The sequence below is a fragment of the Ascidiella aspersa genome, chromosome 2 (genome assembly GCF_963924565.1).
Source record: "Ascidiella aspersa chromosome 2, kaAscAspe10.2, whole genome shotgun sequence".
Taxonomy (NCBI): domain Eukaryota; kingdom Metazoa; phylum Chordata; class Ascidiacea; order Phlebobranchia; family Ascidiidae; genus Ascidiella; species Ascidiella aspersa.
Genome location: NC_139448.1, coordinates 18333020 through 18397881, shown reverse-complemented (window position 1 = coordinate 18397881; position 64862 = coordinate 18333020). Strand labels below are relative to the sequence as shown.

Sequence of the window (64862 nt, the reverse complement as noted above, 5' to 3'; positions counted from 1 at the left end):
TTGAGATGTTTGCGGTAAAAAAACTACTTTTTAGCTGCACAGAAAGAATTTTGTTTCTTGTTTTTTTACAACTCACATGAACATTGAAATGAAACAAAAAGCAGTTAAATTTCAAATAAGCGAAAAAGATCAAACTGTAATGTTTTATTATGCTTTTGCTACATGTAGCTATTCAAAAGCATTTCAAGAACAAAAAAATCGCAGCGCTCAGTGCAACCCACACTGTGAACTTTCACACAACTTGTACACTTTCCGCAACAGCGTCCAAAAAACACACAGTTTTGTAGTTTTATTTCGTTAACAGGTCATATTACTTTGGAATTACTTTCTCTTTCTGCTTCCGTCAACCATCGAATTTTTGAGCCAAAATTATGACCAACCTAGTAACTAACTGTCAGCAGCTACTGCAGCGATTGATCCATGGTTGTTTTGAAACAATAGCACAACAAAAGGATATTGTTGAAGGCGATTTTACTCGTGGATGAATTAGATTTTTTTATTTACGGTCAAAATGACCGTTGGTGGTAATTTAAAGTAAATCGCTTACTACCTCATATACTGTGAGTATTTTAACGAACTAAACATTTATATGCTATAAGGCGACCTAGACTTAGGAACAGTCAGGAAGTTTCAATATTTTAACAGTTAACGAATGTTTTGTGTTGCGGGCCAAAAACCAAAGCACGCCGCGGGCCACATATTTTGGTTACGCGGGCCGCATTTGGCCCGCGGGCCGCAGGTTGCACGCCCCTGGTTTAAACGATTAAACACACAACCTTGGCTAAGCACGTCTCACATATTTTACGTTACGGGAACAATTTGGAATAACTTTAAAGCAAGGGTCTCAAACTCAAATTGCTCTGAGGGCCAAATGAGGACGTGTGAAATGCTCAATGGCCGCAATTTACAATGAAATGTCAATCAACAAGGACACAATAAAATATAAACACAAGTATAGTATCAACTTTTCAGCGGAAACCAATCTCTGAGTTGCTTGCAGATCTGGATAACATTGGCCAATAAACTTCTTTGTTTGCAAAATTCTCGTTTTAGTTATTTTTGTCTCTTACTTTGCCCTGGTAAGTATCATATTTATCGCGGTGCATTGTTTCAAAGTGCCGACGCATGTTTTACTCCTTGATCACAGTTATCTTTCGCTGGCAAATAGGGTAATGATTAGGATCTCTGACCGCGGTGACAATATATAACTACCCCCACCTATCTTGAAAAACTTTCCTTTCATCCGTGATTTTACTCATTTTCAAAGAAGAAGACAAGGTTGCTTTTTAAACTATAGCTTAATTCAATAGTAGGCTAGGCTACACCTCGACAACCAATTTGAACATTATGACCAATTCCACGAACACCTGACTGGAGCAATTTACAACGTTATTGTGACAACTTTACAGATGTGAACAGGCAATGTGACGTAATAGTAGATCTTTCACCTCATAAATGGTAGCGTTTGAAGGAGATGTGATAGTGAAGTTAGATGTTTAGTTTCAGGTTTTTGGGGTATTGTAACTTTTCAAATCTGAAAAAAGATATGTGGCACTTGAATATTGTCAAATACTTGAAAATCCAAAATTTTAACACGGGCCGCACAAAATAATTTCGCGGGCCGCATGCGGCCCGGGGCCGCGTGTTTGAAACCCTTGCTCTAAAGGTTGGTTCACACTAGACGCGTCTGGCGTTAACGTAAAACGTCTTTAAAAAAAGTATTTTAGTTGTGGAAAGTTAATAAATTTTAGCTATGACGCTTTCGGTTATAGAAGCGATCTAGTTTGAACCAACCTGAAGACGTAAAACTTTAGGTTGCAGCAGCAATTGTATATATACTTGCATGATAGCGTGACATTTAAGCAAATGCGTAATCCCTGCGTCAAACGTAAGAAAAATTCCTTTTAAAAACAAAAATTTCTTATTGTTAAACTGCTGCAATAAGCGGTAAATATAAATTTCGCACCATATTTGATCAAAATACTTGACTATAGCACAAAACACGTGCCATACAACTTTTATTCCCGTGGGCCGTGACATTTATTAGTTCAGAATTCTTAACAAACGTAAAACATTAAGTTGTAACAGCGGTTGTTTGGCCTCGCGTGAAATTCAAGCGAATAATACCACCACCAAACTGCGTCATACGTAAGAAAATTCCATTTGAAAAAAAATGGCTTACCCGTGACCGGTTTGCGAGGCGCTTGCTTGTGATGCGCGACTTTGTCTTATAGAAAGAGACTCTTTTTTCCGCCTGGGAGCACATAAGTTTATTTTTATATTACAACAAGTATTTTTTAAATCTATGTATTTCCTATATATGTCAAATTTTTATGAAGGTAAATTATTTTTAGTTCAAAATGTGTCAAAACTTTTATTTTGTAGGTCAAAATTTCTTACTTTTTAGGTCAAAAAATAATCACCCCAGTGATGTAACAAAAATAGATTGTAAGACGGAGGGCAGCATTATTCACATGTACTGGTTTTTGGTTTATGAAATCGTTCGCCAAGATGACATGCGTTACGTATTATCTTAACCACAAACACGCATTTCAAGACTTGCTTCTGAGATGCAGCAGCAGAAATCACATTAAAAACAACGTGTCATAAAGTAATGTGGTGTTGTCTGTCACTTTACTCAACATAAGCTTAACTAGACAGATAAAATGAATTATTAAAAAGAACTAAACACAGACATTTTTTACACCAGAAAAATGTAAGGGGTCCGCTACTATTTGGAAGCATCAGAAAGGGGCCACGGGTAAAAAAGGTTGAGAACCACTGGCTTAGGGTTTCTTAAATTAGATATATACTTCGTAAATAAAAAGACCTTTATATAAAGTTCATACGTTCATTAAAAACATAAAAGCTGACAGTAAAAATATTTGTTCGCAGTGAAACTTTAATGCACTGTAAATCAACTGTGCAGTGGACGGCTTTTCTATTTAGATTTTCGATAACCGACATCGTATTTTATGCGATACCAACATTCATTTTTTTGGTAAAAGTTCTGCACCCATTCCATCCGATATATTTCATAATATGCAAGGTTTAAATCAGGGATTCCCAACCTTTTTACGATCTCGTACCCCTTGGACGCTCTGTAGTGTCACGCGTACCACTTCTTGCAGAAAACTAATTTGATTGAATCATATTTTTATTTATTTTAGCTTACAACTAGCATTATTTAACGCTAATTGTAGTTTAAGCTAAAAATACAGTAGATTATATCTATCAAGAGCAATCATTTGACATAACACAGGACCACTATCCCACAGCGTTGTACGCTTTACAAAGCAACTGTGCTCCTTGTCGACAATTGACATGGCCTGTATTTTGAAGATTGCATTGTTTCGAAACTATAGGAATAGTTACGTTGCAATAAGGTTAAGCTTCGGGGAATTTTTTTTAAGTAAACAAAATATAAAGTTGTGAATCCAGGGTTTTGTGAAAATAAAACGACTAGTGGTACGCGTACCACAGGTTGTGAACCCCTGGTTTAAATCAACAATAAGATATAACTAAGAGCAGATTGGTGATTTCAATTTTGTTCAAATATCAGATTTCAGTCCGTTTCATAAAATCCATTTTTATGCCTTAACAGCAGGTTAGGTCTGTTAATTGCCTGTTAATAAAAGGCGTATAAAACAGATAAAACGTCACAAACTACGTCACAATTAAAAAAATATTAAAAGTATGCGTTGACGAACAAACTGCGGCGTGCAATTAGGTATATGCAGCTGATTTTGCGTTTATTTGGTTTTAGGCGGCAACACTTTTATAGAAATGAGACTTGCCCGATTGGGTAAAAAAACGATTAGCAATATTGACTTCGTAGCTAAAAGGTCTTACCAAACCAGTGTAGAAAATTGGAAATGTCGGTTATTGGCTAGTCGTTATATTTAGGGTTAATGTCTAATGTTAGAATTGTTTAGTGGAAACAGTGCGATAATTTTTTGGTGTGTGCCGCACGCTAGGTTTGTGATCCGTTGTTATATAATATAAACCATCAACACTTTTATATTGTTCAGTACCCGTTCAGGGATTCCAAAACTTCGGTAGTTCATAACGAGAAAGAAAACAATTTCTTTCTCAACAAAACTAACAATGTATTTTTGTCATAATATTAAAAATTAAAAATTAGCAACAGAAAAATTCGGTAGTATTGTTATTTAAACAACCACAGATGTTTATCCCTTAATTTATTTTTTACGAACACACGTTTGTTAGTTTTGTTAGGGAAAGAACCGCTCTCGTGCTTTTAGAAAGAAAGATAATTATTACTTCCTAAGTCCAAAGCCTTGAATATTTTAATATTTTTTTTGATAAATGTTTGATTTCTGGCTTAGTTAGGTTGCCTTGAGTAATGTGTAAAAAAATCAGTTCGTTTTTTTGTTTACTTCCAGAGATATTAAACAGTGAAATTTCGAGCTACATGCTTCCCTTTGGTCAAACCCTTAGTTATGGAGGATTTCACTATTAACCACGAGTTTGCAAAAAAGTATCATAAATATAGAAAAGCTGAAGAATATCAAAAACGTAAGTTTAGCAGGAAAGTTCCTAACACTATTTTAAGAAAGACTTAAACCTATATAGGGTTATTCTACATATTATGCAGCTGCCAGTCTAAGTAGTATGGCACACTTGGAGGCGCTGGTCTAGAACCCTACCACATTTATTTTAACAGTAACGAAAAAAGTCGTCAAGGTTTAAATTACAAGGAACGGCATAAGTATGTCAGAATTAATATACAAACAATACTTGACCCACCCAAACCCAAACGCTAACTCTCACCCTAACCCAGGTATTGTTAGCAAAATAAACCCTCAGTAGAAAATGTGGTAGGATTCTAGACCAGCGGCCATTTTAACGAGATCACGCGGGTGCAAAAAAATTGCTGGTGCACTTGCCATACTTTCCACAGTGGTGCCGTTGTTAACAGTACATTATGTATCTAGATTAGGGTTCCTCTTTTTCCTGGATTTTTTCAATCCCTGGAAACGGGTTTGAAAAATGAAACTTCCCAGGAATCCCGGGATCCCGACAAAAAAATTATACATAAAATTATGTCACTATGACGTTTTAAATTTTTTTTTTGTTTTTTTTACACAAAATAATATTGAAAGTATTTTTGTATTTGACTCCCTTAGCAGACGCCCATGTCATATGGTATATATAAAATTTGTTTAGCGAACATCGGTTGTTTAAAACTAAACGCAAGTTTAAACAAAATAATTTAAAAAATTAAAATGTTGGAGGTTATTTTTGAAATTAGCTTGAAAACAAACAAAAAAGTCTTCTTTTTGCAAACATCTGAAATGTATTTTTGGCAAAACCTGTGTTATTTGTCAATTTATCAAAAGTACTTATTTGTAAAAGTACTTATTTATTTGTTTGTAGTAAAGGCAAGATATGGATGTCAGAAGGATGAATCTAGTAGTACCTCCTCTGAATCTGAAGATGATCAAGCTGAGGCAATCAACGCAAAGCTTGAATTGAATTTCTTTAAAACAATTGCATGTCTCAAAAAAAGGGACCCAAGAATATATGATAAGGACCAAAAGTTTTTTGAGGATAGCTCTTCCTCCAATGTAAGCAAAAATAAAACAAAGCTACGCAAACTTGAAGTCTTGCACCGAGTTCTTCCATTGAGTGTATGCGTGCATCAATTTTATTAAACATATTATTTCTCTTAAAAATCTATTATTTATACTTCTAATTGGTGTGTTTATAGCACTATACCAAGCTTAAATTATAAATTTAAAAAGTGTTACTGAAAAAAACAATTTTTCTTCCTTTTTTTTATTCTTGTGGCCATAGCATTTATTCTGTTGTGTTTTAAATTATTTTTAAAAAAATGGCGAGCATTCTTTAGTTTACATGTTTTAAAAGCTATCTATATTTTGGTTTGAAAAGTATATTTTTTTAAAAAGTTTTTATTTTTTCTTTACAAAGTTTTTTATCTTTTGTGTGGCTTGGATGAATAAATCAAAATTACAAGAACCTATCAAATTAAACAGAACAAAACGACACTAAGAGTACCATGGCACTCATTTTTCCAACTCATTGAGTGCAATTTTGAATCCCTTGGCAAAATCCTTCTATAGCTGTTTCTTTTCTGTGTTTTAACAATTATTGGTTTACAGGATGAGACAAGTGAAACAGGTGAAATAAAATCCAAGAAGAGTTTGACCCTAAAAGATTATGAAAGAAATGTTGTTCTTAATCACGGAGGGTATGAGTATATGAATTAAAGTTTGCTAAACATTGTGTATTGTGATAATAATTAAAGGGTGTATTGTGATAATAAAATTAATTAAAAAAATTACATAGAAAAATATTATACTGTATTTGCTTTCTTAGCTATAAGCAATGCTTTGGATGAGTTTTGGCTGGTGATAAAAGTGATATTTAAATATTTTGTAAAATATTCTGATTGTCTGAGAAATTTATTAAACAGTATGAACTTTAAAAAAGTTTTCTATATTCTAAAGAATATACCAAGAAAAAATACCTATGTATGTTATATTTGTGTAACATACAATAAATGTTATTTTGTATATTGTATAATGTTATTTTTGAACTTTTAAAGGAAAATATTACATTGAGTTTTATGTGTAGCGTCTATAAAAACGAAGAGCAAGTTGACAATGAAGATGCTGTAAAAAGTTATAGCCACGAGTTAAATGAAATAAAAAAGTCCTTGATAGATGTTGTGAAAAACGATTGTGAATACAGCGATGATGATCTTTTTAAACCAAAGTCAATGGTGATTAGTCAATTTATTGAGAATATCATGTTAAAATAGATAAATTTGTCTGACTACCTCAATTTTTACTAAGATCACATGTATAGTAAGTAAACTTTCAACTTATCCAAAACTACTTTTGTATCTTATGTGTCAAAACTAAGATATGATAAGTTTCAAGTGTGTGCTGCTACCCGAGGTCAAATTAAGAAGTTTCAATTTACTTAACTACTGAAATACCATGTTTTATATCTTTATTTATTAATGTGCACTTTTGATGCAGTGGCAACTTTTCCAGTAATAAAGACAACATTTTAAATATAATGGTGGTGGTCGACAGACTGCATGTAAAAAACAAACAAAAACAACAACAAACTGTTACTTACAGGTTAGCAATACAGAAGAAAAGTCTTCTATTGACAAACTTGACACCTATTGGCAAAACCCTAACCTGGATAAGGATGAGAAGTTTCTTCGTGACTATATATTGCAACATAAATACTTAGAAGATGCTGGAGGTTACAAGTAAGTTTTAAGTATAATGGAGTACCATCCATCACAACTTATACAACTTTAAGGTTGAAAAAATGTACATTATACGTAGACAAAAAGTTTTTTTGGCTCATGGATAGGTTTTCTGATAGCCACAAGCGTATCATGATTTAAATATTCTCCAGTACTACATAAAATTATTGGGTTATTATCATTAGGCTCTTCTTGTAACAGTCCGTTACGTATTTTTCTGACAATAAGCTAACGGGATAGCCCACGAATTGTTAAGAGCATACTAGAGGCCACAAGTCATAAAAGGTTGAGAACTCCTGGTGTAAATCATCTAACAGAAATATATGTAACATTGGCTATTGTTTTTAGTATATATAAGAACCATGTTCATGTTTGCAATACTGGTTTTCACTAACTGATTTACTTGTAAATCAGCGTAGTTACATTATTGTCTTGCATTGCTCTATAATTTTTTTTAACTCAATAGTTCAAATGAAGAAGAGTCATCCCAAAGTGAAAGCGATGGAGATTTGTTTATCAAGAAACAAGAAACATTTGAAAGAATGTACAACTTTCGTTTTGAAGAACCCGATACCGATTTTGTGAGTTATTTACTCAAAATATTAGCTAATTGTTGGATATTCTTTTCATATAAGATTTTTGCAATGGTCGATTGATACAGGGTTGCTACAAAGTCTTTAAATCTTTGAATATATTTTAATTGATTTGCATATTGAAGTCTTTGAAAAACCAAAAGTCTTTAAATTATCTTCGAAATTATTTTATGTGCAGCTTAAGTCATCTGTGCTGCATTAAAACAAATTTTTAAACTATTTGTTATTGTGACGAGCATGGTATTAATACTGTTTTATTTTTGAATGGTCTCTAAAACATCAAGTGATCAAACTTTGGGTATTTGAAGTTTGTTTTATAAAATTGTGTGGCAACCCTGTAATAATAAATTTTAAATTGAGAAAATCTAATGCAACATTTAATTTTTTTCAATTTTTTTTGTTATTTTAAAATAAATAAGAAGACAGGTTCCCCAGGAATTTAAAACAAATTATAAGTGTTTATATCAATAAAACAATCCAATTTTTGTTTTGATTGCTGTGCAACAAAGCTAAATTTGTGTTTTCTTGTGTTTCTGGCTTGCTTAGCAAATTAAAAAAATGTTTAGATATAACAGCAAAGTGACCAGATTCTCTTTACTAGACTTTTTGTAAGCTTTAAGTGAGCAAAACACAAATAAGATTGTATAAATAAGTTCAAATGTGATTAATGTGAGCTATACCTTCATAATTAGAGCCATTTTTATTTTAACCTAAAAAAATTGCTTATTTGTAGAGGCTACAGTTCATCCTTAAATTGATGCCAGTTCCCCAAACATAATATTTTGCCAATTTTAGACCCAAACGTAATATTTTGAGGAAAAGTCTAGATGTTTTATGGATTTAAAAAGTGTGTCATATATTTTGGCGTTAGATTTAGCTTGCTTAGGCATTTTTGTAGAATGTCAATAGTTCCTCAGATCCAAACTGTTGATCTTCGAAAAGACCACTTTTATGAAGAGGAAGTGTTTTATAAGAATTATTTAATTGCGTAATTATGAATAAAAGTGGGCATCGTGACATATTCCTGCTTTTATGAGTTGGTATGGTTTAATTGTGTCGCAGTTTCTGATTTACAATGGTTCCACGACAATTTTTACAAAAATACTCTGAAGAAACACAAAAATTTAGTCAAAAGCCATTATTTGACAAATTTTGACTTTATTGTAAATTTTAACTTTATTTTAACCTATATAAACTTCTTAGAAACAGTCCCCTAGGTGCTGAAAACAACTTTATTTTTTGATTCGTGGACAGATAAGGTCCTTAAAAAATTTTAACTTTTATTGACTTTTGCGGGCCCTATTCACAATGTTTTCACAACTTCTAAATTAAAAAAAAATCGTACTCAGAACCAATCTTAATGAAAGATGTACTACTGCAATGAACTACCCAACCTAATTATACGGGCACCCAAATTTTAATAGCGACCTATTGACTCAGAAACCCTGATTTAGAGATATGAAACAGTTTATTGGTACAATTAGGCATAGTTATCGAAAAGGTTTAATCAACAAACAAAACAGGTTTATGTTTAGAATATTGTGGTTGATAAAAAATGTTAACTGGAGTACACCTATAATTACATTACAAACACTTTGTTTTCAATTTTAATTTTGGTTGTTTCTTTGTGGTTAAGGTTAAAAGTTTCCCACGAACTGTTGGCGATTCTGTTCGTCAGCAAGATAATAAAACCAAGAAGAAACGCATGGACCGCAAGGAACGTAAAGACGACGAGAAAAGAAAAAAAATGGAGGAACTTAAGCGACTTAAACAACTCAAGCGAGAAGTATTTTAATAGCCCCAATTTTTTTAATCTGTATTAAGTTGTTGCGGTTAGTTACCCCTTCAATAAAGCAAAGGTTAATTTTATTTTATTTGTAATTCTTTTTGTTTTTCTACGAATTAAATAAAAACTGCGACACAAGTGTCTTGTTTGCCATCTTCCAAAAACATAACCTACACAAAGCGCCTATGTCCGATTTACAGTTGGCTTTTCAATTTTTAGTTAAAACAAAAGTTATTTTTTTATTCTACATCTAAATGGGACTTCCAAAGCCTTCATGGGACTATAAGCCAAATTAGGTGGTCTATCGAAAGTTTCCAATTTAGCAATTAAAGCACGTATGAAAAATAATAGCATACAATGAGTTTTGAACCTACAATATGCTGGCCATACCAAAACTATAGTCATATCTTCTGAGCTACACAGACTAATTGAATTATCCAGTCGAGAATAAAGTTAAGTCCCGTTGCCGACTACATTCTAATAAACGTACACCTTCGCTAACACTCCCCCACCGAATATTTATACAGTAGTGTCCCACTTATGATCGCATACATGTATAGCTGTGTGTACAAATGCTTTGGATGTCAATAGAATGCTTATATTATAGGAAATACTTGAAAAGATTGGCAAGTTGCGAGAGGCCACTGGCAATGCTGATATTAAATTTTCGACTACTGACTTGGATCATGAATTCGCTCCTGATGAGTATGATCAGAGGATGAAGGTAAGTGGGCACACTACTTCACTTTAAGGCAAGTGGGTACAGCACTAGGCTTTAAGCACTTTACGCTCTGTGACAGACTTTAGAACGTAGAACTTGTAGAACTAGTGTAGGGCTGCCATATTTTGAAACGCGAAATCCCGTACGAATTTAAAACACGAAAAACACTCGCTTGCAGCGTGCCAAGGCTATTCAGAATAGAGAAACGTTTCTTTTAGCTAAGATGACGTACAATTCATTGATAAAAGTTATGGTGGTACTTAACTGTGCGGATAATTTACTCGCATTTTAGTCGTGAATTTACATTTCTTTTCGCCATTTTGTGCATTCATAAACGTACATTTTAGATTTAGATTTTACCAAATTCGGCTTGAACCTTCAAAAGAAATAATGTCATTATAGCAAATAGCAAATAGTCTAACAAACAGCACTTTGGCCTTATAAAAAATTGCGTGTTTGCCAATTATTTCCAATACCTCCTACTTCAAACAAGTACACGTTTTAACAGTAGGCGTAGCCGTATGCTCAATTGGTGTTTATGAACAAAAAAAACTATAGGCTTGTGTAGGTTTTGCCATTACGAATACGAAGCTATTTACTAAACAGAACAAAAAGTTGAACTAATTTTATTGGTTACATACTGTTTTCGATATTGTAAATGTATTGGCGATATATTTCATACCGAACATATAAGCAGATTTTGTCTTTTTCCTAAAGCAAATTTTAACACTAAATTCTCTGACCATGTCACGGTAACTCCCATGTTATCATCAACTGTCACAGTTTTGTAATTGAAAAAATTATGTAATCCAGACCTTGTGTTGAAAAAAAATCTGTAATTTATAAAAGCAGCGATAAAACGAAAAAAAATTTGAAAAGAAAAAAACAATGTTTTTCGATTAGTTGCCACCACAGGGTGTGTTTTCCAAAATAGTTTATTGTTTCGGCACATCTTTTATGTCGATTTAAATATGTCACAATGTTCTGCGACTAGTCAAACTGTGGCTACAAAAAGGACCCATTATTGCTACAATATTATCAGCGTTTTTGGCTCGCCAGATGTCGCACCGGAGTTAGAAAATAACAACTTGGCGATTTGGCCATTAGTTACATAATGTGGTCATCGGCCTTATTTTATTTTTTTTGTTATATACCAATTTTTTGCAAACATTTTTCTGTTGTTTAATTTTAAGAAAATAAACACTGATCATATACTTGTTCAAAAACCCACAATCCTAATATATAATACTAATCAATTGAACCTGAACCTACATCCTTATGAAGGAACTTTTCGATGAGGAATTTTACGACGGGGAAGAAGTGGAAAAGCCTGAGTTTTCTGACTTAGACGATGAACACTGGCCGGAACCAGATTGGGATCAATACCGCTGTGGTAAACAAACAGTCGGATTAGGTTTTTTGTTCTGGCTTAGGTTTTTTGTTCTACGTTGGTAACGCCCGGTATTTCGTTTAGTTAGTGTTAAAATTCGGACATTTTAGTCCAAATTATAGTTAGCCTACAGTGTTTTAAGCACCTGCTAGGTTTTGTAAGCTTGATTTTTTTGCTATAAACGACGTAAAATATGGCACCAAAATATAGTTTGCCAACTGCACGAATTGAGCCAACTTTTTGCCTAAACGGCAAATATTTGTCGGTCGGACGTCTAAGAACCACTGCACTAGTCCATATTCTTTCTGGATTAGACTTCTGAATAAGCGATCGATCAAAGTTTTCGCTTTAATTGCAAAAAAATGTAAACTGACCACCTTATGAAATGTAATGACTTTTCTGTATTGTAATTTTAAGTTTAGCGGCCAGAAAAACAACACTACATAAGTTAACCGGTTCACTGTTTTATGCAGCTAACAAACCGAAATCGGTGCGCATATAGGCCCAAGTTAAAAGACTGTTAATTTCACAATATGCCAGAAAATTGCGTAGTTTATTTTAAGTCACATAACGCTAAAGGTTTTTGGTCATGAGAAGCCGGAAGTGTATACGTTAACACAGGGGCGTGCAACCTGCGGCCCGCGGAACCAAAATATGTGGCCCGCGGAGTGCTTTGATTTTTGGCCCGCATCACGAAACATTTAGGCAACTGTTTTATATAACTGTCAAAATATTGAAACTTCCTTACAATTCCTAACTCTAGGTCACCTTATATAGCATGCAAATTTTTGGGTCATTAAAATAAAAGTGATTTACCTAAAATTACCGCCAACACTCATTTTAACCGTAAGGCAAATTATAATTCCTCCATGAATAAAATCGCTTTTAACGATATTCGTTTGTAGTTCCATTGTTTTAAAACAACCATGGAATTATCGCTGCAGTAGCTGTTAACAGTTAATTACTATAGTTTGTTTATAATTTTGAGTCAAACTTTATAGCAAAATTCCTTGGTTGACGGAAGCAAAAAACGAAAAAAAAAATCCAAAAGTAATGTGGCCTGTTAACAAGATACAACTACAAAAATGGGTTTTGGATGCTGTTGCGGAAAGTGTACGAGTTGTGTGAAAGTTGAATGTATGGATTGCCCTGAGCGCTGCAAATTTTTTTGTTCTTGAAAAGATTTGATTATTGTGGTCCATATAGCAATATAAAGCATAATAAAGAATGGCAGCTTGGTCGTTTTAACTCAGAGGTTCCCAACGTGGGCGGTACCGCCCCCTTGTGGGCGTTGGCGAGTTACAAGGGGGCGTTTTGGGTCTGTTTCTAATTTGGGGGGCGCTGAATGCACATAAGGGGGCGTTACATAAAAGTACTTGTAGGCTAAATTCTATAAAAAGTTCACATAAAAATAGTAACAAACAGGACTGTAGGTAACTTTTAACCTTAAATGGCAACTTTTGTACTGCGAACTTGTAGTAGTTTTCCGACCATCCGACCATTGTTACGTAATAATTGACTTTCTTATGTAAAGTTGTTGGTTGTTGTTGCGTTTCACAGTTTTTTACGCGGCAAAATGTTTGTATATTAAAGGCAGGGGTCGCCAACTTACGGCCCGCCACCTCTTTGACAACTTGACACGAGTCCATTTTAAATACTTTTTGACGATTTTAACTTAGTACGGCACAAAAAATTTTCGGTCCGCCTGATTCACAGTTGTTCTAACATTCCAATAACACAATTCTTAGTTAACATTTTGTGCGGCCCACAGAGACCTTTCTGAGTTTGATTGGTGCCCGTGACAAGAAAAGGTTGCCGACCCCTGATAGTATTGGTGCAGAAAGTTGAATATTTCCTCGTAATGACATAACCAGGTGAATTAATGTATCCATAAATTCCTATAGTGAATGTATGTTAGACAACCTAAAATATTACGGACAGCTTATCGAAACAAAAGTGCAGACAATATGATGTTAGACAACGATTAATATGATACTTTACTGTAAAGCAAGATGAGGGGGGCGATATGAAATAATATTTAGCCCAAGGGGGCACTAGTGTCAAAAAGGTTGGGAAACACTGTTAACTCATTTGAAATGTAATTGTTTTTCAATCAATTTCAATGTTCATGTGAGTTGTAAAAAAAGAAACAAATTCTAAATAAGTTTCCACAGCACAGCTGAGAAAAATTTGTTACTTCAAAGATTGCATTGTTCGATTCAACGTACGTGTGTGAATAGTTTTTTTCTAAACTGAGGTTCATGAAATCCCCTCATCGCTCAGAACCGACTAAAGTACACCTGGAAAATAGACCTCGGGTTGCCAGCACTTAAATTCAAGTGAACCTGGATAGGATGGTTTGTGGTTGGGAAAGCAAGCCATTCAAAGCTCTCATTAAAGTGATTTTAAAGCTTTTCCGTTGAATCTCAATAAACTAAAAACGAAATGGTTTTCTTTTCGTGGTATAGTCACTAAAACGGGTAGTCGACGAGATATATGCAAGTGGCCCGTGGTCTAATCCGAATTCACATATTTGGCCCGGCTGTATAAAAGGTTGCACACCCCTACGTTAACACATTACGAATTGCTTTTCAAGGTATTTTGATTAACGCTATTTCACATCGACACCTTGTTATTACTACATTTCATTGTTTTTTGCGTTGGATTTGGACTTGTTTTAAGTTTATGTCAAAATAAAGCATGTGGAAATCTATTAGAGACACCTTAATTTCATAACGATTTCAAATCCTTTAAATATGGAATTCTTAAAAGTTTTGGGGCCGCTCCCCCTTGACCCAATTATTTGAAACAAGGTTGTTTATCATATCTCAATTACGAATTGTATCCAGGCGAGTTGCAGAATGACCGATTGCGCGGTATAACGACATTGCGATTCTATATTTAGAATAATCTTATACCTCGTGCGCACGGCGCGTACGCACTCAATTACTTCTTTCAAACGGCCAAAACGTTCTAAAATGTGAACAATTTCGCGCAGAGCGCTATATTTTGTTTACATGTACATAGTTGACGCGGTGCTATCTGACAACACGGTATCCTGTCACATTCAGGTCACTGTAGCTAAATATAATAAACAGCAAAACAAGATAAATATCACTGAAAAGACTAGATTAGGCGATTGGAATAAAATATTGCGTGTCAGTCAGGACAAATATAGTAAAAAATAAATATTCGTTTAAAAAAAAACTTTATATTAAGTCTTCTCCCCTTCATAACCCTTCACGCCCGCCCCTAGAGATTAAAACCCCGTGCTTTAAGTATTGCTTTGAAGATAATTGACCCCATAATCTTTGACATTAAACATTTTTTTTAGGTGATCATGACGACCAAACCTCATATGAGAGAAGCGATTTACCTGAGAGCGAACAGCCTCATTTTAACGTAGGTTGGACTTTTTGGGAATGCGATCAATAGGATTCATACTTTAAAGCAAGAATAAATATTTGTCATTCTCTGTATAAATATTAAACCAGAATTTGCCATTATTGTTACAAGTTCTTCAGGTTGTGTGATCAGTACAGGCAACTGCCTTTAAAATTATTTGTTAAACGCAATACATGATGCAGGTTTTGTAGCAAGTTCTATAAAAACTAAAAATACAAAACTTTTCAGCATTCGTTTTACAACATTATCAGTAAAGTTTCCAGAAATATCATTGATAAAAATTCGCATATGGTCGAACCTTTTTTATTATAATATACATTTTTCTAAAGAACTCGATAGTTGGCGTGACGGAGCCAATTCATTTCTAGTTTGGTCAATAAAGGATTTTTAAACACTTTTGAAGCCTATATGCAAACGCTTTTGTCAATTACGTTGCATTGTTTTTCACGGAAATGAAATGGTTATCACGAAAATTTAAGATTGCCTTTTACGAAACTAAATTTATAAAAAGTATTAACTAAAGACAGCATTTTGCGGTATATGTGTTGACTTTGTGTACTTTTTTGATTTTTTGTAACAAAAGTAGTTTCAAATGATAACCAGATGGATTGCGAATTTGATCCTACGGCACAACGCCCCCAAAAGCGGAAAAATCCGCTTCCCACTAAACGAAGCAAAAAGAAGTCGTTTTTTTATGAAGCTGTGGCAAAGAAAAAGCCTGTTTACGATCCAGGTATGCCAATTAACACTGTTCTTTTTACAATTGCGTTATTTATTTACAGCAGTTTTTTTGAAACTTTTGCAATACTCATTTGTTTTAAGGTAAAGTAGTCAATACAAAGTATTAAGTATTAAGTTTAATTAGCATTTTTTAGACGTTACCTATAGTTATATTTTTAATCTAATAAAAGTGTTATTTTTCGTAAATAAGTCTTTGTTTCTGTTTACTCAAACCGGCATATCTCAAGAACGAACAAACCCAATGTTTTTCAGGCTCCGGAAGCTTCGAGCGCTATCTTGAGGAGTATTACGCTCTAGATTTTGAGGATCTGATAGGCGACTTGCCCTGCAGGTTTAAGTACAGAAAAGTGCCGCAGCAGGATTTCGGCCTTACGACCGACGAGGTTTGCTCATTTTCATAAATTTAAACTTGATGACTGGTTAGACTTATTACGACTCACGTATCGCGTGCAACGAAAGGGCGTTGCCCAGCATAACAGCAACTCTCTCTGCAAATGGAGTGACTTCACCTAACCGGTTTTTATTAACGACAGTTTGCTTCGGTTTGCTTTTTATATTTTTTATAACGAAAGTAACACGTTTTTTAATGAGGCGCATTTTCAGTCTAAATCTAGTCGAACCATGTATTGTTAATATTTAATTAAAAAATAAATTATTGTGGTAATGCAGTTTAGTTAAAATGCTTTGCTCACCATAACTGATTGTACCGGTAACTTGGTTTTAGCCTAAAATAAAATATTTCCTTTTCTATTACTCATGGCTTAAATAAGGTTTTGGTATCCTGTTGCGACATGTTATCAATTTCCAACCCACACATACTTGTGGTCGTGAATTTTGGAATTTATGTCGATACTGATGTGCATTTGTATTCTTCGACTAGTAAACTTGAAAATTTCAACTATGAGGTGGATAGTACATAAAAGGTTCTGATTCGTCAGCTTTTTAGCTATTCGTAAGACAGGATAATTAAGAAGAATTTTACTAAAACGTCTCAAAATATCAGATATTCTCCTGACCCGATTATCCCCAGTCAGGTCAAGCATTACGTGGAAGATACACAGTTTTGTGTTAAAGTTGCGCTTGTGCGGCGAATAGTTTGCCAATCGGTTTTCGTGTTTTTTCCGGAGAACGAACTATGTAGAAAAGCTGAATCCGCGAGAAAAAAAGAGAACTTAAACATGCCAGGTCACCGTTTGCCGCGGGGCAAGTTAGTGCAGTCGTGCGATCGCCGCGCACCTCACGTCTTTCTCACAGTACTTCTTTTCAGATTTTGTCGGCCGACAATCGCACCCTGAATTCGTGGTGCTCGCTAAAGCGTGTCGTGCAGCATAGAACGCCACGCGAAGAAGAGGATTTGACGCGACAGTTTGCGCGAAAAGCGCGTGCTAAAAAGAAGCGACATTTCCAGAAGCCTGTTTTGAAACCCACGATGAGGTGCACTTACTATAAACAATTATTTAAGTGTTTTTTATTATCAATATTTTGACACGACATGCCAGAAAACCCGAATCCGTATTTGCCACATATTCAAAAATGCTTAGGTTGACAAACATAAACTGGAAAGAAATTAAACCAATCGACTCTAATGCCTTTCCTCGTAAACAATTATAGTGGTTTAAAAAAGCCAACACGAACTCCCAAGTGCACGTTGTTTGCATGTTAGCGGTTGGCATTTTAAGAGCACGCCGTAAGTCAAAACCGGCTGTTTTACCATTATGCAAGATTATGTGGTAATGTGATATTGAAATACCTGCCGACGCTTCGGGAGATTTATCTCATAACTATAGTACTTTTTTCCCCTGACCTATTTTGCATAATCTTGATAGCGCTTTCTGCATAAATCGTTGCCCGAAAATTAGGAGGACCGATTCGTGTTCTCGTTCCCCGATTACATCTGGCATTTTCCTGTCTCAGTTACCGAAAACGACAATCTACTTTACTTATCGCATTTTATTATCCAATATTATAATAACAATTATGCTTTGTAGTGCAAGTGATTTTAAATCACCCCCGGCCGTGGTTCAGTCCAATCCAATTAAAAAGAGCCAGCTCAATTCAAAGCAACGACGAAGGAAGCGCGATAAAGAAGCTAAGATTCGCGCTCTCAATGGCGAAACCCAAAACATATTTTCAACTGAACAAACAAAATCTCGGGTTGGAACAAAGCGGCGTGGCAAGACGAACGATGCCTTTCACAAAGTAGCAACAATTGAAAACAATCGGTTAAAGGCTTACGGTTTAAAACCAAAAAAACTATTGAAGAAATTAAAATACGGATCTGTTTCGTCGAAGTCGAAGGAAAGCTGATGGACACCCGAAACGTTTCGCCTTCATGTTTTCAGTTTTTAGTTTACAAAAAGTGCTATGGATTTAGTATTAATTGAATTTGCTAGGACACGTTTGATTTGTCCGTAAAATAATTTGTCCTGACATTTACTGACGTGAAATAAATAAAACCATTTGGGAAATAATCGTTTTAATATATAAATAAAAGTAAATTAATTTTGGTCTAGACTAGTCTTTAAAACTTCCGACACTTTTTTTTAAGTTCGGTAATAAAACAAAACAAAAATATATTATTTTCATGTGTCTTATTACAAAACGCAATCTAAACTTCTAGCATCATGCGTGGCATCCCGAACTATATTTTTATTAACTTTAAACTAGCTAAATGTAAAAACACGAACAATTTTTTTTTAATTTCTATTTCGGTTTGTCAAGATATGTTCAAAATTTATCAGCTTTTAGGCCAAAATTTATCGTCCGAAAGGCACTTTGTAATGTTTTCACCATTTTTGTGTCCGATAGCCTAACGCTATGTGTTGAACTTCTCTCTACAAAATATAAATTTTGCAAAGTTAGCTTTTCTGCGCGTGATTTGGTTCAGCTATTCAGCTGTTGAGTCATAATATGTGTCAAACGATGTGCTTCAATTCGTTTCGAGGATAGCGCGCTTCCCAAGTTTACTTGAATTGTAACGCCATATCTGAATTTTTTATAGTCCCCTAAACAAAACCCAGCATTCGCCTCGACTAATAGTCGTGCTGGGTACACTTCTATATGCAGTGCGTTTAGTAAAGGCTGTGACGACACTTAAAACGTGGCGCAATATAATTGTGTTTAAGAAGTGTAAACAAATTTTGGTTTGCGCCAATTCCCACCGTGATTTTTTAGCATACGTACCGGTGAAATTTCAAAACATATTTTGCGGACCGGTGGACCTTCGAAAATCAAAATCAAGGCAAAATTTAATTACGCAACAGTATGCAACTAAAACTCTTCTTAGCTTTCACATGGTCTTAAAGCAGTGGTTCTCAAACTTTTTTAAGCGCGACCCAAATCTGAGTTTTATGAGCATCTCACGACCCAAGCCTCAAACATAATAAACTGTACTATGCATGAAATAGAAAATGACACAGACAACCAGATGTAGTACACAGTTCTATGAAACAATGATTGATTACAAACAAATGATTGATTTATTTTAGTGTGATTGGTGAAACTGATTTTTTTCCTTTATAATATCAGCGTGGCATGTTTGGTGACTAAAATCTTGCACCAATCTTAGCAGCTACGGGATTTGGCTATGGCTATACCGTAGCTGGCTGCCATCAAAATGTTCATAAAATCACTTATGATGTAATAATCCAGGTTACAGATTTAAAGCCACCTGAAAAGCTTATGGTGAAATAATTCAGTTATAATTGAATTGAAAATATTTGAAAAAATAAAATGAAAAAAGTTCGTTTGCGCATGATTGAATTGCCATAGAGCGACCCCTTTTTTGACCCTGCGCGACCGATGTTTGGGTCGCGACCCATACTTTGAAAACCACTGTCTTAAAAGAGACTTAAACGAGTTGTAGCCATACTTTTAAACAGTTGGGCAAAACACTTGCAGCATTGTGACGTACAATGAACTACAAAGTAGACCATTACCTCTGTAAATGCTTTTTTCAGTCAACAATACTTTGTTGAGGTTCACATTCACCACAAAAGTTAATCCGGAAACGGTCGACTGTCCATCAGTTGAGTAGCTCAGTGATCGGAGTAAAACAAATTCTTGCAGACCCGGGTATAACATGAATCTGAAATACACATAACATAAAATGTGTATCTAAAAAAAATGTTTTAACAGGTTTGTGAGAGGGGAAAAAGTGTCCTACAAATCAAAGTGAATTCATTTTAAGTACGGTATATTAAAATAAAGATAAAAGGGTTGTATGTAAAATGAGCCACGGGCAGTACCTTGCCCCCGGCCGTATCTGGTCAAGTTCTGGTATATAGGGTAGGTCTACGTTTGGTGTGAGATTTGCACAGAATATTAAAAATGTATTTTGTAACTAATCAAGACAGTGTCGAAATGGGGTTCTATTTTCAGAAGAGACGAGAGGTTCTCGCACAGTCGAATAACTGCAATATTATACACCAGACCTGGGCAACATACGGCCCGCCAAGCACTCTATTTTTCTTAAAATACATAAGCTCAGCGAAAACGGGCGAGTTTCTATTTGTTTGGTTGTGTTGTACACATTCCTTTCAGGGACGGATCCAGTTATTACCCCGCCAAACTCTATTTTAGCCTGTTTTGTAGGTTAAAAAAGAAATTGTTTTCGCGTTTCGCGCGAATCTCTTCTGTCTTTCTCGTATGTTACACGCTATTTTTTGGCACAATAAAAGACAAAAAGCGTCCTCTGCACTGTGGCACTCTCCCCAACGAAAGTTACAAACAACTTGATAAACGCCAATATATCAAGCAATGTACATTTTTATCTGTTCTCAATGCGTCACCCCCTTTAAGTCTAAATTAAACTTTGCATTTTAAAACAAATATAGTCGCAATTTTTTCGACTTCTTCTAAAGTAATAACAAGTTCGTTTGCTTATTTGTTTTATAGCGTCAGAGCATAACGTCATATTGCGTGTATTTGGGTTTCTATTTTTTGATAGGTTGCGCAGTGTCTGACAAACTAAGTTAAAATCTTGTCATACAGCATTATAAATAAAAGCACTTCGTTCATAAATAGGCCTACTAACAAATTTCCAGAATGTGAAATGTAGGATACTAGGCAATTTATAAAATAAACTACGTACGTGCATAATAACAGGTTTAGAAAATGGCATTTTCTGTTAAGGCATTTTGTTTGATCCACGATTTAACATATTGGCGTAAAAACTTTCAACTTCTCCTATACTTTATAAATTAGTGCATCCTTTTAAAATCCAAATCTATAAAAGTTTTTAAAACATTAACTTACTTTTGCTAATAAGTAAAGCCCATTTGACGGGGAATATGCAACATAGTGCGCTCTACTCAAGTGATTTAGGACACAGTTAGAGGGCTGTTTAAACTTTTTATGCCAAACAAGAATGAAACAAAATCTGCAAATGTCGCTATTGTCTAAATCTAAATTGATAGATAGCAATGAAACATGCACACATATGTGTGTTAATAACTGAGATCTCGCCCTTCCGAAGTTGCTTTTTGACCAACGATTACGGCTTACGTATAATTAGTGCACCGAAAGCCATCGCAGACTCACCAAATCTATTGACCTAACATGCAAGCAGGACAGGCTAGAAAAAAAACATGCCTGCAGTGAGGTTCGAACTCTTGACCTCCGGTCAAGCCACGAACGTCGCTCTACCAACTGAGCTATGCAGGCTCAAAGAGCGAGTCGAGAAACAACCATACGCCAATGCTTGCTCAATCTGTTAGTACAAGCAATTCAATTGAAGGGGATCCACAGTACCATATCATTTATTCAATGAAACATGCACACATATGTGTCGATAGATAGCATTGTTATGTTATTTGAAATTATCTGCACCCGCACATCTTTGAAGTAATTTGCTCAAAATAAAATTGAAAGAACTCAGTAAAATTGCGCGGCCGAAGTCTTTGCCGTGCGCCAGTTATAAACACTGGTTAAGTACGGCTTGCGTAGAGCACACAGCAAAGGTTCTTATTAAACTCACCCCTAAAAACTGACGAAACTAACGCAAAACTTTACGCGGATCAAATATGCGGCCAGTTGCATCGTGACAAGCCTATTACTATTTCACAACATGGTAGATCGCAAGTAAGCTGTTTTAACCACAAGTTGGTTTTGTTAACGTAAACGCGCCTTCGCTATTCCACAAAAGGCCACATGTTCTAAGCTATTTGTCTTGTAATGTCTCTCCGTCACGTTCTTTAAGCAGCAAATGTATACAACAAAACTACGATAAATATTTTACATTACCGGGTCAACGCCGGAAGGTTACCCTGCCAACATTATTACGTACTTGTTCAAGTTATTTATTGACATATCAAAGCTAAATGACATTTTAGCCAAAGCAATGCGGATTTTTCATACAGTTATTTATAAATACGTATTTGATTAGCGGACGTACTTGGTTATTACATTTTTGCTGACAGATCAACATTTATATTAATGATATGGCCGAAAACTTATTTTCGGGACATATCTTGTTCCTTATTTGGAATTGTCTCATGCATCCCGTTATAAATAAAACATAATAATTGCAATGGCCTGTTTTCGCGCAAAGTGTCCCGTGACATAACAAGCGAGTTAATAAACATCCTGTCCAGCGAACTTTGTGAATCCCAAAAGATTAGAACGTTTGTTCACAAAGAGGGAAATAAATCACTTGCATTGGCCTCAGGTCAAACCATGCGCGAAACGAACCACTCAACCTTGTCGCATGAATTGCACGAAATTGTCCAACGTGTCCTCGTAACATTGACGTGCCCCTCTACTAACTTTTACAACTGCCAAATCACAAGACCAGCGACCTACTTCTAATTACCCAACTGAACAGGATTGTAAAATTTGTAAACCCTAACCTCGGTTCAAGATCTAAAAGTTTACGCCCGATGAACCCCCGCGGTCATAAATATTGAATCACGGCGTAAAAACGGAAACGTAAAACATCAGCTGCAATAAATTTCACACCCCAATCAAATACGCGTTTCTGTATAAAAGGTTCGCCACCGCGCTAACCAAGTCACAGTTAACATCGTGACACGTCAACCTATAGACACGGTGCTCAGAACTCGCCGTACGAATAAACATCTTGCGTTCTTGACAATGGGAACGCAAAAGGCGCGTCGTCGCTCGGACGTTTGCAATTAACCGTGGACTGTTTACCTTTACGTCGAGGTGACAGGTGAAACAAAGTTGTGTCGTGGACCCGCTATTAAACACAGAAGCGTTTAAATCGCATTATTGGGAGTTAGAAGGTCTGTTTGCGACCCTGGTTAGCAAAAAAAGTTACTGAATGGGTATATATATTCAGCAAATATACATGCACCCAGTATGTTTGGTTAAGTGATTAGTTAAGTCCTGTTGGCAAGCAACTATGAAACGTACCAAACACGTTCTGAACAGGCTTACAATGGTTGATCATGTTAGTAAGGTCTGTGTAACGTGATTTACTATTCAAAGTAAAGTTAAAAAAAAAATTAAAATATCTATTTACTTAAAAAAAAATGCTGTAAAACTATACATTTATATTTCTTACTCCCAAACAGTATTTAAATAAACAACCAAAAATAATTGCATCGTAGCCTATAAGACGCTGTCTAAATAACTATTTAGGATTTTCGTTGTTAAGTCTCTAAATTAACATAGCTGTGTTGGAAAACAGCTTTGCTGCCATATTCAAAATAATTTTGTTTAGAAAAGTTGTCGGACATGCCAAACAGTTGCTATTAAACTGGCCACCAAGTATGTGGAAACTTTATAGAAACAATTGATCTTTCGTGCAAATTAACAATAAATTTTCGATTCAAGAAAGGCATTGTGGAGAGTATTTTGCACAACCATATGATTAATGTTTTTAGTCCCAGGTATTGCTATTTTAGGTAAATAATCATGCGCTTAGTAGCGATAGCCTTCATATGGACTGTCGTGACTTTAGTTTCCGCTGAAAACGCCAGTGAAGTTGACATCGACGAAAGTGTTTTTCTCCGACAAGTAATTGACAACGGATTGCGTAAGTAACATTTGTGTTTTTTTAAACGTTATGATTTTTTTTCTAAATGTCTGCCACCCGCAGGATTTAAATGCGAGCTTGATGGCGACGTTGAAAAAGGCTTTCGCCAAAGTGCGGTCTGCATCAGTGGTGATTTCACGGACGATGAGTGCAACGAAAAAGGATGCTGCATCAACATCGATGAAGAGGTAAAACTTAGTTAAGTCCAAACATTTTTTATGCACAAAAACAACCAATTTGATTTGATCTTTTTATGTAATTTAGCTAACTACACAAAATTATTATTTCCATTACAAAAACATTGTAGGACCGGTTTAATTAGATTGGTATTTTAAATATCATTGTTTTCAACGTTTGGTTACAGAGTGGGGACAAAACCTGCGTAAAGGGGCAGACCCAAACATACATATCGGCAATGCTCTTGGAAACCTACGACAACAACGGTTTGGGAGACTATTACAGAAAACAAGAGTCTCAATTTTCAACAGTCGTAATGCAGTGCATTTACTTCCTGACAAACTGCGCACGTAAGAATACTTGGTCTTCGTTTTATAAACTATTACTATTATTATAAAGATTTATTTCAAAGTTTAATTCGTTTCAATTCTAGGGTTTTTTGCCCATTACGTTTAACGCTTATTCGCATCTCGACCAAAGAACGTTAAAACGCAATGTTTTTTTTATTTTCCGCAGTTATTGGTAACCGTCGCACAGTTCCAGCAGCAGATCCAACACCACGTAAGTTTTGTTTTCAGTTTATACTGGAAAGTGTTTTACAACATTGGACAAATTTCGGGAGCTTTTGCAATGCATACATTTTTCGTAGATAATTGTTTTGGATTTTTTTCGAAAGTTTGCAGGCGAACATAATTCGAATGTAAACATTGGCGAAAAACTGTCTTTTGAACGTATTCTTCGTTAGCCAATTTACCTGAAACATAATCATCCCGTTTAATCGCTTATAAATAAATATTATTATATTTAGTTTTTTCACTCCAGTTTCCTGATAAAATGTTGGCTGTTTAAAACATGGGTTTTTTAGTTTACCTACCTTCTTCACACAAAAAAGTCAAGTTTTTTTATTGATTTTACATTACTGGTAGCCTTTTTTAACGTATTTGCGTTTCACGGCCAAGTTTTAAAATCCAGATTACTTTACACAGGTTGTTACTGGTATCCATGGGGAGGTTGGAGCAATTGTCAGGGTGTCTGTGGGGTTGGTCTGCAAACCAGAATCCGTCGATGCCAAGGCTGTGTACCAGGAACAGGTGGCTGCACAGGAAGCTGTGTCCTAAAGAGGTACGCTTATATATTTGAAAAATATATTTAAAACAACGTAAGCAATTATTACGTTTTTATAAACATATCAAACGCAAAATGTTTTGTTTCTGAAAATGGTCTGGTTAACCAATTAGTTGGCTTTATTACCTGTAGATCTTGCGCAAAGCCAGTTGGAATGATATGCGGATACTGGAGCGGTTGGTCAGGTTACGGATCCTGTAGTACCTCCTGCGGAATCGGACAGCGCACCCGCTCACGAACCTGTCTCGGTGGTGAAATCAATCAGCAAGGTATGTTGGAGCGATATCGACAGATGTAAAAACAACAAACAGTAAAAATCCACGATACTCTGGCTTTTAATGCAACGGAGTACTTAACTCCGCGATTAACAAGATGTAGATTTATATTGCTACAGAATAAGAATTTGAAATTGTTGACAAAAATGTTGTTAAAAAGGCTTACAACCTTTTTTTTAGTTTTGCGAATTTGTGTTTAGGTTGTATGGGGATATCATCTGAAACAACTGAATGCAACACCGGAATCAACAGCAACGGCAACTACAGATCTTGGGGTGCCTGGAGTGCCTGCCCAGTCACCTGCGGCGGTGGTATCGTCACACGCACCAGGGTACAGCGATTCGTTATTTAATACAATTATGTCAAATAATCTAAACATTTGACAACGGCATGTTACGTTTGTTTATTAGAGCTTGCAGTCAACTCTGGGACCTAAGGTTTTGTGAAATGGGCAAAATCACTTATTTTTCTCTATAGAGTCATTCCTGCCTGGATAGCGAGACCGAAAGTAAGAACTGCAGAACCGAGCGCTGTTGTGGAAAATTGCCGTGGTCTGGATGGTCTCCTTGCAGCAAAACCTGCGGCTCTGGAACACGCACCAGGATGCGTTCTGACATCTGCGACCAAATCCGCGACGAAGTACAAACTGGCTCTTGCAATCTCGGTTGGTTAAAGTCACTTATAAACTAATTAAAACAATATTTTTATTGAGATAACTAGCTATCATTTTATAATATTCAATATTGAATTTAAGGACCTGGAAACTACGGTGACTGGTCGCCATGGAGCGGTTGCAGCACAACTTGTCCAGGCGGTACCCAGACACGCCAAAGATCTCATTCCTGCAAGCCTGAAGAAATAGTAGCAAGACCATGCGGTCAGGCCGGTTTTTGGACTATGTGGTAAGTTAGCTTTCGTTATGGAAACTTATGTGATGGGCGCTTGACATTGATAATCTTACAAGAAGTAACGTATTCATAGCCCGGCGATCCGCCACCCTAAGTGTGTATTTAAATCGTTTTCTACAGTCTAGGGACTGACCTTATTTATATTGCAGGACTGAATTCGGAGCTTGTAGCTCTACTTGTTCCGGTGGCACCCAAACTCGTACTCGTCGCGATTCCTGCACCAACGCCGTCCAAACTGACTCCCAACAATGTGGACTTGAGGGCGACTACAGTGGTTGGACTGCCTGGGGATCTTGCAGCACAACTTGCATTGGAACAATGAGGCGTACCCGCTTTCACTCGTGTGGACTTCCTGCTGAAACCGATGCAACTACATGTGGTTACGGAGGTAAAAAAGCAACGATCTTTCTATATTAAGTATGTTTAAAATCGTTGGTACTCATTCATCGTATAGGATTAAATACATTGTTTTTGTGTTGCATAATAATTATTATTTTTAACTATATGCAATCCTTTAACAGGTGATTACGGCCAATGGTCCAGCTGGGGACTCTGCTCTCAGTCGTGCTTTGGCGGAGTTCAACGCCGGATTCAGCTTCATACCTGTAATGCCACCGCCAGCAATGTAAGTGCCACGTAGTGTGAAAAATCACATTGCTTTTTACCAAACTTTTATCCGGGGTTGGACTCTCGTGAGTGGATCAGTAGATGATGCTCAAAAGTTTTGGAAACTTAAAATTTTGTTTGACTTTTTAGTGAGACCACATCTTAATGCGATTAATCAAATTTTTGTTTCACCTTTTAATCGGATTATTGATTTTAGGGGTTCACCTCAACAAATACCGAGCCATTTGCGCCTTAGGTAAAGATAAGCAAAGTATATAAGTTTCGTGTTACGCCTTTAAATCCAATAACAACTTTTGAATCAAATTCCTGTAAAAAAAATACTTTCGTTTGCTCAAGTGTTCTCATAACGCTCAGTAATGATTTACAAATTATTTAGATCGAGACCCAAGCGTGCGGTAATCCTGGATCATGGGGAGAATTATCAAGCTGGTCGACCTGCACACGTTCTTGCGGAGGTGGAGAACGTTATCGAACCCGCGTTCACTCCTGTCGTAAGTTTTAGTTTTTTTTATTTCGCTAAGCATGCATACGGCGTTCACACAACTAGCAAAACTGAAAATCCTAATGGAAATTTCAAACCAACAGTTGTTTATTTAGACAATAAAAAGTTTTTTTGTTTTGCTTTTTTTAATGCTTTTAAAAACTGAAATGACCGTGATAGAATCAGTATGGTATTCTAAATAACTGCTTTGCTTTAGCTTCAACGTTGGGACTCGATCCACAGTCCGGGATTGACAAAATAACTGGGGCATGCAACACAAAAATATGCTGTACGTACGGCGATTGGACGACGTGGTCCGCCTGCTCGAAGAGCTGCAACGCTGGATTAAGCACCAGATATAGACAGAATGTTTGCCCGGAACGTCCTCAAAGAACGGAAACACGAGTAAGCTTTTTAACAACTGGAACAACCTTAAGCAAGTTTAGCCTGTGTCGTTGTACCTTTAATAAGTTTTAAGGCCTATATATTTTACAATGCCTTAGCCTGTGGTTTTTAAGCTTTTATGAGTGATGTTCCGCTCCTATGAGCTCTAAGAACTTTGTTTGATCTGCAGGGATGTATCGTCAGCAGTGGTCAGTATACGACTTGGTCCCAGTGGAGTGTGTGCAGCCAAAGCTGTCCCGGCGGTTTAAGGTCACGCACTCGTGGACACACTTGCAACGACGATACTGAAAGGCAGCAGATGTTTTGCGGAAGCGATCAGGGTTATAACGAATGGACCAACTGGGGCAGATGCACAAAGTCATGTGGCGGAGGCGTTCAAGTTAGATCACGCACAAAAGTTTGTTCTCTGCAGACCGTCGAACGACAAAGCCAGTAAGTTGCGTATGAAATATTTCACCACACGGAAATGTTCAAAGTTAAAAATTCAACACAATCGTTTAGATCCGTAGTGTTTAGTAAATTAGACCACCTGAAATTGTAAAAGAAATACCAAGTTATTTCCACCAGGGCTTGCAACACATACATGGGCGATTACTTGATGCCTGAGTCGTGGACTGCTTGTTCCCGCACTTGTCCCGGTGGATACAGGACCCGGGTCACCAGACACACTTGTGGCTTGGCTGCCAAGGTCGAGAGGGAATCTTGTGGAGGTCCAGGAGCTTACCTTGATTTTGGACCATGGAGTGGTTGCAGTTCAACTTGTTTCGGAAAAAGGGTAACTTATTGTATCTGTTTTGACAAAAAAGTAGCACTCATATCTACCCCGTTAGGTCCGCAAAAGTCAGATTATTTGTGATAGAAAATATTACGGATTAACAAAAATTTATGGTTAAAATTGTAGGATGACAGAAAAGCTAAATTTAAAATGTGTTTTTAAACTGACAAGCTGCTATCATTCGTTCGTTTAGTGCATGTTATTTTTAGTTCAATTTTTTGTCTGATTTTTACAGAGTCGCTACCAACGTCACCAGTGCCTACAATCTTCTAATGTGGAGGTAGAAGACTGTGGAAGCGGCGGAAATTACGGAGAGTGGGGAAGCTGGGGAACTTGTAGCCAGCAGTGTGTTGGGGGTAAAAGTCTTTTTTATTATTTATAATTGCTGTTTTGTTGTTGCCTTCGTTTATAGGTGCCCAACTGTTCAATTAAATAATAGCTAACATAAAATCAAACCATATTAGAAAACAAACATATTGTTTATTAACGTTTTCGCAATAGAAAATTGATCTATTATGATGTGAAAATAAACTTTAGTTAAGTATAATGCGATGTTATTTTAAACAACATTTTAGGAACTCGCGAACGTCTACGCTATCACAACTGCGGTCTAGCTCCGGAGAAAAGCAGTGAAGTTTGCGGACAACCCGGATTCTATGGGCAGTGGTCAATGTGGGGCGGTTGTACCGCAACTTGTAACGGTGGAACTCAAATGAGATCGCGACAGGGATTCTGCGGACTTGAGGATGAAGAGCAGGTGAACAAATATCAGAAACAATAATTCACAAAAAGAAAATACATGTATTAGTCCACCTTTAACTGTGCCCCATCAGTATTAAGACAATGAGCATCCAAAATACATTGCACTCAACAAAGGATATAGTTTGCTACACTATAGTTTCAACATTATTACTGTTCTGCTTACAGAGCCAAGCTTGCGGCACCCAAATTTGCTGCACCATTCAACCATGGTTGGAGTGGAGCCCCTGTTCCGTGACATGTTTCCAAGGACAGCAGAATCGTGTGCGATACAGTCTTTGCTCCCTGGAAAAACCGGTCAACACCCAAGTGCGCAAATGCAACGCTGGAAGTAAGTCAATGTAAAATTCACTCAGTATAATTATTTTTTGATTTTGATAAAACGCAATAGTTTTGCATAGATAGCAATTTAGTAAAAATCATGTCCCGAGTCGGTCTAAAATCGCGGTAAAATTGTGTTATATTTGTCGACCATTCATTTTGTAGCCGGATACGAAAGCGAATGGACAATGTGGAGCACATGTTCTGTTTCCTGCGGCGATGGAGAACAGAGCCGAACCCGAACCAGCGCTTGTCGGCAGTTCGCCCCTCAGACCCGCACTTGTACCAATGGCCGTTGTCCGTACTTATCGGGATGGTCTTTGTGGACCCGATGCTCCCAGACATGTTTCCAGGGAATACAAACAAGAAAGCGGAACTGCGTCTTCGGTCAGATAGGATTTGCAGGATGCAATGCCATAACAGAGGAAACTAGGAACTGCGACATAGGAAGCGGTGGATGGGTGCAGTGGAGCAGCTGGTCACTTTGCAGCGTATGTTAACTGTAATATAACAATCAACATTTTTTATTGTAATTTGCTTTGTTATAATATGTACACTGATAGGAGGTTATCGCACATTTGCCCATTAAATGAGTATTTAACTTAATACAGGCTACTTGCGGAGGCGGAGTTAGAAACCGCACCAGATCTCACACCTGTGGCTTGGCACCTGAAGAAGAAACCTCGGTCTGTAACACATACCCCGGTAAGTAAGGCATTTAGGAAATCTAGACGAATCTAAGCCATTGTGTGGCTGTATACAGTGTACATTCATACAACTATACAAGGCGAACGAAGTTTCTGTTTAAATTAAGGTAACTACGGTCAGTGGGGTCAATGGACCCGTTGCTCGCAAACCTGTGCCGGTGGGTTTCGCTCTAGAAGTCGGGTTCATTCTTGCAACGGAGACAGGGATGAATTTACTGAGGCTTGTAACACCAATCCTGGGTTTTGGAGCGCTTGGTCCCGTTGGTCGGTGTGCAGCAAAACTTGTGGTGGAGGGAAATACACCAGAGTAAGTTTATGGGTTTGTGTTACTAAATTCTTAAAACTTAGCAACGAATTGCCGTTGTAGTTTATAAAATGTAAACCATAACATGTTTTATTTGTCACTTTTCCAGACCAGAAGCCATTCATGCGGCTTGGGTACACAAATGGACGTTGGAGTTTGTAATTCTTATATGGGCGATTATGGAACATGGGGTCCTTGGGAAGTCTGTACTGCAACATGCGGGGGTGGTACCAGGTCACGAACACGAAGACACTCCTGTGGAATGAGCGACCAGTTTGACTTGGCTGTAAGTTAATTTTGTCGTAATAGAGGGTAGATTATTTGGAGTTAAATTACAGAGTATAACGGAACACTACCTAACATATATGTTTTTATGCAGGAGTGCAATTCCAATGTTTGTCCATACTGGTCGGGATGGATTGAATGGTCCCAATGCAGCACATCATGTGGAGTGGGGAGACAAGGAAGACGTCGTCAGTGCCAGGGTGGTCAAAACGGACAAACTGGTTGCATGGGAGATTACTACGAATCCCGTGAGTGCTTTAACGAAGACGGAAGCTGGGGAGAGTGGTCTCAGTTTGGACCTTGTTCAAAGACATGTGGAGGTGGAATGATGACAAGGTAATTTTATTTTATTTTTATTTTTAATCGTTAAAGCATATCGCCGCCTACCATGTCACCTTTTTAGGAAACAAATCCAAATGTATAACAATTTAATTTTCATTATTACCCAACATCATTAAGTTTGTCAATGTTCCGTTGCGGAAAAGTATGATTTAAAATGTGATGTTAAATTTCGCAGATCTCGACGTCATCCATGCAAACCAGAGCCAGAAATGCAGAGCGTGGCATGCAACACACAAGCTGGAGAATATGGTCAATGGTCGCAATGGAGCACTTGCCCTGTACGGTGCGGCGGAGGTACAGTCGCGAGGTCCAGGGTTCATAACTGTGGCCTGAAGCCTCAATACGAGACCACGCCTTGCAACGTCGATCCTGGGTATTTCAAGGAATGGAGCAACTGGAGTACCTGCAATGCCAAATGCGGCGGTGGCACTCAAACTCGCGTTCAGCAACATTCGTGCACCGGTGAGCGACAGTCCGATACCAGGAAATGCGGAACCAATCCTTGCGCTATCTGGGGAGGCTGGACCAACTGGGGAGCTTGTTCTACCACCTGTGGTGATGGCACCAGGGTAATAATATTAGTATTGTGTTTGTAGCAAGATTGTCTTAATGCTTGGTTTGAGGTAGTGCTGTAAGCCCTGGAGAAGTTTAATGACCACAACAAAATTTTTCATGACATATAACATTTTAATGCAATCATTTTTGGCTACTTAGACTGATTTCGGTTTAAAAATATATTTGTATAAAATAATTATCTACGGGGAAAATAAAAATTAACACTTAATATCCGACAACAAGAAATTCATACAGGCCAACGAACCCAAACGTATATTTGTTAACCACATAAAATTGTCACAGTCTCGTTCTCGTCAATGCTTTGGAGGTCGACCTGGCGAGGGATTGTGCTTTACACATATTGCAGGAGCATTTCAGCAGGTTCCATGCAAAGGAGGTACGTTGCTGAAGTATAAGTCTATTAGGCGTAATGTAGAACACAAATCGAAACAAAAACCTTTTTTGCATTGTTTATAACCATATTTCATGGCATGAAATACATATTTACAGGAAAATGCTGTGAATTTTCTTGGAGCGGTTGGAGTGTCTGCTGCACACAGAACATGAACGATGTGCAGCTTCGTCTACGTGGTAACCTCTGTACTGGTCGCTGGGTTAACGTTACACGACCTTGTCCGCTATCATTGATGGAAACCGGACTTAACAAATTGTCTTGGTATGAAGAATTATTTTTTAGAACCATTTAGTTATTTTTTTTCAAAAGAAACATAGTTTTTATTGAAAATTGTTTTTTTTTTATTTTTATTTTTGCATGATGCAGCATAAACCTCCGACGTATGTCATACGTTTAACGGCGTCTTGTGATTAATATGTATGTTTAAACGCACATAGTGTTACAAACGTTTGGTAATAACTATGCATATCGTTAAGTGGGTCAGCAACATAAGGTCGCTTTTGTGAAACCATCATCTTTCACTTATCTTGCAAAAGCAATAAACAATTGTCCCTAAAGAAACTACGCCGATGTATATGCCACTTATACACGATTGGTGATGTCTTTCAAGTCGTCATGTTTATTTTTTTAACAGGTGTACATTTCTAATATGTTTAAGCGCATGTTACAAAGTTTTATTTTTTCAGCAACGACTACCGCCAGGTTTTCCTCCAAGCTGATCGCTTCCAAGATGCTCGCCGCCGTCGTCGATCGGCTGAAATTATTGTAGAAAACTAGAAAGTGTTATACAATCGAGTTTGGTTACTATTCCTTTTATGTATTTGCATGCTTACAAGAGATCATGTTTGCTAGTTGCTCTACATTTGCATGGATTAGAGTAAAATATTTTTTTGTAATGCCGCAAAGGGAAGGAACGACCGTACCCCTTAGCTAATTTATTAATACGACATATCAAGTACAAAAAATGTTATAATTAGGACAACTAAAACTTTAAAACTTTCTTATCAGCAGTCTAAGCAGCCTGCCTAAAACATATTTCATCTATATTGGAAATGCGCTGTTAAACAATGTAATATATTCTTATCCCTAAACATTCCTACGCAAGTTTTATTATTTGTTTGTATGAGGTGTTAATTTGTGTGTATAAAAAACATTAGAGTTTTCGTATTATTACCGTACCTAAAATGTTTTTAAGGTATTGCCAAATTTTTATGCCCGTTATTGTTGTGTTTTTGCATTGTTTTCGTATATTATATTTACCTTGCCTTGCAGATTGTTATATATTGTACAATACGTATTGTGGGTGTTACTTTGCTGTGGCCCAAAGAAAAATTTAATAAAGATTTATATATATATAAACATATATGTTTCTATGTCAGAAGGTCATTTATCGTATGCTATCAGAAATCCTCTTGCATATAACAAAAAGCTTTCAGTTTGTTTGCAATTCTATAGTAATAGCAATCAGTTGACCTAGAGCTCTCACGCAAACATAAAATAAATATAGTGTTTAAAGTTAGAAAGCTCGTACTGGTGAAGTTCGCCCAGGTTTGGTTCTGATCGCCGTGTTCGCGTTAACACTTTGCAGTTCGTTGCTTTTATTAGAAACGTGTTACAAAATATTGCGTAGAAGAAATTCTCTCTAATTTAGCAAGAAGCGGGAAAGAAGGCTAATATCACGACGCCTTTGGGCTAAACAAACGTTGCTTCAGGGCAGGTCACCGTGCGACGGCTCCTGTCTCGCCTTATAATCGCAAGAAATGTTGAATTGATGTAGTTTTTGGTTGCGAAACAACAGAGTAGAAATGATTTTCTAAGTAAACATAGCTTTATAAAAGTCAAGGTGCACAAGGGCGAATGTGCATTTGGGTTAGTTAGATATAGCTTAAATATTAGTCAAATCACGAAGTAAACCCTAAGTGTTGTAATATGTGTTGCGTTTATTGATAACCTATATTACCGTTTTACCGGTTAGGTTTCTAGCCTTGTTCAGGAGCTAAACGATTGTCTGGCATTCGATCGAAATGGGCGCTGACAGTATGTTTGTAAAGGTATTCGTCTGCCTTCTTTTTGCTTCGGTTTGCGTCGCGCAGTCCACCAAGGCGTATGAAGCAAGTAGTCCAAATGATGTCCAGGAACCACTTTTTGCGAACCGAACTCTCGACGAATGGCTGTTGCGTATTCAAATCCGCGAAAACGCCAAAAGTAAGGAAACAAATCAGTGTCGAAAATAAATTGTTACAACGTTTGACTTTTCGTAACACCTGTTTCATAATGGATCATACTCAAAATTTTGGTAACTTGGAGGTTTGTAAGAACATTTTATTGCTATAAGGCAATTTTAATAAAGACAAAAATTTAATCGAATAAACAATAATTGAATTCCAATTCAAAAAATCACTTACACTTTACACCCACATGGTATAAAAAGTGAATTATGTCGGAGTACTTTGTGTACAACCTTGTATCATCGCGTGAAGTATTTCAGTTTTTCTTTTTACTAACATTTCATAAGTTTTACCCAAAAGCCCCACCAAAAAACAAATTTTAAATGACAGGATTTGCTTGTGCCTCGACCGGTGACACGAAAACAGGTTTCCAACCCCAACAAAAATGTTCCATTTCCGGTAATCTTACTGAGGAGAAATGCACTAAAAATAAATGCTGCTGGAAATTGAATGAAGAGGTTAGTTTTATTTTCATGATAAAGGTGTACATTCACGATCGTAATAATTTATATTAAATTTAAAATGTGATTAAGTTACTATATGCAGTTTTAGTATTTTGCTTCGTTGTTAACGTAAGTTTCACTGATCTTAAGTTATTAACTTAACAACAGCACATTATATGTAAAAAGTAAACCAAGTCTTTAAAAATACACTTACGCGTTTCTTTTAAATGTATTCAGTAAACCATAAGCTCTAAAGAGACGGCAAACGTTTTCTTATCGCCGATATTTTTTTCGGTTTGGTCACGTTCCCCATGTCTATATTTCTCGTAACCGGTACAGACCTCCGCGGTGACACACCCGCTGGCGAAACCGGCTAGAAATGGAACAATCGCGTCACTGCGTGATCGTTAACGCCTTGGTACAGTTCTAAGCTCCCAATTGTCCCTTGATTACAGTGGTAATTATTGGCCGTACCCACGATAAAGCTATTTTTAATTTTAGTTTGCATAAAAATAACATACTTTTGCCGTCCTGCAGGTGCCGGACACTTAAATGCCCACACCGGTATAAAAAAACTGCGGTAATTCGTTGACGTAATATTTTTCTCGTGATAAGTTTGTAATAACCCTTTCCAACCTTAGCGTGATTCATTAGTGTTTCGGTATAAGCGACGCACTATTGCAACAGTAGATTTTAATGAAATTATGCAACTTAGCAGAAATTATGTACACAATTAGTAGAAAGGATCACAAACTAGGTAAAGTTGAAGCTTTACCACATAGCGACACTTAAATGGGAAGAGGGGTGGACCTATTGCTTTATAACAAGAAACCTACATGTTTTTAATAAAAAGCATTTTTAATAAAACAAATCGTTTGAACAAAGTAAAGTTTGATTTTGGCCAACTTACTTCGGCAAATTTATTCTGTTAAAATTTTATGTTTCTTCATAAGATACTGTTTAAAATATGGTTTAGTCAACATTGGTTCGACTTGGTAGCGATCGAGATTTGATCTATATTTTTAAAATACCCAAAATTCTAAAAGAAAAACATTAATTATAACAAACGGACTATTTTGTTATATAGCGACATCTTTTTTTACACAGACAGGCGAAACTTTTTGCTACAAATTCCAAAGTCGAGCTTTCATTCTTGAGTCAATAGACGCACAGTTTGAAGGTACTGTGGAAGAAGAAAGCTATAAAAAGCAAGCTGGCCAAACAGACATTATCGTCTCATGCGTTCTTAGGATAACGAGATGTGAAGGTACACGATGTTGCATGATCCAAATATCAATAACATTTATGTTTTAAAAATTGTAAAAAATTATGAAGTTGAAATTGTAGGCTAAAGTATATTTTTATAACATCTTTCCTTTCGAATAAACTGGCAACTGCGTTTCTACAGATGTTCCGGAGTTTGACAGGGCTCTTGAAGAATTTGTTAACAAAGCTCTCAATGGTGATCCAGCAACCATTAACATTTTGACTCGACAAGAAGGAAGAGTGTTTTTAGCTATTGTACGCTTCCTCGACCTGGATGTACTGCAAAATCTTTTGCGATTTCCAGCAATTGCAGACCTCGCTCTAGGATTAAACGTTGGGGGCGCCGGTACCTCATTTCAGGGTACCATACAGCCACAAATACCAGTTAGACTGCCTCCCGTTACAATTGCACCTCGAGTGCCTTTTATCACGAAGCCGCCTATAAGACGTAAGTTTTGTTTACCGGGCTAAAACATACCTAGGCGTTCTGATTTGACTAACATATAGTGAAATATTTACAAATGCGGCTGTAAAGATATAAGATACAACATCCCTGCAACAGCAGACAAGTTTTGCCGTGAACCAATGTCGTTACGTAAGGATTAGGCCAAGGGTCTTTAAATGTTATTGATTTCAAATAACTCCTGGGTGTATTTTTTTTTGGTCGCCCTTTTTTTAATGATTTTGCTGAATCGGGCATTTTTTATTCAATTTTTGCCCAATACCACCTTTTGACTTTTTACAGTAGATGCGTTTTATTTGTTGTTCTTGTTCTTTAATCCTGCTACGTGGTCATATAAATATTACGTATAGATTATACAAATATTTGTAATATTTTGTAGTCAAAATGAGAATATATTTGAAGGACCGCAAAGATTAGATTAAGTGAATTTGTCCTAGTTAGCTAAATAGATAAAAAATGCTATCATTTGTTTTTTAATACTTTAAATACTAAAATTAAAAACCGTCTAATTATTAACAGATTTAAAAGACACATTGCCAATTTTTTTAAAATATAGGACCAAATTAGAAAAATATTTAATTTACACTGTACTTGAGGTGTTTCAAAATGTTTCGTTCAAACACTTAAACGGTTTAGGGTGCTTTTGGTATCCATGGAGCGGATGGAGTAGCTGCCAAGGAATTTGTGGCGCCTCAGTTCAGATGCGCATGCGTCGTTGCAACGGATGTGTTCCCGGTCAGGGAAATTGCCAAGGATCTTGCAACATATATCGGTACTCATTATAAACATGAGTCCCTATATAATCGAACTTAAAGACTATGACTAGTGAAGAAATTTGCATAAAGAGCAATAGTGTGTTTTGGTGAAAATAAATATTTTAAGGCTGATTTAGCACAATCCTAAATATTCAACAAAGACACAGCCGTGGAATTCACATGGGTATATATACTGTGATTTAAGGGCTGAGCAACGATTACGGTATACTCATGATAATATACAGGGTGTCTTCGGAACATGTTTTAAAAGAAAAAAAAAAACATTTAACATTATTCAGTGCACAATGCACAAGCAACTCTTTGGATTTATGAATGCTGCTAAACGTCTGTAGGCCTATTAATACATTAACTGTATATTAGGCAAAGGGTAGACAGCGCAAATACGACTGATATAATTCATTATAACCAGTTTTTGTTTGTGATTTCTGTTTCGTGCGGTCCGCTGACGTACATCAATTTACTTATGCGGCCATCAGTAAGACGCCCCCTTTTGACACCCCTGACATAACCAATCATAGTGATAATAGGTATCACGCCCATTTTTATATGTACATGTACGATTTTTTAGATCCTGTGCTAACCCAATTGGTCAGATTTGTGGCTATTGGAGTGGTTGGAGCTTCTGGACATCGTGCAGTTCGACATGTGGAGTGGGCGCGCAAACCAGATCCCGGAATTGCATTGGTGGACAAACCGGAACCTTCGGTAGGTTTGATATTACGAATAAAATAAATGTTTATGTCGAGGAGGGCGTTGTTAACCGGGACACCGCCCTATAGGGCGGGGGTTCTCAACACTTTCTTAAACAATTACCTAAGAGTTAATTTTTTGATGACGCAAAACAAAACTGTTGCACTGTAAGTTATTCAAACCGAAAAAAGGACTAAAATCTAATTAATACAGCACTGCTTACATACATCGGAATTTAGGTATAGACCCGTCAGAATTACAAATAAACCGCATCCGAAAATGAAACCCTACCGACAAAACCGAAAATGAAACCTCTTTTACCGAAAATGGAACCCACCCTAACTCTATTTCTAACCGCACAAATAACTCCACATTGACCCAACTTCAAACCCATATCATTTCTAACCCCTAATCCTAATCAACGGGTTGAAGTCTCGTCCGTCGTAGATATTCTTGTGGATTTCATTTTGTTATGTCGTTGGTCTTATTACACTACGCTAATATAAGTTATTTACCTGTAGGTATGGTTTACTTATAAGTCCTATTGCGTGTTCCTAATAAACCCTGCTAATAATTGCCAGGGACTTGACGGGAACTTGACGGAACAATGGACGCTTAGGAAAATTAGAAAACTTTTTTTACAGGGATGGTCAACCAGTTCGAGGCCAATGAGTCACATTTCTTAATTGGGTACCCACAAAGAGCCGCAACTTATACATAAGAAGAAGTTAATATCGCCCTTTTTCCTTCTCCCTTTCACACATATATTTAGAGGTCTACTAAAATCTGTTATTTTTGCAGTGACACAATGGTCGAAATCCGCATGTGCAGATACGTTATTGTTATGTCATACTGTGCTATTGTCGCAAATATAACTAAATATTTTCTAGTTGTTAGTTAAACGGCGCTTAAAAATTATTAAGTGTATTACTGATGTGCACTCGACAAAACGCAAAACGCTGGATAAACCACTTATATGTGTTCGTTAAAGGTTGTGAAGGTAGCACCTCTGAGCGAATAGTGTGCAACAACGGTCCCAATAACAACGGAAACTATCTGCCCTGGAGTGCCTGGACAGTATGCCCCGTCACTTGTGGAACAGGAACTCAACGGAGAACTCAGGTCATTTAGGAAATAGGCCAGTAAACAAAAAAATGACATTTGCAACAAATGTTTTATTAATGATCTATGACGAGAAAGGTGCCAGTAACTCCTTCGAAAAGTTCCCGAAATGATCATGCTTATTTGTCAATATGACATCATCCATGAGGTTTAGTCTACAAAATTCAAAATGCCGATAGACACTCGAGATTAGTCTTATGTTAAACAGTATACAAAGACGCTTTCATGTTCTTACTACGTTTTACGACAACCTCCGGTCATTATGCTCCAAATTTACAAGAATACCCCCAAAAAAGTCAATTAGACTAAATCGATTTTTTCCAGTTATGGTGTCATTTGGGCGTCATCAACAAACATTGTCATAGGTGACGTAAAATTTGCACTTTAGCATTGGGAAAGTGGTCACATATGTTAGCTAAAATCAAGCACAAAACATTAATTCCAAAAATCAAGCACAAAACATTAATTCGAAAAGATAATTACATGACGTCGCTATGATGTCAAAGGTTTTATTTATCAAAGATGTAATTCTGTTAAGAAAAACAAGTGACAATATTTTTCTTTCAACTTTAGACCCATCTAATCCAGACTTTTATGCTCAAAAAGGATAGATTTTAGCATTTGGGCTTTTAGGCAGGCTTACCATTCCGTGCTTATTTGTGTGTTTGATTTGTATAACTATATTTCTAACAATGTATTTAATCAGTTCAATTTATTTTACCAAGGGGTACCAAATTCAAGGACCAAATTAGTGTTTTGCGAGTGTGGGCTTTATCTTATACATGCGGCCATTATCAAGTAGGCTACTGCTTACGCTAAATTACATTTTGACTTTATAAATAGATTATTTGTTAATGACGTCTCATTGGTGTCATCAATTCATTTCATCGTTATGGTCCAATACGTGTTTTGTTGCATTTACTGTACTAGTTAATATGAGAACAATCTCGAGAGATTAAAAGTATTTTCAATTTTGAAGCCTGTAAGAAATATGGACAACGCCATTAAGACGCCTTAGACGCGATATTTTTCGGGAACTTTTTTGGGGCACTGGTCTAGATTAAAATCCTACAACTTTTTACAGTAACGAAACAAGCTTTCAAATTTGAAGTGGCAGAAAGGAATGGATATGGAAGGTTAAATCCAGTAATAATACTTGACCTACCCAAACCAAAACTCGCACCTAACCCGAATAATGTTAGCAATATAAACCCCGGACGAAAATGTGGTAGGATTTTAGACGAGTGCCGTTTTTGTGCCACCCTTTTAGTGTAATTTTAATCAATTTATACACATGTTTGCATGTCTGATAGTGTTTGATAAAAGCATTCTTCTTTTAACATAAATATAGCCAATTATCTAGTAAAGATTGCCAAACAAATAAAAACCTTTCAAAAAAATGTGCAAGCAAGACAGTCCTAGCTTCAATGAGGTTTGTACTTACGTGTTTTGCCTTTTAGTACGGTTGCTAGATTCAATCACGAACAATCCTTGACAAACAGGATTATTGTTTAGGGCAGTGGTTCCCAAACTTTTTTCAGTGCAACCCAAATTTAAGTATTGTAAACATCTCGCGACCCAAGATGCAAACAACTAGGATCGAGTAGGCCTAAGTTAGTTTACATAAAATGGTTTAATGACAAATTACTCCTCTGACTTCGTTGAGTTATGACGTTACAAAGCTGCGCTATAAGACAGTTGATTTCAAAAAGGGTAAAAAACCTGTTGTATTCGAGCCAACTGGGCTGCAAAATGTAAATAAAAGGCAGTTTAATTGTGCTAGGCGCGATTAAATGCGTTTTGGGGTGAAATTGGCAAAACTGCCTAAAACAACGGCATTATTGTCTAACAGGATTTGTACTGTAGAGTATGTGCATTAGGGGGACTAAATTCCTTTAAACGACTATAAAACATAGAAAAAATGTATCGCGAACAGCGATTTTTTTGTTTATAATGTAAAAGCTTTTAAAAAACATATTTTTTTTAGCGGACATGGCCTAGGGAAATTATGAATGCACTTAGCGCGACATTCTTTGATATTGTTTTTAACTTTTTTTCCGTTCTAAAATGCTATTCAGCCCAACACCGAGCAAAATATGACTGTTTTGCCTCATGTGAACTTATGAACTGTGTAAAGTGCTATTTCTGTCAAATTAGACTATATATCCCATTATCGAGTAATATGCTAATCTCATTACTAGCCCATTGCGTCACGTATACTTGTAATTAAAACGTTTTACCAATCTAAAACCAATTAAACGGATTTTTTCTTGTTTCTCGCCTAATATAATATTTGAGCACTAGTTTGCTGGAGAACATTAACTTTTTAATCACGAAACTTGATTTTGAGAGATTTTCTTTATTCTTAGCATAAGGAGGCCCATTCAAGGCTATTTTTCAATTGGCGGTTCCCCATTTTTAAATTGAAGAATTTTGAAAAATCAACATTATGCAAATCTTTAAACTGTTTCAAGTTTTAAATTACTACGTTATTATAAAACAGTGTATATTTTTGGTCCCACTAGATCAGGGGTGGGCAACCTTTTTAACCCAAGGGCCAGTTAGGAAATGTAATGCTGAAAGGAGGGCCGCACATCAAATAAACACTAATTCATATTTTCAGCTTTTACTAGAAAACACAAGTACAAGCGGATATGAAATATCATAGCAGACAAACATGTTCTTGTGGATTCGGCACGAATCTAGGAATTTTGTTTAGGTGGACATGCTATTTTTTTGAAGATGGCGTAAAAAGGTTACGTCATGACCCGACGTCACAAAATTAAGAGCAAGATAAGGAGTAGGAGAGGGATTATTTACACTAAACACTAAAAAAACACATGTGCTTGTGAATTCTCTTACAATTCCAATGACGCCTTTCTCGTACGGATCAGCTCAGTGCAATTTAATTAACAGCCTTAATTGAAAACCAGCTGTAAAACATAACATCTCCGTCAATGTGCGTGACAAAAGTCTGTTACATCTTGACCGTACCAGACAAGTGTAATTGTTGCGAAACAATTCTTTATGATAACAACTTGACACAAGTAAAACTTGAGATTGTTTCGTAATAGATGCTTCCCATTCGAGTTCAACTGCATATGTGTGGCGGTGTAGCCTATGGGTTTCATGTTTCATCGCACTTCAAACAGCAAACTAAAATAGCAAAAGGTCCAACATGGTGCACACTCAAAAATCCTTATTTAGGGAAAAATAGCTCACAGAAGGTGAAGGGCCCCACAAAAAATTAAAAAGGGCCGCATGCGCCCCGCGGGCCGCACGTTGCCCACTCCTGCACTAGATGGTAACCATGCTTATAGTTTTAAAACAGTTTTGTAAAAAGTAGAAATAGCTATAAATTTGGATTGGGACACTGCCTCTCGAAGCGAGTGTTTCCATAATAGGCCCAATTGGTGTTATATTGGTTTCAAACGTTGACATTCAAGAATAAAAATCTATTCCAATTTGTTTGTAATTGTCTGATTTCAAGTGCGAAAACCCAAAGAACTAAAAATATAATAAAATATTAAGCCTGTTTATATGCACCTTTCTCAGGCAGATTAGATTAAGGTTCAAGCCGGCTTGAAAAGTAATCCGTTCCAGCGTCGTAATTACATGGCGCGAAATTCAAGCCAGCTTGAGTGTACAAACTGCACTGATATGCATTATTACTTAATATTCCAGTAAACCTCTAACGCACAACCAATTTTTCGGCTTAGGCTACTCCTTGCGGTAGCAATTTATTGCTGCTTGTTCGTTTTTATTAACCTAACATTGAAAAAAAAACAAGAATTACTTGAGTTAGGTTTGCCGATTAAGTACGTTTTTGACTGTCTGTATAGTGCTTCAGTTTACCTGGCACACAGAATGTAAGTGCAGGAAAGTTAAGCTTGTTTGTGCTGGCCAACGCTATATACAAGGCAAAGTGGACAAAAGAAGGTGATAAAATGTACCAAACATTAATGAAAACTGTATTTGGCGCTGGCCTAGAATCCTACCACAGCGTTGAGACAATTATTAAAGCAAAGTACAATATTTGGGTGAGGGTGGGCCAACTATTACTATTTAAACCTACCCAAACCCGCATCCTAACACAAATAATGTTATATGTTGTGGATTCTAAACCAGCGCCTATGTCACAAATTAGTATACAGGTCATTCAACATCAAACAATTCCGGCCGTCAGCGAAACGAACAGATTAAGCGGAGAACGGATTGAAAACCACTCCTTTTGTCAGATTAGGAAACGAGAGAACTTAATTCATTCCAGCGCCAAAACGAGAGAGAATGAATTAACGAATCAGATTCGAATCCGGCTTAAACGTGCATATAAACGGGCTTATTGTCGTATTTGACTTAACAGTTAAGGACAATTAAAACGAACGAGATGAACAACTTGCAATTCTAAGACAGAAAGTTGTGTTACTTCTCGTAAATACAAAGCTTTAATTCAGTGAACACAATTTGAATTTACAAATATCGGTATTTGTTGAATTATCGCCGATAAATGTAAATTATGGATGTTTAAAACGGTAAAAGCTATACCAACTAAAGTGCCAAGTATAGTTGGACTTTTTTGAACACTTGGGATTATCGGCTTGTTTTCCTCAAAAAGACCAAAACCTTTCGAAAGACTGTTGTCATACGATTAAAATAAAATGTTTCTTCCCTCATTTTTTAGATTCACACATGCGATAGAACTCAAAACGTAGATTCAAGAACTTGTGCCACGACTCAATGCTGTGGTAGACTGCCTTGGACCTTATGGTCGCCTTGTAGTCGGAGCTGCGGCGAAGTAAGATCATTGATTTTAGGACTTTTAATAACAAAACACGATAATCTGACCTAAAATATATGCAACTTCGAATTTAAGTTACAGTTGATTATATCATGAAAGCTACAAATCACGTAGGCTAATAAAAATGGCGCTGTTTTCCTTTAAGGGTATTCGAACCAGAACTCGCGGGGACATTTGTCCAAATATACTGGAGGATGAACAATCTCAAGTTTGCAAAGCCCGTAAGTAAACTACAGCCAGTAAGTTTAATTAACATCATTAAAAAGTTTTACGGACTTTCTTGATTTTACAACAGCGCCTGGAAACTGGGGTGAATGGTCCATTTGGTCGGAATGTAGTCAGTCGTGTACAGGAGGTACACAGACGCGCAGAAGAGTACATTCTTGTGGACCTGTAGAGGACGTAAGCAGAGCGTGCGGCCTGCTAGGCGACTTTGTCCCTTGGTAGGTTGAAACCACTATACCGCACACTTTTATACAACCAAGTATACAAAATAAGTTGATGGAAAGCTGTTTAAACTACTGTTTGTAGAAGTGTCAGTTTTTTGTTTGAGCTAATTTTTATCAGCCTACATCGGTTTAAAGTATATAATTTACAACAAAAACAAAGGGAATCTTCGACTCTTTCTAACAAGCCATTTGTTTCGTGAAGGTCTAGCTTTGGAGCGTGTTCACAGTCATGCCCCGGAGGAACAACGTTGCGCACCCGTTCACACAGCTGCACCAACACAATACAAAGAGACACCGCTTCATGTGGTCCAGAGGGGTCCTATGGTGACTGGCAGAACTGGAGCACGTGTAGCAATACTTGCGATGGAACAAGACGAAGAAGACGTTTCCACTCTTGTCAAAAACCCGTGGACGAAGAAATAGAACGCTGTGGCACTGGAGGTTTGATTTTTTTATATTTGAGAGTAAGCCTAAAAGGCCTAAAGAATAATGTTAAACTCAAAAATCACTTTTTATTTAGAAACGTAATATGCTTAAACATATATTACGTTACCGCTTTACTTAGGATTTTTCGGCGAGTGGGTACAATGGGGCTCCTGCTCTCAATCATGTTTTGGAGGAAGCCAGTTTCGATTTAGAACCCATGTTTGCAATCGCCAGACTGAAGTAAGTCAACTTGTTTAAAACGACTGAGGTTTTAGGCTAAACATACCTGGATTTAGAACACTGTACTAAGCCTAAACATTTTAATTAACTGCAGAATGTGATATTGGTTTTGTAGTCGTAATGTTCAACAACCATAAAAGCAATCCAGTCATACAATATTACATAATCCTCTTTCTTGATTTGCTGATATCAACACAAAATATTTATATCAACACAAAATATTTATTCACACTCATAAAAGCACACGGTTATTTAGAGGGTCGATCGCCAATGCGGAAGTCCTGGAAGTTGGGGAGTGTACTCCTCGTGGACTGCGTGTTCGAGACCGTGTGGAGGAGGTCAACGTTCCCGTTCAAGAATGCATTCATGCCGTAAGTGAAAACATAAGAAAAATATGTTGTTACAAAATTATCTAAATATAGCCACCCACACTAAAAGAATTAATATAAACATTCGGTCCAGCCTATGTAGTGTTTTAGGCTATACGATATATTAAGAGGTTTTCTAATTAATTTATTTCAAATATAAATCCTTTTTAGAGTCAATGCACCATATGGGGTATAAGATTATGTTTGGTAACATATTGTGACTGGTAAATATCATAAAACTCGTTCCACAAATACAAAAGCAAAAAGGCAAGTCTTTTTTTCATTGTGTAGATTTGTCTTTTTAAGTGAACTTTTATTTTAAAAAGAGTACTAGTGCTAGACGCCAGGGTGTTATCCTTTCAAACCTACGATGTCAAACTGATATAGCCTTTTATTCAATGTTTGGTTAATTAACGCAGGCTACGATGTGACTAAGCTTCCTAGATTAATAGGCCTGGTAAAATACCCTTATCACTTTTACTTAATGCACTATAATAATGACTTTTCTATAATCGGAATGATGGCTTTACTTTTTGCCCAAAACATCGGGCATCAGTTTGATGAAATAAAGTAAAATAAAATATAATATTATACCAGGTACCGGATATCTTTGTTCATGCCTTGTTAATGAAGTTAGCATTCTTGCAAATTCTTTACTTTTTTAATAAAGCCACAACAACAAAAAATAATAAAGGCCTCTGTTATCTGTCTTGAAAGGAGAGAACTTAACTTAAAATAAAAGATACTTTAACTTAAGTAGGAGGCCGTAATGATATCATCCCCAGTTTTCTGTAACTTGTGGATTATCACACGAATGTTATTTGCCTCTGTTATTGCAAGAAAGAGTATTATAAACCGACATCCTATTTCAGGTTGAGACATAGATTAACATTACTCGATTATATCGTTACATTATTTAGTAATGTTGTTTGGACGCATAAGTAAAGTTAATGGCAGAACTCTCACTAAGTGCTTCTGTTATAAATAAGCGCTTTGCGTTGTTTGATTTAAAATGAAACCGTATTTCATGGCCTTGTACCGATCTAATGAATGGGCGTTCGAAATAAATTACAATTTTGTTTTTTAAAACAAAAAGTAGGATCGGAAGAAGACTAAGCTGTTGCCTAACTGCAGTAAGAATTACATGAAATTTTGACTTAAATCGTATCTATTTTATTCACAGCCAATACATTAAACGCCGGTGAGACCGGAACCGAACAAATGACTGAAGCATGTAACACTCAAATTTGTTGCGTTTACCGTGCCTGGACAAGCTGGAGCGGCTGTTCGCAATCATGTGCCGTTGGAACCAAAACACGTTCTCAACAAAACACTTGTCCCAATGTGAATGACAGAACGCAAACAGAAGTAAGAATAAAATATTATTTGGTTATGTAGGTTAAAACGTTGAATATTGGCCTGTAACAAAAGTTAATAATAAACTTAATATAGGCCTACCCTACAAAATTGTTCAGAATGAACGGGTTTGGATGTAACGCATAGGTTAGTGGTTGTTAACCAGGGGCGTATATCCCCCCGCGGTGGCGCCCACTATTTCTTAGGGGTGTGCGAGCTCTACTACAATATTAAACTTTTTATATGGCGATTTTAATGGTTCCATGCTGCGTTTAGCAATATTTATGCTTTTATGCGCTTATTGTATACTTATGTGCTTCACACGAACTTTTTACGTATAGTTTGTAATATGGCCTTACAGCTGTGGCCCTAGCAAACTGTTTAAAAAGATTAGTTTAATAAATTCCAATAGAACACGATCAATGTGCAATGCTTAGTGTGCCCACTGGGTGTATCCGGAATTAAAGTTTAGCCAATTTAAACTAAATAATGTAATTTAGGTTCGCGCTTTGTGCGATTAAAATTGATCATTTTCGTATTGAATCAGTGATATGAATCAACAAATATCGACTTACTTTATCATGATAATAATGTAATATATGAGAAAAAGGCACAGGATAAATAAAAAAGTGGGGCGCAATACAAAACAGGTTGATACCCACTGGTATAGGTTCACATTTGATGGTCTTTGACAGGAGGACAGCCTCGTGTAGTACAAAAAAAATCGACACCATGCATAACGAGTTGGACAGTAGTATAATAGTGTATATCTTAAATAACCAGTATTTAGATAGATACACAAGCGTCTATACTTTTTGAAAATTAAAAAAAAAGTTAAAAGCGATTTGTTCTGTTTAAAAGAGAGTAGCAAAATCGCAAAAAATTGTGACTCGAAAAAAGTTGTGCCCTGGCGTTTTTACACATCCCTGACGCTACTTATACCAACACCCCCATATAAATGTGCATTTTTAAGTATTATGCACTATAATTTGACTTAACGTGCTGTGACGTTTGTTGACAGAGTTGTTTTATAAGCGCTGGTGAATGGACAGAATGGGCAAATTGGGGGGATTGCAGTGGAACTTGTCCTGGAGAGAGAAGGTTGAGAACTCGTGGACATACCTGTAATATTGACCAACAAACGCAAGCGCAGTTGTGCGGACAAGGGGGTGGAATGGGTCCTTGGGCTGTTTGGTCATCGTGCTCCAGGACCTGTGGCGGAGGAGTACGTACAAGGTTTCGCAATCCGCTTTGTCCCAGTCGCCAAAAAAGGGAAATCCAATCTGAGTGAGTATTTTAGTTAATCTTACAATCAAATCACTACATCAATATAACATTTTTTTAATTATAAACAATGCAGCTATATATTGGCCTACTCTAATTTGACGTTTAATTGTTAGAAAACATAATATTTTTTAACGCTGCTAGCTCGCTACGAATGTTTATCCGCTAAAGGTTGAAATAGCAGTTAATGTCATCACTATAAACTAAACATATTCTGTTCACCACATCACGCAATCCAACACACAGGCAGTAATTGACGCTTATTATAAATTAAGAATAAATACAGTTCCAATAAACATCAGATATATTGTTTTTTTCCTTTTATATTGTTTTTTTGGGCGGTGAGCAGACTGGTGTATCTAGCACAAATGTAACCAACAAATTAAATTTTCAGGGCATGCAACACTTACATGGGAGATTATGGTCCACCGTCCTCATGGTCAACTTGTAGCCGAACCTGCCTTGGTGGAGTGCAGAGGCGCACACTTGTACATACCTGCGGCATGCCGAACAAAGATGAACAGCAGTCATGTGGTTCCCGTGGATCCTGGTCAGATTATGGACCTTGGTCGGCATGCTCTTCGACGTGCATTGGAACTCAAGTAAGAAACTCATCAATTACTGTTTTTAGCTTGAATAAATGAATTTGGCTACACGAATACAGAAAATAAATCGTAACAAACATTATGTTTAAATGAGTCACTACGACCGAAATATGTCTTTCACAGCGCAGAGTGCGACGACATCAATGTCTAAACACTGTGGATGAAGAAACATCGACTTGTGGAAGTCCTGGATCATACGGCGACTTTGGTCCTTGGAGTCAATGTTCACAATCATGTGCCGGAGGTACATCGTTGTTTAATTGTTTGGCTAATTTGTAATACGGGGATGCTATTTATTTTTCTCCCTTTTGTCAAAATAGTAAGTTTTTCATTAAATACACAATATGTGTGTATTGTTTTAGGAACTCGCGATCGATTTAGATTTCACAACTGTGGCAGAGAGGCCCAAAGAGACGTCGAAAACTGTGGACGAGCGCCATTTTTTACTAATTGGTCTTTTTGGGGTAGTTGTACTGTAACTTGTGGTGGCGGCACACAGTCGAGAAGTAGACAAGGTTTCTGTGGAGCTTCGAACGAGGAAGAGGTACGTGATTCAGTTCCGGCATATTGGTGTTTACAGCTTTGCAAAAAGACTAGATTGTCAGACAACATAACTTCTCGAACCTTGCTTGTTATAAGAATAGTATCTTTGATGTACCGGTGTTGTAGTAATTGTTTTTGGTAGATATAATTATTCGACAAAATTTTAAGTCTAAGTTTGTTTTTATTACAGTTTAATTACCAAACACGGCCTTCTAAAAAACTATTGTCGTGTCGAATTTTATTACTCACACTTTTTTGCGTTTCGCATTATTTTGTGTAAAACGGAAACGAAATTTTCATATAAACCAGGGGTCGGCAACCTTTTTTACAATGCGGACCGGTTTAAAACTAACATTTTGTCACAGCCGGCCTTTAAAAAATGTTCGGTAAATTTTTTCAATGTGAACTTTAAGCTTGTTTTGCTGCAACGAGATGCTTCCATCTAGAAATTAATGAACTTAATGAAACCCGCGGGTGGCATCTGGTCCGCCAATAATTTAAACCGTCAGCGTCTCGTTTCAAGTCGCAAAAAAATTAAATATAATGGCAATACAAAAAAGTATAGGCTACGAACTGACACCTGAAAAGTATAGAATAGACATTTGTACAAGGCTTGCCAGATATTTTGCACCAAATTTAAAACATTTGGCTCTTTTCACCGTGGTTGATGTCTGAAAAATATTTCAGCTTTTTGGCTTTTTTCTGTCCTTTCTATAGAGGCTGGCTAAAACTAATTAAAATGCATAGGTATTTTTTTGAAACTTTTCCTGCTTAACTATCAAAATAATAAATCATTTTATTATGGGACATTTTTTATAAAATTAGTTTGCATGAATTTATTCTATTGCACTTCAGGGTAAGCTTGAACATCAAAAAACTTGCTCTCCGTCCATTTTTTGATATATTGTACGAATTAAGGATATTTTGCAATAAAAATATGCATTTTAGGATGTTGTGAACGTGCTATGTAACTCATACGACCACAGCACACTGGTTGTTTTGAACAACACGAGAGCTTGATGCTAAGTGTTATATTTCACCATACTAATCATATGACATATTTAAACGAAAGTTATTTGTTTTGAATATAAAAACACATTTAACTCTTTTTGATTTTTTCCAGGTTTTTCTGTGGCTTGGGTTTAAATCAAATTTTTAAATTGGCAATCCTGCTACGGACCGTTAACGAACTCCTCGCGGACCGGCGCCGGTCCGCGGACCGGCGGTTGCCGACCACTGATATAAAGCGCTTTTGTTAATATAAACCGCTTTGTTAATATAAACCGCTTTGTTAATCACGTGTGTTGGTTATTCTTGAAACAAAAAAGAGCCTCTTGTAAGCAGATTTAAATGAAAAAAAAATACACGAGGTTTATTTCGTCAATATAGCGATATGAAGAGCTTAATAAAAGTAGATTAGGCTATGGATAAAGTTCGCTTGAACAAGCGACGTACTGTGGAACACAAGATCAATACATCGACTGTTTTCCGTAATATATTTTTGCCACAACAAAATAACCAAGCAAATTTGTCAGTAGTAACGTATGTTTGAGTGGTGATATACTTTTTACTTTGCAGAAAAGGATTTGTGCTACAAAAATATGTTGCACCATCCAGCCGTGGCAAGAATGGAGTTCATGTTCAGCTTCCTGTTTTACGGGAGAAAAAGAGCGTATTCGCGTCAGCCTTTGCTCTGGAAACACACCTGTCGACACACAAGTCATGCGTTGCACGGCACCAGGTTAGAATAAAATTTGCGAGGAAAAAACGATTATTTTATAACGGTTTGAAGTTGTTTAGTGTGAAGAATGCAGTCGTTGCTTCATCTGATTAATTTAAGATTTTTGCCTAACCCATACTGTGAAGTTCGTTCTTGCCATTTCAGATGAAATACTCAGTGATTGGAGCGTGTGGAGTTCATGTACGAAATCGTGTGGAGGCGGAATTCGAACGCGAACTCAAACGAGCAATTGTCGGAATAACCCCTTTGTTCAAAATCAAGCTTGTGGAACTGGACTTTGTCCGATTTGGACAAGGTGGACGGAATGGAGTGGTTGTTCTGTAACATGTCTTGAAGGTATTTCTTTAAAGTCATAGAGAAAATACCTCGACCTAATTACCAATTTTTTGCTATTATAAGTCGATGGTTTATTTTAGAGCAGTGATTCTTTTTTTAGGTTTTGTTTCCCTTATATCGATTCACCCAAATTACGAAAGCAACAAACGTAACCATTCCATTAAATTTCAATGAACAACATTGATAATTAATTTAACAAATCATTTAGAACAAGCAAAAAAAAAATGATTACCGTGAAAAGCAATCCACGGGTTAAAAGGAGGAACTAGGCAGATTTTAAATCTCGATTAAATTTATCTTTTATATGTCACTATCACCAAAAGTCGCTATTTACTCGACTGCAGCATGCACAAACAGATTTTGTACAATGTTTGATTGGTATATACATGAGCACAAGGTGTTGCGCCCTTTTTTAGAAAAGTATTGTTAAGTGGCTACATGTGCTACGCGCAATTAGCTTACTATTTACGGCTGATGAATTTTGTTCTGTTTTATAGATAGTGCAGGCTTACCTATGTGTATAACAGTAAAAAAGTCGTTAACCCCCAATCTGTTCATTCCCTCTTGCAAAATGTTCATTTACCAAGAGGTGAACCATTTACCATTTTAAAAAGCAAAGGGTTGTGATTTTTGAAAAAAAAGGCAAAGGGTTGTGATTTTTGAAAATTGCTACGTATAGTTAATTTTGTTCTCAGTAAGGCAGTGGAACACAACCTAAAGACCTGATAGAGACTTGTGCCAAACCCTTTGCCTTTGATTTTATTTGATATAAAATACAATTGCTTCTAAAAAATAAATAATTTGCCAGAAATTTTAACGAATCTTTTTAGAATTCGCACTCAAATTGACTTATATTATTGCAAACCAACGACATGCCTACAATGGAGTTTGTTATTTCATACAATAATTGTAGACAATCGAAAACACTGCTGAGTGCAACCTATCTTATAACTAGGGAGATTAATTATTTTTCGACCTAAAAATATATTTTTTTGCAAAAAAATTGACCTATTATAAATACATTGATTTAAACGACATACTGTAGTTTTAAGTACTGCATTAGTGTCTTGGTGTTATCAACTACACTTTTTTAATGTTTTACTGACTTCCGGTCGAACGCAAATCAGTTATTTTTTCGGGTTTGTGCAAAACACGACGCTGGTTATTTAGAAAAATTTTGTGTAAAACAGTGAAAATACTAGGTTAAAATAATTGCAGAAAGTTAACAAAGACTGAGGATATTATCGAAATAGAAACTAGGAAAATTGCAAATCACAAGCGAAGACAGCAAATACTGGTTAATTTATTTGTCCAAATCAGAGATGAACAACGATATAAAGCAAAACGAAGTCCGAGCTTAACCTATTACGATAAACTAGGCCTGGGTGATTAATTTTGCCGGTTCGCCTCATCAGGGGTTCCCAACCTTTTTCCAATCCTGTACCACTTGGACGTTTTGTACTGCCACGCGTACCACTTCTTGTATCACAGTGGTTCTTAACCTTTTTTCTACCGCGCCCCTTTGGTAATTGTCCTGTGCCTTGCGCCCTGTTTTTCCCGGTGTAAGCCTGATTCATATACAAAAATATTTTTTATTAAAGGGACTCGATCGAAAACAAGAATTTGTAGGTACGGACAAGCGGGACAACTTGGTTGCTTGGGAAGTGATGTAGAAAGGCAAACCTGCGATAGCGGTATCGGCGCCTGGAATACATGGCTTTCATGGACTCAATGCACTGTAAGTCCAGTACATTAGGCCTATAGGATAACGTTAAAATAAACAATATATTTATCCCAAGTCATTGAATAAAAAGAAAAAGGATACCATACGTCAATCTGTATTTTCGATCGTTAACTGTAAATGATAAGATGTTTTTCGATGAACTTTTAACAGTGATCAAAAACTATAATATTTAGGCCGCGTGTGGTGGTGGAACACAGTTCAGATCACGAACACATACATGTGGACTTGACGATGATTTCGAAACGAGACCTTGCAACACTTTCCAAGGTAACAATTTTACAATGACTCACAACATATACTGTAATCAAACAGTCGCCAACAAATTTCACTAAAGACCTCTTATCCAGGGAGAAAATCAGCATTAGCCTTTAAAAGCAACATATAAATCAGGGATGGCGAACCACTGACCCACTACAGATTTTTTATTACCCACTTGTCTCTCTAAAAATACCGAAATGCTATAAACCATTTTCAGGAAAGGATAAATGTAAAAAAAAACTAAAAAAAAAATTCGAATTTTTTTTTCGTTAGAAAGCACTATACTGTGTAAATTAAGGCTGCCGAACCTGTGGGTCATGCAAAAGTGTTTTAGGGTAGACTTGTAGGCCTACATTAACTGGACTTCAACAAATGCGTGCAGAAATGCCGACAACTGAAAGCATTTTGTTTATCGTTGTGAAACGTAAAGGGTCGCGATCCTTACACGGAAATTAAGAGCTCACAGCTTAAAATTTCTGAAAACACTGGTTAAATCATGCTAAAAAGCTTTCTGTTGAACTGAATTAATCCCATAAAATATGCTGCAGCATTTGTTAACTACTTATGTTCTTAAAAAAGTTAACTACTTACGTTCTTTAAAAGAGGAAATTAAAACTTGTAAATTGTTTAAAAACCTTAAATTGCCAACCCAGACAATAACACTTAAAACGACGCAGCAGTAAAGTTTTGTATAAAATTAGCATATATGACCCACTTGAGAATGAATTTTGTAAGGATTCAGGTCGTGTTTGTGACCCGCGCAATAAAATTGTTCGTTAACCCTGATATAAATGAACTTTTAATATCACAGTACCTTTTTTCAATGGTTTGTTAATTTGCCAAGGTTTCCTTCGCTCTGGGATTATCAACCTTAGAAAATTATATTTTAAATCTAAACGAAGAGTTTGCATTTTTAACAGGAACCTTTTCCGTGTGGTCTCCTTGGGGTGCGTGTAGTAAATCCTGTGGCTTTGGTTCGCGGGAGCGCCAAAGAGTACAATCGTGTACTCGACAGGTCGAGGTAGACAGTGAAGCCTGCGACTTGACACCTTCGTTCAATCCTTGGGGCAGTTGGTCACAATGCAGCCAAACGTGCGGCGGAGGATCCTACACGAGAGTATGATAAGTAGTTTAACAGTCTTACTATTTAGCTTTAGCGGGCACAAGTTCAATGATTACGTTTTTTCCAGTTTCCATAGGAAATGTTTTAAAGATATTATGAATAGTAAAACTTTTCCGATTTTTTTATCAATCAAAGGTAAATAGATTTTTAAGAGGAAATCTCACTTACTGCACTGATAATGGCAAAAGAAATTGCCGAAACGTTTGCTAATAAAAGAATGAATCTTTTATCTATTATTTGGGCCACTCTCTTTCTACTGAAGATAAGGGGAATATTTTTGCTCATTTTGCCTAAACAACCCAAACGTGTATTAGGATGTCATCAACGAAAATTAACATAGCTATTAACTAATTAACAGCGGATAACGTAAGTTTATAACACTTGCGGTATTATGCCAGGCCAAATTGCTAAAACCTACCCAGGTATGGGTGTAGGCTTATACGACTGTACGTAGGCCTACTACAAAATGTTGTGATACTTTTTTTATTGTAAAGCATAAATTAATATTCTATACTGGCAAATGTTGAACCAATTCCATGCTGTTTAATTTAGACTCGGACCCATCCGTGTGGTTACACACCAGAGACAGAAACCGCAGCATGCAACACATTCCTAGGAGACTATTCATCATGGCAGCTCTGGTCTGGTTGTAGTAAATCATGCGAAGGTGGCGTAACATTAAGACGAAGAAGCCACTCTTGTCTTACCGACGACGTTGAACAGCAGGTTAGTTTTTTTTTTAGGATTATATCTGTTTTGTTTTTACAAAAATGTTTTAATTTAGCTATGTAATGAGAATACATGTCCCTACTGGTCCGGATGGACGGAATGGTCTGGTTGTTCTGAAAGCTGTTTCAATGGAATACAAACCAGGAGACGTGAATGTCAAGCCGGTAAAATTAATGATGATGGCTGTAAAGGAGAGTTTTTTCAACAGAGATCGTGTAGTAATGGAAATGGAAACTGGAGTCCATGGAGTAGTTATGGCCCTTGCTCCAAGACATGTGCCGGCGGTCTCCAAACCAGGTATATGCTTATCCCGAAGTCAAAACTATTCAATATAAAATAAAAAAGTCCTACTTTGTTGGTAAATTTTTGATTGTCTTGGTGTTCTTTTTAGATCTCGGAGAAACACATGTCTGAAAGACCCGGAATATCAAACCGAAGTTTGTAATGCTGACTCCGGTAATTGGAACCCCTGGGGCCCGTGGAGTAACTGTCCAGTCACGTGTGGTGGTGGCCAAACATCCAGGCGACGTAGTCACACTTGCGATAAGCAAGACGAGTTTGAGGTAATACAATGCAACACTGATCCGGGATTTTGGGCGGCATGGAACGCTTGGAGCACGTGTACAAGGGGTTGCGCTGGCGGTTCGACCTTTCGAAGTAGGGTACATACATGCACTGGTGAGGTAGAACGCATGCAGGCCACGTGCAACACCAATCCCTGTGCTATCTGGGGAGGCTGGACCGTGTGGGGAGAATGTAGTAAAACATGTGGACCGGGAACCCGAGTAAGTTTTAGTTAAATTATCTAATATTCTTTCCAAATGATTGTAAAAGCAAATATGTATGCTCAGAAATAGTGCTAAATACAACGAAAAGGAAACCTGTTTTTTGAAACTTGGCGCATGTTTTACCATTAAAAAATGTTAATCAAAACACTTTCAACACATTTTGTTTTGTAGAGTCGTGAGCGCAGCTGCCATGGGGGTATTGCGGGATCTGGACTCTGTTTCAATAACACAGTTGGTCGCATCGACTATCAAGCATGTCAAGCAGGTTATTGTCTACCGAATTAAGCACAATTCTTGTTTTTATTTGATGGACCTTTTCAAGCGATTAGTAACAACTAACATTGAGACAACAAAAGCATCTTTCCTAAAACCAAAATATGTTTGCAGCACAGTGCTGCGACTTTGGCTGGAGCGGATGGAGTGTTTGCTGCTGGGATAACGTCGGAAACAAAAACTCACAATTTAGACTTCGCGGTAACCGATGCACTTCACGATGGGCTAATCTCACTCGCTCTTGTCCAGTCGGCATAACTCGTACTGGATTGGACTGGTAAAAAATGCACATTAATAGAATTATTGATCGCGTGCAATAGTGACAAGAACGTTAAATCCGTTAACTGATAGAGTTCAGAGTTATTTTGCGTTCAATGTTTTTACTTAACAGTATCATGAGTGTATCATGGGGTCAAATCACAAATAAAGCCAGTATCACACTTTCGTTTATTGTGAAAATCCGAGCACTAAAACATTAAAACGTTTTGGAAAGCTTTAAAACGTTTTGGAAAGCATTATTGGTGCGATTTAGGTATAAGGTTCAAAACCCACACCCCTTTTTAATCTTTTGAGACTTAATTCTACATTAGGCTAATAGTAATTATGTCAAGTTAAATTTTGTAGTGATTTCGTGTCTCAAAACGATATGTTTCCTAAAAACCTATATAATAAAAATGTTGAATCCGTATCGGTTTATTTATTATTGTTACTATACATATGATTGTGTTTTTTGCTTATTTCAGCTACAACTATGAACTTGTATTTGAGCAAGCTGACGTTTTAAGAGAAGAACGTCGACGCAAGCGATCCGTGGAGTTGCCGTTCGAATGGTAGATGAAAAGTATTTTTGAGCATTCATCGTGTGTACGCTTTGCATTCCGTAATCTTACTCTTATTTAGTAACTGTTGAGAAATATAGGTGCAGCATGCATTATATGAAATGTACATATTTTAAATCATGGTTAATCTTGAGATATATTTGTGTTCCAACGTTTATTAATTTGTTAGAGTGATGCATACAGAAGAAACGTTCCTCACAAAAATAACCAGGCTTCTTGTGATACTTAATTTACACTAACACCCAGCGCGACTAAAGCGCAATATAATTTCTGTAAAATCAACAATGTACTAAAAAGATCGTCATATAAATATTTTCGAACATCTGTGTGTTTGACTTTATAAAAAGCAATCAGACAAAGGGCAAGAGCATTACGTTGGATAAAATACCCGGCGTTGCCCAGGTTCAAAAGCTTGTTTCGTGCGGATGGAAATTTTCCGAAATAAAAAAGTGCGGATTGAAACTAGTGCAAAAACCTTTTTTTAAACGTGATAACATTTTTTTTATTATTCCACTACCGGCGCTACATGTTATATAGATATAAATGTCAAAACACGTGATGTTTTTGCTATTTCGTGGTGATTGGAAGGTGTTCATACTAAATTATAGAAAAGCAATGGCACCCCTATTCTGTTAACCGCTAAATATGTTTTAAATTGGTTAACTAAATGCTCTCCACCAGTAGATTAACATCAAACGGCCTGTGTGAAAGCGGTGAATGGCATGTTATAATTAAAAAAACAAAACAAAAAACAATGCTGTGTTATGTTTCAGAAATGGACTGAATTAATAGGCAGCCTAAATTTATGTCTTTATAAACAGGGAAGGCTAGTACGTACAGTATACGCCTAATTTTATTAAAGCCATCAAGCTGTTGTCTTTTAATCATTAGTGGCTATTTACACTTAATCAAAAAGGGCTCTTCCGGATAGTGTAACATCTGCGTCAAAGGGTTTAATACAGCTAAAAAATCAAATTACTATTTTTTTACTTATGTCTAAACGTTGCACTATACGTTCGACAAACAAAAATTCAATGTAATGTGTTTTTGCATTTCGCTGTGTTCAGACATGTAGCCTTCATCGTAAAGCTAAAACGGGGCTGGTCGTCCCTTGACTGTTTGCCTCCTATTGTATTTAAAATGGTTTAACTAAATGCTTTACTTTGCGAACTTTTTTTTTAATTTTGCCTGATTAAAAAGTAAGAAGCCATTCATATTATGCTTAAATCAGTAGCCTATCAAATTATTCTAGAGTATAGGTTTGTTATACGATATCCGATTATCCGTGCATGTCTTAAATGCATAATGAAAATATGTTATTGATACGATCCGCGTGTGGCAACAGTAATTGTTTAACTTGTGTGATACCCAAGCAAGTAAAATTGATATGAACATTTTTAAGAGTATTGTGACGACGCTTGCTTGAGACCCGCGCTTAATTACTTATCTTTTCATTCTGGGAGTAAACGACTTTCTTTAGTAAACGACTTTAATTTGGCTTTGCTTTTGCAAAGCTTTACACTCGAGTACACTTTAGCTATAGAAATGGTTTCACTGTTGTAGGTCATTAAATATATAACTGTAAAAACTTCTCAAATACGTTCAAAAAGTGTTTGTCATTTGCATGGAAATCATCTTTAAATATTTAAAACTATAGACGAAATACCCGGTGTTGTCCAGGTTAAATAGAATATTTACCAGTTATTCTAACTCAGTGTTTCCCAACCTTTTTTACACTAGTGCCCCCTTGGGCTCCATAATATTTCATATCGCCCCCTCATCTTGCTTTACATTATTATATTAATCGTTGTCTAACATAACTTTGTCTGCACTTTCGTTTCGATGAGCTGTCAGTCATATTTTAGGTCGTCTTACTGCATTTACTATAGGAATTTACATCAGCATCTGTATAAATTGAACTAAATAAAGGACTTAAGTGCTTATTAAAAAACTAAGGCATGTAGGTAACAGAACATATAATTTACATACGACAATAATTGCGTTTAGGTTTAACACACACTTGTGAAGCCATTTCATATTAGCGCCTGATTAACAGTTGTTCTAACATTTTAATAACATAATTCGTAGCTAATATTTTGTGCGGCCCGCAGAGACCTTTCTGAGTTTGGTTTTAGCCCGCGACTATCAGAAAAAGTTTGCCGACCCCTGTTGTACAGTCAGTTTTGTAAATATATAAAATTTGGTTTTATTTATTTTTTGCTTTGTATTGCGGTCCACGAAAAAACAGATTCACAATTAGTGGTCCGTGGTCCAAAAAAGTTTGGGAAACCTTGGCGTAGGGTATACGTAAAAGCCGGAAAAACGCTAGGAAAAAAGTATTTTTATATCCAAATCACATTAACTTTCGTTTAAATATACTCCATGGTTGATTGGTATGATGAAAAGTCACAATTAGTTTCAAGCACTTGTGAGATTAGGCCTTGGCCTCAATTACTGTCACAATATTGTTGGGTGGTTTGTTGTACGATATCCGTGTAGGTTTCCTGATGTGTATTCAAAGTATGTTTAAAAAAAGTGAAAATTGCTAACCTATGCAGTAAACACCAGATTAAGCTGCGTCCAACGTCAGAAAAAAATTAAGAAATTAAAAAAAAAACATTGAAAAATATAAATTGCTTACTGTTTAAACTGCGACAACAAACGCGATATTTTGCGTTAACATGAATTATAACTTGTGATGTGCTTTTTACGTAATCCCGGTACCATACTTCTTTCAATGAAAGTAAAATCGTGCTTGAAACTGAAAATTGGTTACTATTAAAACCGCTGGAAGGACTAAATACTCAACGGCTAAGTCAAACATCTTTCAAGTTAAAAACATTAAAATTTATTTTTTTATTAGGGCAATATACCTAATTTGATTTATTATGTCAACGCAGGTAATTGCGCTTGAAAAAAAGTTTTGCGCGGATACGTCAAACTTCAACTATCTTTTACGTGGTTAAACAAACTGCAAAAAGCTATTAAACATAAATGCATAAACGTTGAAGGCTTCATGATGTTTTTTCAAACTATGTGAAGTACACAGTATTTGTTACGTCTGCACTAAACGGCAAAGCATTTTTTCAAAATGTGCGCACGTTTCAAGATGGCTTTAGAAAGTGTGCACGTTTTTTTGAGGAGTTAGAATTAGAGTTGGAGTTTGGAAAAAGAGTCAGAGTTAGACTTAGACTTTCGGCGGAAGAGTCGGGTAAGAGTTGGAGGAAGAGTTTGGAAAATGTTTTGAATAAGAGTTGGTAAAATGATAAAATAGAGTTAGAGGAGAAGATTAGGAGAAAAATATTAGGGGGAAAATATTTATAGAACAGGAGTTAGAAGAGACTGATAGGCTTCGCGTACGTTGGAGACTATATGGCGTCATTCAAAAAAATAAGTTCGCTTTAGCTTAAATCGGAGTGTAATTTTGTCCGATTTAAGTTACATTACAACAATTAAATCAGACGAATTAACTGTACGATTTAACCTAAACCGGACAATATTTCGTTACAATTTAGGCTAAATCACAATATAATTTGTCCCTTTAAATTGAATCGGAAACTTTATTTGTCCCTCTAAATTAAATCGGAAAGGGTAAGATTCCGATATAACTTTAACGCCAGTGGTTTACAGGGCGTATCAACATCATTCAAACTACATTTCTATATTAATTCGAAGTAAATCTGGTCTGTGTTTAAGAGTGGATTCCTTATTTGACCTTATTACGCAACAGCAGTATGCCCATTTAAAGCTCCTAAAAGTACATACTTTTATTCGATTGGGAGGCCCTAAAAATATAATAATTATTATTGTTAATTATTGATAAATAGTGTTCTTTTTTATCTCAGACTTTGAATGAGCTCCTTGACAGTAAAAAACGTTGTGATATATTTCAATATATTGCACTATCTAGGTTTTAGGTGATAAAAAGATTAGAGCTGTTAATTTGTAAATAACTATCTATTACGTCACTTTAATGCCAGTAACATAAAGTAAAAATATTTTAAAATTGCTTATATAGTAATAGAAAGTTGGAAGATGACTCTTTTTGTGTTTGGTTTGTAAGGTGTAAATTAAGGTAAGTTATTCATTAAAAGATGATAAGATTTAATTATATAGTTTGGAGGTATTTCTTGCTGCGATCTTTGCTGAATTGATCGCACTATCACAGCAGCAAACGCATTAAAAACTTCTATTTTATAGGTTTTATTAAACGCCTCAAACATACCAATTTTATTTCAAATCTGTGTATAGCAATGACGAAAAGTAGAAAAAACTTCTAATGACTTTTCAGAAACAAAGGTATGCCTATAAATATCAAACAGCCTTGAACATGACACTATTTTGTAAACTGAGCTCACTTCTGAACTAATTTAACTGTAGATCCATATTCACAGACTAATAACCTCACACACTCACACATCCCTGATCCAAATTATTATAACTGATCTAAAAACTCACTTATTGCCAAATCTGCCTCACAAACGTGTCTCTTCCACAATTTTACTGAATCTCTTTTGTATAGGTTTTTTATTTCAGGATCCGCTCGACAAGGTAATGCTATCTTTTCCATTTCTGTGACCCACTTCTTCTTCACCCAGCTCAAAAGCGCTTGACTGGTATATGGTGTAGCGCATCAGGCCGATTTCCAAGACATCCAGGGGCAAAACTACGTTTCGACATTTTAGGAGCAGGGCTGCCAGCAATAATTTATAAGGAAACTAACCTTGATGTTACAGTATAAACCCAGAATACATATTTAACATTTCATTTTATTTTTCGCTCGTAACCTTACTTGTGTATATAGGCCTATACTGCGAAGTGCTTACATCTACACCACATTTATTAGTTTTGCAGAATGCTTGGCGCCTTCTAATATGATAATACTGCTACTTGTATGATAATACAAATGAAGAAAATTAAAAAACAGTCTTTTAGAAAAGCAAAGGGTCTGAATTGGCAACCATGCAACTAGGCTACCTTACACAAAACTAACTGTAGAGTGTAGAGTTCTGGGCTACATTGATACTTCTTTTTATTTGGAAAATGCAATTTAATAAGTCTTTTATTTGAAAAATTCAATTTAAAAAAAGTATTTTATTGTAGTATAGTAGCCACTTCGTCATATTGTGTTTACACAGAGAATTTTTGTTTTTAATCGATGTGTCGTAACAGAAAATTTTCAGTAAAAATCTATGGCCTAAATTCTTTGCAATCCTTTCAATGTTTGCGTTACTCCTTGCAGCCAATGTGCAAACGATAAACGGAAAGTTTTCGGTAAAATTCCGTTACGTAGATTTCTTGCAACCACATGCTAATGTTTGCGATATCCTTGCAGCGAATTGCAAAAAATTCAAATTGCTGACACCAATTTTTATGCGTCAAGGTATTTACATCCGTTTATTTGTATATGTTTCAAAACACCGCGGTCTGAACATTAGTCGGTTTCCCCGGTCGTGTGATTTTCAAACTGTTGACATTTAACTGGAGTCAGAAGCTGTTTCGCAATCGCATTTTGACGTAAAATTTGTATGTTTCGCGTCAGAAATAAGTGAGAAAAAGGTTTAGACCACGCCTTGTTATCACGTGATATTTTGCTAAGTATTATAAGAATTAATGACGTAAATCTTTCTTTGTTCGCAGAAATTTTCTTAACTGATTCTCGTCTATAAATAGCGTGTTCAATCAATATAAAATGGAGAGGCTTTTCCAGCTTCTACTCAGACAGCAAACTCGAGTGCTTTTGTGACTGAACCAGATAGAGGCTACTCACCCCAACCGCAGCAAGCGGACAGAACAGGGTTTGTACGCCGAGAACCAGAGTTCTCGCCAAACAGTTCTGCAAGCTCAGATTCAAGCAGAAATTCTCCTGTCAAGAAGGTACGTAAACCCTTCGTTAATCTTGATAGACTTCAAGCATCTACTTCAGCAGCTGCTAATCATACAGCGAAAATACAATTGAGCAAGCCATCTCGAGGTCTAAGAACTCCACCTTTGATTAGACGAATTTCAGGATCCAGATCGCCCATAAGATCTAGATCACCATCAAGCAGAAGATCACAATCAAGCAGAAGATCACCACCAATAAGAAGATATCCATCGGAAAGAAGAAACAATTACAGAAGAAATAGCCACGAACGTTCTCCGGAATCCGAAGATTCTTACGAACTGTATCTCCCGCCAGCTCCAAGACCTTCGTGGCGAATCCACGTCCCGTTTAGTGCAGGCACATCAAGAGAGCAAATTGCTTCCGATCGGCTACTTGAAAATCAGGAATCTTGCCCCTTTGTCGATTCTTATTTCAAAGCTCGTGCAGTAACTACTCAACAAATCAGACTTCAAAACGGATCTTTTGAGGCCATTATCAAGAGGACGGCCTTTGACCATTTTGCTATTCCTAGCATCAGAGAATTCCGGCATATCAACAATATAGACAATCTTGGAATTGTGGCTGTGCATTCTCTGCAAGCCAACAACGAACCAGGAGACGTGTTCGTGTGGCGATCAAGTCATACTCCAACATCTATTGAAGGCAAGGTCTTAACAGAGACGTTCTTGGCATTAAGAATATTCCTTAGTGTTCCATTACGTCTTGTAACAAGTCTTGTTTCTTCAGTAGAATGAATTTTTAAAAATAATGTTTGATAGTTAAAAATGTTGGCACTTTTCATATGCCTCAGTATCTAATATGCTAATTAGTCTAGGCTAAATACAAAGCTATTTTAAACATCCATTTAACAAAAATAGCCTACCTAGATTTTATTTATTAAAAAATAGAAACCTAAATGTGATGTAACGCCACTAAGCGGTGAAATTGCAGATGGATCCACTGAACTGTATGAAACCTGGATAGCGCATCTAGTGGTTAAAAATTGAAGCCAATTAGAAGGCTGTTCCGTTTGGCTGTTTCAATTAGAAGGCTGAATGAGCAAAATTTGCATAACGCTTTATGGAGGGAGGTGCTAGTGACAGCGTTTTCAGGCTATTCAGGAATATTTATGACTTAAAATTGATGTTTCGAAGGCGACAAGAAAAAAATCTAAAACTGTATAATTATAACGCAAAAATCTGCATTTTGAGAACGACTAAGCCAGTGCCTATATATATTCAAGTATTATTATATTCAATATTTAATAATAATACTTGACCCACCCTAACCCAAAACGTGCGTTGTGGTAAGATTCTAGACCAGCGCCATAGGCACTGACTAAACCAGTATGATTTTTTCCCACTCCAATGCCACCCAACCTTTTAGTTTAGTTTTTTATTGAGAAGTATAGCTGGAAAAACTCTAAGCATAGTTACCAGCCAGAAGTTTATTAATAGTAAGTTGGAGCGCAACGTGAACAGATTGGCCCTTTTCTGTGTATTTTTTTAAGAGGCACTGACAGTGGCATTTATATAAATGCTTTTGAAGTAGCTATTTTTTACATATTCAAACTACATGGATAATGAGAATTGACTGCTGATAATATTATTTGAATATGTTTTGCAGTTGACCAGTTTACTTAAACTATACACATCAAAGTATAAAATGTCAGGCATACATTTAATAAATACAGTTAGCAAATATAGTTGCAGGTTGGAAATTAGTTCACCTACCTACTC

The 64862-nt window shown here is 36.5% G+C and overlaps 3 protein-coding genes across 3 annotated transcripts; all 3 read left to right on the top strand.

Annotated features, from left to right (window-relative positions):
* The first annotated feature begins 4403 nt into the window (after positions 1-4403).
* On the top strand, positions 4404-18692 carry LOC146164166 (protein KRI1 homolog). The gene is made up of 14 exons (XM_083382059.1): positions 4404-4539; positions 5401-5591; positions 6147-6235; positions 6622-6769; positions 7137-7273; positions 7740-7854; positions 9503-9652; positions 10260-10376; positions 11658-11766; positions 15098-15165; positions 15772-15901; positions 16162-16292; positions 17177-17343; positions 17898-18692. Exons 1-14 carry the CDS (start codon positions 4464-4466, stop codon positions 18214-18216), a joined length of 1947 nt encoding a protein of 648 aa, XP_083238185.1. The 5' UTR covers positions 4404-4463; the 3' UTR covers positions 18217-18692.
* A 5095-nt stretch (positions 18693-23787) lies between these two features.
* On the top strand, positions 23788-33146 carry LOC146164165 (uncharacterized). The gene is made up of 26 exons (XM_083380681.1): positions 23788-23908; positions 23972-24096; positions 24273-24435; positions 25072-25207; positions 25343-25479; positions 25686-25816; positions 25963-26149; positions 26240-26387; positions 26543-26781; positions 26915-27018; positions 27397-27511; positions 27719-27906; positions 28076-28338; positions 28474-28681; positions 28917-29037; positions 29257-29438; positions 29609-29771; positions 29927-30252; positions 30373-30466; positions 30576-30775; positions 30882-31058; positions 31152-31393; positions 31575-31968; positions 32258-32351; positions 32465-32630; positions 33056-33146. The coding sequence occupies exons 1-26, from the start codon at positions 23788-23790 to the stop codon at positions 33144-33146; spliced, it is 4515 nt and encodes a 1504-aa protein (XP_083236807.1).
* A 1202-nt stretch (positions 33147-34348) lies between these two features.
* LOC146164164 (uncharacterized) lies at positions 34349-59036 on the top strand. The gene is made up of 29 exons (XM_083381273.1): positions 34349-34574; positions 34928-35055; positions 36148-36307; positions 36449-36754; positions 37406-37541; positions 38114-38250; positions 39227-39357; positions 44039-44152; positions 44301-44376; positions 44451-44598; positions 44807-45045; positions 45170-45270; positions 45527-45641; positions 46822-47006; positions 48016-48281; positions 48673-48880; positions 49007-49127; positions 49246-49427; positions 51005-51167; positions 51312-51503; positions 53105-53241; positions 53421-53514; positions 54426-54622; positions 55181-55354; positions 55413-55654; positions 55749-56142; positions 56317-56410; positions 56533-56695; positions 57162-59036. Exons 1-29 carry the CDS (start codon positions 34394-34396, stop codon positions 57250-57252), a joined length of 4875 nt encoding a protein of 1624 aa, XP_083237399.1. The 5' UTR covers positions 34349-34393; the 3' UTR covers positions 57253-59036.
* Positions 59037-64862: the final 5826 nt, after the last annotated feature.

What these genes read in the sequence shown, in the direction of transcription:
- LOC146164165 (XM_083380681.1), top strand. Translation starts at nt 23,788, where the DNA reads ATGCGCTTAGTAGCGATAGCCTTCATATGGACTGTCGTGACTTTAGTT. An exon ending in AACTGGCTCTTGCAATCTCG is followed by an intron (nt 26,150 to 26,239) that starts GTTGGTTAAAGT and finishes ATTGAATTTAAG; the next exon opens with GACCTGGAAACTACGGTGAC. An exon ending in GTGGAGGGAAATACACCAGA is followed by an intron (nt 30,776 to 30,881) that starts GTAAGTTTATGG and finishes TCACTTTTCCAG; the next exon opens with ACCAGAAGCCATTCATGCGG.
- LOC146164166 (XM_083382059.1), top strand. Translation starts at nt 4,464, where the DNA reads ATGGAGGATTTCACTATTAACCACGAGTTTGCAAAAAAGTATCATAAA. An exon ending in GTTGTTCTTAATCACGGAGG is followed by an intron (nt 6,236 to 6,621) that starts GTATGAGTATAT and finishes TTTTATGTGTAG; the next exon opens with CGTCTATAAAAACGAAGAGC. An exon ending in GTTTTGAAACCCACGATGAG is followed by an intron (nt 17,344 to 17,897) that starts GTGCACTTACTA and finishes TATGCTTTGTAG; the next exon opens with TGCAAGTGATTTTAAATCAC.
- LOC146164164 (XM_083381273.1), top strand. Translation starts at nt 34,394, where the DNA reads ATGGGCGCTGACAGTATGTTTGTAAAGGTATTCGTCTGCCTTCTTTTT. An exon ending in TTCAAGAATGCATTCATGCC is followed by an intron (nt 45,642 to 46,821) that starts GTAAGTGAAAAC and finishes TTTTATTCACAG; the next exon opens with CCAATACATTAAACGCCGGT. An exon ending in CATGCGTTGCACGGCACCAG is followed by an intron (nt 51,168 to 51,311) that starts GTTAGAATAAAA and finishes TTGCCATTTCAG; the next exon opens with ATGAAATACTCAGTGATTGG.